This window comes from Lolium perenne, chromosome 2, assembly GCF_019359855.2.
Source record: "Lolium perenne isolate Kyuss_39 chromosome 2, Kyuss_2.0, whole genome shotgun sequence".
NCBI classification, from domain to species: Eukaryota; Viridiplantae; Streptophyta; class Magnoliopsida; order Poales; family Poaceae; genus Lolium; species Lolium perenne.
This window is the reverse complement of record NC_067245.2, coordinates 178,162,625-178,234,713: the sequence shown is the minus strand read 5'-3', so window position 1 is coordinate 178,234,713 and position 72,089 is coordinate 178,162,625. Positions and strand designations below refer to the sequence as shown.

General features: G+C 45.4%; 2 protein-coding genes across 2 annotated transcripts; both read left to right on the top strand.

The window, feature by feature from the left end:
• The first annotated feature begins 19,626 nt into the window (after window positions 1–19,626).
• Window positions 19,627–56,986, top strand: LOC127334019 (uncharacterized). Its single transcript, XM_051360452.2, has 2 exons — window positions 19,627–20,415; window positions 56,696–56,986. Exon 1 carries the CDS (start codon window positions 19,743–19,745, stop codon window positions 20,277–20,279), a length of 537 nt encoding a protein of 178 aa, XP_051216412.1. The 5' UTR covers window positions 19,627–19,742; the 3' UTR covers window positions 20,280–20,415; window positions 56,696–56,986.
• LOC127334020 (uncharacterized) lies at window positions 55,929–56,986 on the top strand. The gene has a single exon (XM_051360453.2). It carries the CDS (start codon window positions 56,030–56,032, stop codon window positions 56,564–56,566), a length of 537 nt encoding a protein of 178 aa, XP_051216413.1. The 5' UTR covers window positions 55,929–56,029; the 3' UTR covers window positions 56,567–56,986.
• Window positions 56,987–72,089: the final 15,103 nt, after the last annotated feature.

The following is a 72,089-nucleotide window of genomic DNA, read 5'->3' as shown; positions in this document are numbered from 1 at the left end:
CCGCCCACCACCAGCCCCTGCCGGAGTGCTGCGGAGAGTCGACGGGAGAAGGGAGACCGCAGCGCAGGCCGCCGCCGCCCATCCCATCCGCGCCAGCCGATCTACCAGGGGAGAGCCGACGGGAGAAGTGGGCGCAGCGCAGGCCGCCGCCGCCCATCCCATCCGCGCATGTCCGCCATACGTCGAGGAGGGGAGATTTGGCCGCCGTCCACCACACATCGACGAGGAAGGGCCGCCGCCGCCACGCCCCGTGGGTCTTTGCCCCGGCGGCAGCGGCGGCGGTTAGGACTGGGAGGGTTGGGTGCGGGAGAGTTGGGTTGGGTTGGGTGCGGGAGGGTTCAACGGCCACTTGTGCTTTTCAAATAATGGTGCGTGTACTCTTAGGGCATCTCCAGCGGCGCGACGCAAACGGACGCTGAGCGACCGTTTGTGTCCGCCGTGACCGAAAATGCGTCGTGCACCACCTCCAGCGGCGCGACGCAAAGTGACCGGGCCGTCCGCGGAGACGCAAACCTGGCCCAAATATGCGCCAGGTTTGCGTCTCGGCGGACGCTGCGCGGACGCGCAAAGTGTCCGCTCGCCTCTCCACCGGGCCTGCCTGGCAGCGAGTCTGTCACGAGGGCACCGCTTCAGCGGTCAGCGCTTCCGCGTCTGCGCCGCAGGCTTCACCATCAATGGCGCGGCTGCCTGTTCTGCGCGCGCACTGGCGGGCGGCGGCTGGGCTTCTGCGTCGCCTTCAATGGCATCGTATCCCGCGCGCCCGCCCTTAAAAGTCCACCGGCCGCATCGCTCCTTCACCCAGACCACACCTCCAGTAGCACCACCACCGCCGCAGCGCCATGGGGAAGAAAAACGACTTCGAGGCCTCCGGCAGCGGCACCAAGAAGATCCCGCTCCCCGTCACGGTGGGGAGGCTCATGCATGGCAAATGGATGACGTGCGATGACGCCTGGTTGGGTGTGCAGCTGCCTGGCGGCTGGCGGCTCAGCTGTCGCCGGGCGCCCATCCCTCCAGTACCTGCGCGTGAGCCTGATCGGACGGCGGAGATTGATGACCCACAAGTATAGGGGATCGCGGCAGTCTTCGAGGGAAGTAAAACCCAAATTTATTGATTCGACACAAGGGGAGGTAAAGAATACTTATAAGCCTTAACAACTGAGTTGTCAATTCAGCTGCACCTGGAAAAGCACTAGCAACAGGGGTGATGTGAAAGTAGCAGTAATATGAGAGCAGTAGTAATAGTAACACAGCAGCAGTAATAGCAATATGAGAGCAATGGCACCAGAAAATAGTTGATACTACTTCCAATGTCATGTAGAACAAGTACATAATGATGAGAGATGGACCGGGGTTCCCAGCGATCTACACTAGTGGCAACTCTCCAATAACAAGTAACAAGTGTTGGGTGAACAAATTACAGTTGGGCAATTGACAGGATTGATAAAGCATTAAGATAGAACATCAATTCATTAATCATGTAGGCATGTTTTCCATATATAGTCGTACGTGCTCGCAATGAGAAACTTGCACAACATCTTTTGTCCTACCAGCCGGTGGCAGCCGGGACTCAAGGGAATCTACTGGATATTAAGGTACTCCTTTTAATAGAGTACCGGAGCAAAGCATTAACACTTGGTGAAAACATGTGATCCTCACATCACCGCCATCCCCTCCGGTTGTCCCGATTTCTGTCACTTCGGGGCCTTTGGTTCGGGACAGTGACATGTGCATACAACTTGTAGATACAATCTAAGCAATAAGTATAGAGCTCAAATCTAAAATCATGCCACTCGGGCCCTAGTGACAAGCATTAAGAATAACAAGATTGCAGCAACAATAACTTCACAAACTTTATAGATAGACTAATCACAATGTATCATCCATCGGATCCCAACAAACACAACACCGATTACATCAGATGGATCCCAATCATGTAAGGTAGCTCATGAGATCATTGTATTGAAGTACATGGAGGAGAGAATACCAACTAGCTACTGCTAGAACCCGTAGTCCATGGGGGAACTACTCACGGAGCATGATGGAGGCGGTGGCGTCGATGGAGATGGCTTCCGGGGGCACTTCCCCGTCCCGGCAGGATGCCGGAACAGAGAGTTCTGTCCCCCGAATTGGAGTTTCGCGATGGCGGCGGCGCCCCTGGAGTCTTTCTGGAGTTTCGTCAATTGGTACTGCGTTTTTAGGTCGAAAGGGGTTATATAGGCGAAGAGGCGGCGCAGGAGGGTCGACAGGGTGGCCTCCTCATAGGGGGGCGCGGCCTGGAGCTAGCCCGCGCGGCCCACCCTCCTGGTGGCCCCCTGGCTCTTCTCCGACTCTTCTTCGGTGTTCTGGATGCTTCCGGGAAAAATAGGATGTTTGGCGTTGATTTCATCCAATTCCGAGAATATTGCCCGAACAGCCTTTCTGGAAACAAAAACAGCAGAAAACAGGAACTGGCACTGTGGCATCTTGTTAATAGGTTAGTTCCGGAAAACGCATGAAATCATCATAAAGTGCAAGCAAAACATGTAAGTATTGTCATAAAACAAGCATGGAACATCAGAAATTATGGATACGTTGGAGACGTATCAGCATCCCCAAGCTTAGTTCTGCTCGTCCGAGCGGTAAACGATAAAAAGAATAATTTCTGTAGTGACATGCTACTTACATAACCTTGATCATACTATTACAAAGCATATGAAATGAATGAAGTGACTCAAGGCAATGATCTATAGTTGCTAACAAATAGATAACATATAGCAAAACTTTTCATGAAGAGTACTTTCAAGACAAGCATCAAAAGTCTTGCACAAAAGTTAACTCATAAAGCAATAGATTCAAAGTAAAGACATCGAAGCAACACAAAGGAAGATATAAGTTTCAGCGGTTGCTTTCAACTTTCAACATGTATATCTCATGGATATTGTCAACATAGAGTAATATGATGAATGCAAATATGCAAGTATGTAAGAATCAATGCACAGTTGACACAAGTGTTTGCTTCTAAGATGGAAGGAAGTAGGTAAACTGACTCAACATAAAGTAAAAGAATGGCCCTTCGCAGAGGGAAGCATTGATTGCTATATTTGTGCTAGAGCTTTGGTTTTGAAAACATAAAGAGAGCATAAAAGTAAAGTTTTGAGAAGTGTTTGTTGTTGTCAACGAATGGTAGTGGGCACTCTAACCCCCTCGCCAGACAAACCTTCAAAGAGCGGCTCCCATTTTATTTTATTTTTGGGTGGCACTCCTTCCAACCTTTCTTTCACAAACCATGGCTAACCGAACCCTCGGGTGCCTGCCAACAATCTCATACCATGAAGGAGTGCCTTTTTATTTTAGTTTTATTATGATGACACTCCTCCCCACCTTTGCTTTCTCAAGCCATGGCTAACCGAATCCTTCGGGTGCCGTCCAACAATCACATACCATGGAGGAGTGTCTATTTTTGTTAATTAATTTGGGACTGGGAATCCCATTGCCAGCTCTTTTTGCAAAATTATTGGATAAGCGGATGAAGCCACTAGTCCATTGGTGAAAGTTGCCCAACAAGATTGAAAGATAAACACCACATACTTCCTCATGAGCTATAAAACATTGACACAAATCAGAGGTAATAAATTTTGAATTGTTTTAAAGGTAGCACTCAAGCAATTTACTTTGGAATGGCGGAGAAATACCATGTAGTAGGTAGGTATGGTGGACACAAATGGCATAGTGGTTGGCTCAAGGATTTTGGATGCATGAGAAGTATTCCCTCTCGATACAAGGCTTAGGCTAGCAAGGCTATTTGAAGCAAACACAAGTATGAACCGGTACAGCAAAACATACATAAGAACATATTGCAAGCATTATAATACTCTACATTGTCTTCCTTGTTGCTCAAACACTTTTACCAGAAAATATCTAGACCTTAAGAGAGACCAATCATGCAAGCCAATTTTAACAAGCTCTACAGTAGTTCTCCACTAATAGGTTTAAACTACATGAAAAAACTTAATCATGATCTACTTGAGAGCTCAAAACAATTGCCAGGTGTCAAATTATCCAAGACATTATGAGGCATTTTCTGTTTCCAACCAAATAAGTATTGTAGCTTCCAACTTTTATCATTGAACATTAAAAGTAAAACGAAGAACAAGTGTTCATATGAAAAAGCGGAGCGTGTCTCTCTCCCACACAAGGATTGCTAGGATCCACTTTATTCATACAAAACGAAAATAAAAGCACACAGACGCTCCAAGTAAAGCACATATGATGTGACCGAATAAAAATATAGTTTCAATAGAAGTGACCTGATAAGTTGATGAAGAAGGGGATGCCTTGGGCATCCCCAAGCTTAGACGCTTGAGTCTTCTTGAAATATGCAGGGATGAACCACGGGGGCATCCCCAAGCTTAGACTTTTCACTTTTCTTGATCATATATCATCCTCCTCTCTTGACCCTTGAAAACTTCCTTCACACCAAACTTCTCATAAACTTCATTAGAGGGGTTAGTACTCAAAAAACTTGAATCCACTTTTAGTCCTGTAGTGACACATTGCAAGAACTCAATAAAACATTAGCTACAGCTCTCCACGTCTAGAAAGCCTTGCTTAAAGTCCACAAGAGACAATGCAAAAAACAGAGACAGAATCTGCCAAAACAGAACAGCCAGTAAAGACGAATTTTTAATAAATACTTCCGTTGCTCAAATCAGAAAACTCAAAACTAATGAAAGTTGCGTACATATCTGAGGAACACGTACGTAAATTGGCATATTTTTCTGAGTTACCTACAGAGAAAACAGCCCAGATTCGTGACAGATAGAAATCTGTTTCTGCGCAGAAATCCAAATCTAGTATCAACCTTCGATTAGAGGCTTCACTTGGCACAACAAAACACAAAACTAAGATAAGGAGAGGTTGCTACAGTAGTAAACAACTTCCAAGACACAAATATAAAACAAAGTACTGTAGCAAAATAACACATGGGTTATCTCCCAAGGAGTTCTTTCTTTATAGCCATTAAGATGGGCTCAGCAGTTTTAAAGATGCACTCGCAAGAAATAAGAGTTGAAGCAAAAGAGGGCATCAAAAAGCAAATTCAAAACACATTTAAGTCTAACATGCTTCCTATGCAAAGAAATCTTGTAAATAAACAAGTTCATGAAAAGCAAAGTAACAAGCATAGGAAGATAGAGCAAGTGTAACTTCAAAATTTTAAGCATATAGAGAGGTGTTTTAGCACCATGAAAATTTCTACAACCGTATTTTCCTCTCTCATAATAATTTTCAGTAGCTTCATGAACAAACTCAACAATATAACTATCACATGCAGCATACTTTTCATGATCCATAGACACATAATTTTTATCAAGCTCAAAAATAGTGGGATTAAATCTTCCAAATCCACTTTTATCAATAATATAACATGATGATTGATCAATCTCAAGAGATATGGGACTCATAGATAATGTCAAGACTTCTCCAATCCCATTTTCATTAGTAGTACAATTAATATTATCGAGTAACATAGGACCATCATCTAAAGATTTATCATAAACATTTGCTAAGCAAAATTCTTTAGTACCATGCATTTCGACATCAGGCACAAACAAAGCATTATCATAAGATTTATCAAAGTAGCATGGATTATCATAAATAACAGTAGCATAATTATTCTCACAAGTTTTACTCATAGGAAATATTTCAAGAGAATCCACAGGAACATAACATTCAACCTCTTTCGGTAAGCATGGAGGACAATCAAATAGTGTAAGAGATAAAGAGTTACTCTCATTAGAAGGTTGGCATGGGTAGCTAATCCATTCTTCCTCCTTTTGTTCATCACTCTCCTCTTCTTTTTCATCTAATGAGCTTTCAGGTTCATCAATTTCCTCCTCTTTTTCATCCAATGAGCTTTCAGGTTCATCAGTTTCTTCTTCCACAGGTTCCTGCAAATTGTGAGTGCATTCTTGTGCATTAATGAGTCTCTCTTTATAATCAATGATATAAGGATTATCACTGTAACTTTCATTGAGAAAATTAAGGATAGAAGAGACATAATCTTTAAGGTCCTTACAAACAGCACAAGTTTCATAATTCTTAACCATGAAGGATTCTATCTCAGAGGCTCCCATAAATACGACAAATTGTTCTACCTCTTCGAACCCATAATGAATATAGCAATTCCGATTATAGCTCTTAATTAAAAATTCCTCACTAAAGCCACATTGAAATTTAAGATGTTTAGTGTCCTGTTGAGAGCAACAGTTTATATCATGGCGTTTAAGCAAGATTTTAGCAATTGTTTTCAATTTTTCTATCACAGCACTCATTACTTTACCAGTTCTTGATCCTCTATAATTATTATAACATTCTATAAGCTCCAAGTAGGTTGTTGGTTCTCCCATAACAACAGTTTTTAATTTTTAGGTTTTTCAAATTTTTATGGATTTTCAGGTATATGAGGAAAATAAAACAAAACAGAAATAAAGTAGACAAAAGTAAACTAAGCAAAGTAATACTAGACAGAAATAAACTAAGCACAAATAAACTAGACAAAAGTAAACTAAGCGAAACGAAATAAAAGAAAATAAAAACAGAGAGAGAGGTAGAGTGTACTCCCCAGGTGAACTTATGAGTAGAGCTATGCCTCCCCGGCAACGGCGCCAGAAAACAGTCTTGATGACCCACAAGTATAGGGGATCGCGGCAGTCTTCGAGGGAAGTAAAACCCAAATTTATTGATTCGACACAAGGGGAGGTAAAGAATACTTATAAGCCTTAACAACTGAGTTGTCAATTCAGCTGCACCTGGAAAAGCACTAGCAACAGGGGTGATGTGAAAGTAGCAGTAATATGAGAGCAGTAGTAATAGTAACACAACAGCAGTAATAGCAATATGAGAGCAATGGCACCAGAAAATAGTTGATACTACTTCCAATGTCATGTAGAACAAGTATATAATGATGAGAGATGGACCGGGGTTCCCAGCGATCTACACTAGTGGCAACTCTCCAATAACAAGTAACAAGTGTTGGGTGAACAAATTACAGTTGGGCAATTGACAGGATTGATAAAGCATTAAGATAGAACATCAATTCATTAATCATGTAGGCATGTTTTCCATATATAGTCGTACGTGCTCGCAATGAGAAACTTGCACAACATCTTTTGTCCTACCAGCCGGTGGCAGCCGGGCCTCAAGGGAATCTACTGGATATTAAGGTACTCCTTTTAATAGAGTACCGGAGCAAAGCATTAACACTTGGTGAAAACATGTGATCCTCACATCACCGCCATCCCCTCCGGTTGTCCCGATTTCTGTCACTTCGGGGCCTTTGGTTCCAGACAGTGACATGTGCATACAACTTGTAGATACAATCTAAGCAATAAGTATAGAGCTCAAATCTAAAATCATGCCACTCGGGCCCTAGTGACAAGCATTAAGAATAACAAGATTGCAGCAACAATAACTTCACAAACTTTATAGATAGACTAATCATAATGTATCATCCATCGGATCCCAACAAACACAACACCGATTACATCAGATGGATCTCAATCATGTAAGGCAGCTCATGAGATCATTGTATTGAAGTACATGGAGGAGAGAATACCAACTAGCTACTGCTAGAACCCGTAGTCCATGGGGGAACTACTCACGGAGCATGATGGAGGCGATGGCATCGATGGAGATGGCTTCCGGGGGCACTTCCCCGTCCCGGCAGGATGCCGGAACAGAGAGTTCTGTCCCCTGAATTGGAGTTTCGCGATGGCGGCGGCGCCCCTGGAGTCTTTCTGAAGTTTCGTCAATTGGTACTGCGTTTTTAGGTCGAAAGGGGTTATATAGGCGAAGAGGCGGCGCAGGAGGGTCGACAGGGTGGCCTCCTCATAGGGGGGCGCGGCCTGGGGCTAGCCCGCGCGGCCCACCCTCCTGGTGGCCCCCTGGCTCTTCTCCGACTCTTCTTCGGTGTTCTGGATGCTTCCGGGAAAAATAGGATGTTTGGCGTTGATTTCGTCCAATTCCGAGAATATTGCCCGAACAGCCTTTCTGGAACCAAAAACAGTAAAACAGAACGCACCGTGGCATCTTGTTAATAGGTTAGTTCCGGAAAACGCATGAAATCATCATAAAGTGCAAGCAAAACATGTAAGTATTGTCATAAAACAAGCATGGAACATCAGAAATTATGGATACGTTGGATACGTATCAGAGATCTGGCGCAGGAGGCGGTATCTGCCGGCGGACCTCCGCGCCGATCCGGCGTACGCCATCGACTCGGAGCTTTGGCGTACGTACCTGTCCATGGAGACGGACAGCAGATGAAGGGCAGGCTTCATGGGCGACAGGGATTATCCCTTCGGCCCTGCACCGTCGGCTCGTCGTCAGCAGGCGCGGACGCGATGTCAGCAGACGCAGCACAACGACGCCGACGACCACGAGGACGACGACGACGACGAAGCCTATGCCGTGTACGACGACGACGAATACGTCGAGGCGCTCGCGTACCATAGCGAGGAGGTGAAGGATGACAGCGACGACTACGTCGCTGTCGCCTTCCACGAATGGCAGCAGGCCTTCGCCGAGGGCCGGAACTTCGAGTTCCCGGACAACATGACGGACGACGAGATGGCGAAGGTCGCCGTCCTCGTCTCCGAGTACGACGCGCCTGTGCAGCCGCCGATGCCCCGCTACGCCACCGCCGTCATGCCGCCGGGCCTGTCGGCGGATGAAGCACTACGACAGGCGCTCCTAGAGTCGGCGGCGCCTCCGCCTCCGCCGCCACAGCCGTAGCACTGGGCGCCTCAACCGTCGCCACGGCCCGCAGTTCGGGCGCTTCCACCGCCGCGCCACGGCGCAAAGATGGCGCATCCACCACCGCCACGGCCCGCGATGCGGGCGCCTCGACCGCCGTCACAGCCAGAGCACTGGGCGCCTCCACCACTGCCACTGCCGCAGCCTCCTCAACCTCCAGCACCGGCGGCGCGCCCGGCGAACGCTCCCCCAGATGGCAACTGGCATTGGATCATACCGGACCTCATCATGCTCGACAGCGACGAGGAGCAGCACAGCGACGAGGAGCAGTAGCCGTTTAGGTTTATTTTTTATGTTTTAAGTATGTAAATTATGTTTCATGTTTAAAAAAAATGATTCATCCTAAAAAATGCGTCGTGCCGCCACCCCGATGCAAACGGACGCGCGGTCGATTTCGACGGAGATGCCCTTAACTTGCACTACACCTGGGGACTGGCACCTACGCCTGACCCATGGACGGGCCAGGCTAATGTCGACGCTCGTTTGGACACTTCGATCACACCAAGGGGGGGAAAAGCGGTGCGTGTACGTCCTCCATTTGCATTTACAATTTCTGGTCTATTGATCTATGATGGTGTAACAGAAATCTTGTACCTCTTGTCGTTTCATCGGGGCCCCATTTATTACTTAGATCTAGATTCATGCATTGACTAACTTAATAAGTTATGACATTTTCGTTTCTATAGAATCATGTTGTAACTTCGAGAACGAAACTCGATTAAATAAATTAATCATGTAATGCAAGTCGAGGCAACATTCTATTTTTTCTTTGTTTCCAATCATCAATCGTTTTAGTAAAATTTGGATCACCGGAATAATGATTGAATGAAAGCGGGTACCAGTTTTAATTGTATAACTATTTTTTTCTTCGAAAAATCCACTCAGATGACGAAACAAAATAAAGATGCTCCCAACTTTACTTTCTTGGCAGTCACATGTGGGGGTGGACTGTACGCAGACAAGGCCTTGCGAAATATCTCCACGAGAAATATCTCTTTTCCTGCGTCGACCTCGATGGGCCCTCGTACTACCGTCAAATATCTAAACCAACAGCTTTCCTCTGGCTGACTAGCTACGCTGCTCCACCACTCCCTACCAGCATTTGTTGAACAGTACTGCTACGTACGAATATTCGATTCCAAAAAACAAAATAACAGCATCCGCGCATAATTTAGGAATAATGATTCGTGCTTTAGAGTAAGGGTGCCATGCATTGGATTTTAGTCTTGTTATCGATTTTCAGTGAGCTGCATGCAATCCAAATAAGAACCTTGCCATCACCCACTCATATGTTTTTCTAGAACATGCATAAATGGTATATTTGAACAGGGCCGCTCGAGATGTGAATGGTCATTTGTTCCACAAATGTTCAGGTAAGCAGATACCGATACGTACGAGAAAATGTGTCAGCTAAGATCAGATTGGTCCACTTAATCCACAAACCGAGTGACAAGATTCGGCAGAAACATGTTCACTGAAGCTGCATAGCAAAATGTAAAATGGTAATTATGATTATACAAGATCGAATGCTTTTTTAGGTTGGTGTTAGTTACATACTACCTCTGTTTCGTAATGTAAGACATTTTGGTGTGTTATATAGCCTAAAATCATCTGGTTCAAACTATAACATACTCTAGTAGATTACTTTACAAGCCACTATAGGAAAAAAAAAGAAACGATAGCTCAACTAATTTAATGAAGTTGCAACATCCACGTTCAAAGTTGCAATTTAAAGCTCCAGAGTCTTCGAAATTTGTTAAGGCGTAAAAAGTTGTTGTGTTTGTGACGAATATTATGTATAGTGTGGGTTGCGTCGTCATTTCAAGTTGTTAATGGGTGTGGATATGGTGCACGTTCGAGGCGGATTCTTGTAGCTTCGACCTCCTATGTTCTATAGGGGCAAAAACCTGCAACCACTTGGTAACAACAGACATGCAGCGGAAGGTGGCGGTATGTGCCGTTGCCCAGGGCGGCTGGTATGAATGTGAGGGACGTCCTTAATCATGTCTTAGGAAACAGGTTTTTTCAGCGAATGTCGTTAAGAAATCTCGAGGTCGTCAGCGTGTTGTGATTGCTTGGTAACTCGGTAGATCGACCAATTCATTACCGATTTTCTTGATATTTGCGTCGGAAAGGGGAAATAACATATCGAATGAATTTACCCACAACATCAACACTTTTTTGCAAGATCAAATAACTGGTCAACTGACCTGAGTACCGATAGAAGAAAAACTTATGGACCGAATGGTTTCTAAAAGAGAAATTGAATAAGAACTAAAGGGGACAAGAAGAGATTCCAACAAGTTTCGTTTTAGTTTCATGTAAACGCCAATCGGTCAAACCAGTGGCGGAGCTTCACCAAAAATCAGGGGGGGCAAAAGATAAAATGTTGATGTTTGGGGGGGCGAAATGCTAATTTTTCTGCATCTAAACACTCTCTAAAAAAGAATTCTTCACAACTTTGCAAAAAACTCGGGGGGCAGCTGCCCCCCTGACTTACACTAAGCTCCGCCACTGGGTCAAACCATTGTCTTTTTTTTTTACGGAATGTCAAACCATTGTCACGCCTCCTGCTCTAGGCTTTTCCACGTCTATTTACCCCGGCCAGCCAATAATATGTGCGCACAACGGTGGCTTGGCGCATGCCTGCTTGTTATTGTTCTTTGTGTCTAATAATGTTAGGCTTGTTTGTCGTTCCTCGGGAATTAGGCATTCTTGTCGAACCTCGTTAAGAGCAAGTACAATAGTGCCTAATCAGCAGGCTATAAGCTAATCCATGTCAGCAAATTCTGAGCTGGAAGAGAGAGACACGATGAGAGAGAAGAGAGCGGGCGATTAGCCAAGCGCCCGGCTACAGCACAGAAAATGAGAGTATGCCGTCCACTTGCAGCCTACAGTCGACGATAAGCTGATGGTAAGCAGCTGCATGCATGCTTTTGCATGCTGGACCACCTCGAAGCATGCAACATTAAACACTTAAATATTCACTAGAGCCGGACTAATAGACAAACTATTGTACCAGATTTTTTTTGTGATGGCTATAGCTGACTTGTCACAGGCTTATAGCCAGCTGCCCGGCGTTGCTACTGTCTTTGCTCTAACAAATCTGCATGTACCGTCGTCTTCGTTGTACGTGCTATACTCTTGGTTGGTTCAGTGCATTCACGCGGTAACAAGTTTTGTTTTAATTTCATGTAATCGTTCGTCGGTCTATCCGTTGACATGCTAGCTCCTACTCTAGCTCTAGGTTTTGACCACGTGAGGTAAAAATAAGAAGAATGGTTTTAGCAACGTCTGTTTACCACGAGCGACCAATAATATGCGCGCGCAAGTGTGCACGGCTACTTGTCGAAGTGCAAACCACCACTCAAACCAAAATACGTGCCCGGCCAAAGCTTCGGACCTGCATTATTGGTCGGGTACGCGCAGTCGGACCCAGATAGGAGTGGAGCGGGTCATGCACTCATACGCAACGGGGGGCCGATCAGAGCATTTGTTGAACGTCTGCTAGCTAGGTACCAATGTTTGATACCGAAAACAAAACAGCACCAGGATATTAACCAGATCATGACCATGCAAGATCGAATGCTTTGTTAGTTGGTATTAGTTGCCTACTACTCTAAGTATCTCAACCTTTTCTAGATATGAACCTCGTATCCTCAATTAAAATATGTCTAGAGGCCGAGCTACATGTAGCCCTTTATTTTCTTACTCTCAGAATTCGTATTCAAAGTTTTAAAAAATTCAAAACAAAATTTCAGAGGTAGCCAATATGGATTCAATAATATTGTAAAATCTCAACGCAAGCAGATTTATAATATAGGCTACACGAAATTGACAAAATCTGACAAGTTTTTAAAGTCTTGAAATGTATACTATATTCACTATAAAATTTGTCATTTTTGTGCAGCCCAGAATAGTTTGTAATGAGATTTTACACCATTTGTTGGTTTCGTCGTCGTGCTGTTGATTGGGTAAATCCATGGTAGATGGACCAACTGGTCGGTCCATGCAGTAACAAGTCTCATTTTAATATCGTGTTATCGCTCATGGGTTTTCTTTTGAAAGTGGAAAACTTTATGTAGGAATCTTGGAACAATATACCGTCTATTCCACATCGCTATCATGTGTGGAATGGGCGGATCCAGCCTATAGTCAGGGGGGGGGGGGGGGGGGCAGCTGCCCCCACTCCATTTTCATTTACCCTGTAATATGCTAAGCTAAAAACTGATTTTCCCCCACTTAGAAATATTATTTGCAGTACTTATCATATTTTTGCCCCCTCTCAAAAATTGTCTTGAATCCGCCCTTGATCTGTGGTGTGTGTTAATTGCTTCCTGGGGGCTACAGGGTAAGGTCCCTTAAATAATGAATTTGACAGCTCTTATTTCTCATGTTGTATCAAGTTTGAGTTAAAACAAACGTTTCTGAAAACAGAGTCCGACACATCTCAATAACCACGGTACAAGATGTGTAGTTTCCATGAGAAACAACTTTTGTGAAGATCCTGGACCTTTCTGCGTGTTGCAAGTCATACGTGAGAATCAAACTAAAACAACTAAATCGATCCATCTTTGTTCCAGAGGTATCAAAGATGCTTGGAAAATATTTTTCATAGAACATTGTTCCCAGGTTCCAGTAATTTATTACTCTGCACCATAATTGCAATGTTCTATGATATACGGAGTACATGATTATATATGAGCCTATCTTCTCATACACAACCTGAAGAGATCAATACTTAATTGCTCCAACTTGATCATAGACAAGCATTCCGCAATGTTTGATAATTCAAGCAAACTCGACGGCATGCATGTATATAACAATCGAAAACGGAATACATGATGAAGGACGAACTATCTGTGAGCTTTGCATCAAAAGCGGCGACAACATGCATGCATCCGCTAGGCCCCGCTCGTTTTGTTGGGAAAGAATCTAGACGTGGAACTAATCCAGGCTTGGATTTGTTTGATCATGTTCCTTCACCTAATCCACACTAACCCCATGCATGTATCCCTTCCTATAATTTTTTATGTGTTTTAAAATGGTTCGGTCAATCCTTGCTAGGCCACAAGTCACCCTTCGCTCTTGCTCGCTCGTGTTAGGGAAACTCGGGCGGGGAGGATTTATTTCCACACAAAATCATCAATGGAGAAAGACGTGATATGCAGGGCGGGAAATTCCGACCGAGAGCAAGCGAAGACCACGTTCTTGCTGGGCTGGAAAAAAAATCATATCCGAGCTGGGAAACCAGGCCAACCCATGCCCTTGAGAGGTTGAACGAACAGGGCCCTACAGAATTACAATCCTTGGGTAGAAACTATACCGATCACTGGCGTAGCTATGAAGCATTAGGGGGGCGCCCCAACATTTTGCCAATTACTGAAGAATTTATTTTCTACCAGGCCTAGTACATGAAAATTCGAGCAATTTGCCCTCCCAAACAATAAATTCTTGACTGATACCGATTACAGTCAAAGTTGAGAAATATAGACCCCGTTTATGTCGTTAATAAGCATCCGGCAGTTCTCCCCTAACCTAACCATGCATTGTGCCTTTTGATCGCCAGAGTCGACTAGCATTCGCGAATCAGTTTCATGGGTCTATCCATTGACACACGCTCCTACTCTAGGTTGTACCACGCGAGGTAAAAGAAGAAAGTTTTTAGCAACGTCTATTTACCCCGATCGACCAGCCAATAATATGCGCGCGCAAGGGTGCATATGCCTACTTGTCCAAGTGCAAGCCACCGTGCAAAACAAAATACGTGCCCGGCCAAAGAATCCGAGCTGCACTGCATTATTGGTCGGGTAGGCGGGGTCGGACCCAGACGGTGGGAGCGCAGGGAGAGGCCGATCGAGCCATGCATGTGACGACGCCTCCTTTGCCGGACCATCCGTCCTCTTGCCCGCGTACGTGGCCGGAGGTAGGCTTGGAGCGCATGCACGCAGCCACGTACGTCTAGAATGTGCATCCACCTACCGCATGCAAATGCAGCCCCGCGCGCGCGACACTATTTTTGTGATAAATCATTCATTCACCTCCACGCTACAGTGCTGCGACGCTGGCCTGGACCAACACTGATTTGGCCCCTTCCATCCGGTTGCACTGGCTGGCTGGCCCAGTTGAAACAGTGTGATTTGCAGTGCGTGTCCAATTATTATCAAATGTTATCCGCACATGTTTTTCATTCTCCTCAACTTGAATGTTATCGACACCTACAGGCTGGAGCAAGTACTGCATATACTATGTAACAGCCTGATGCATGACGGTTGATATTATAATACCACTACTCAACCACGTATAGCAGTCCCACGTACTAGTCCGGTAATCTTGCAGTCTTGTGACTCAACTAGAGCCACGTCCTTCCTCTGCTGTTGTGGGTTGTCGGTTAGAATACACACAACGTGGCGGGCCTAGTTAAAGAAACGTAGGCCATCTCTCTGTGTGTGGGTACCCTTGTGTCCATTTGGACGTATATGGGTAACAAGGAACATCGCCTCAAGTATAATATTTCAGCCATGTCGGTTACCTGCCATACACACCATCTCTCAATCTTATTTTATACAAGCGCCTATGTTTTCTACGGTTGAATAAATTATGTCACCGTGCTGCTTTAATAGGACTTTTCTCCCATATAATAATAGAATTTTAGAGGCCGAGCTACATGTAGCACTTTATTTTCAAGCACTCAAAGTTTGTGTTTTAAAGTTTTAAAAAATATTGAAAACAAAATTCTAGAGGTAGCTAATGATGTATGCTACAATAGTGTAAAATCTCAATGCAAAATAATTTATCATTTTCGTGTAGCCTCGAATATGAATTATTTTGAATTGAGTTTATTTCACCAATGTAGTGTACATGCACCATTGCCTTTCTCTATATTTCTATTTTGAATTTTTTGAACCATTCATATATGATTTTAAAGATTTTCCAAATAAAAGGCTACATGTAGTTTGGCCTCCGTTTTAGTATTTTCGGTAAAATAATAAAACTGAATCACAATGTCATGAAACTGCTTTATAATAATGTTGGTGAAAATCAATAAAAGGCACGTTTACCTCCAAAAACACATGTATATCAATTTATTTAGCTTTGTGTAATGACATTGTCATACGAAAGAAAGAAAGAAAGAAAGAAAAAACATCATCATACTGTCATACATACTCTATTCACCAAATTCAATGCAATTAATAACGTATTTGCCAAAAAAAAACAATGCAATTAATCAGGTAAAAAGATAATTGCATGATGTGTGGAAAATATAAATAAAATCCATATATGCTGATGATATGTATGCCTATTGAAACATGAATTAGTGTTTTTATAAAAAATTGACAATCTAGATCGTGGGTGAAATGTGTGTGTAGGGGCAAAGTGATGTCCGTCGCGGTCGCACGCCACCACACGCGTCTCCTCCTCGCCATGCACAACGAGAGGATGCGCCAACTTGCGATTGCACTACTTTTGGGTGATCTCGCCGCCCGTGTTGCCGTCCCGAGGAAACAAACCACACTAGTACTGTAGCGGTAGCTAAAACGCACACGAGTTTCTGCAAAAACCGTTTGATCCTGATCGATCGCTTTTGACTTTGCACTAGCGACACGGCCGCGATGCGCCATCTGCTTCTCGCTTTCCCTTTCTCGATCGGTAGCATTCATCAATGCAAAGATAGCTACGTTGTTCCTACTAGTATATGTGTAGTACGTTCCTAGAAGATACGTATATGCAGTGATATTTTGCCCAGCCGATCAATGAAGAATGAAGACATTAGTCAACTTACAGTGATATTTTGATGTAGATGCAGAGGATTTCAACTCTTTTCATGAGCAGATGCAATGTGAGTATATTAGTTTGAAGTATTTCTTTAGGTTGTGACTAGTTCTAAATCTACTGATAACCAACATCCAATCGCAGTTCCAATTCATGTTGCAATTTACCATTAACAAGTATGGTGAGAAAAATCTAACGGTTGGAAAGATTTTTTCGCAGTTGCTAGCTCAATTGCACGGAAGGATTACTTAGCACGTACACGCAACTCCCAATCGCGGACCAGATAGAAGCAGAAAGAACAACAAATCGAAATACAGTTATATGGATAGATATAAAAATAACAAAAAATCACGCCAACAATAGCTTCTCCGCCCCGCAGTCGATGCATCCTCCTACTACCACCAGCCTACAAGCTCGGCCTTTACATCACCTCGAATTGCACATGTGACCTATTTTACATCACACGGAATTGCAGAATAAAATTGATGTCCATGCAACTAGCAACATGCAAAAACAGATGATTAAAAACTACCCTTTCGTGTCTTAGTTTACATCAGTGTTGGAGTTGCTCTATGCCGCTACCTTTGTTCGTGACCGTACCTTCGCTAAATTACCACTCGGGTGCATGTGCATCAATTTAACCTTCTTTTTGAGAGGGAAAACTCATTCTAGACCCAACCTCTCTTTATTGAGAGATTTGAGAACCTAATATATCTCTCTGTGCACAATTTCACATTATGATGGCTGGATGCATGGAGGCACTTATTTCTTTTCATTAGACTATGATCACGACCATGTAATTTGTTTTGAGGAGCTAGCTCGAAGGGATTGGTGCATATGGGTACCAGTGCTCCCTTCACTTTTAGATTTTTAAAAAAATTAAAATTTCATACTTCTATGTTTTTCAGAAATTATGGTATTAAATATATAGATAGATATGTACATACAGAGTCTACGCAAAAAGTCCCAATATAAAATATTTTTATTTATATGAAATACAAAAATCTAAGAAATATATATACCAAAATACAATGTATTTTTAATGGGGTTTCTTTGCATACATCCCTCATGTATATATCTATCTATATATTTAACGTTATAGTTTTTGAAGATATAGAAGTATATGAGATTTTGAAGTTTTCAAACTCTGAAATTGAACGGAGCATTGGTCTCCATGTGTCAGAGACACCTTTTGTATTTCTTCCAGCTAAAATTAATCAACACATATCAGGATTGAAATTTTTGATGGATGTGCCATTTAATTTGGGTCGGAGAATGTATTATTTCGTACTATGGTCTGGTCTACGGTTACTACCGCGGTTACACGACGCATGTAACTCTCACTGTCTTTTGCGCTCTCTGACGACGAGTCTGTAGGCACGTATTCAGCACGTACACGCAGCTCCCATTCACAGACCAGGTAGCAGCAGTATGAGCAACAAATCGAAATACAGAGATAGGGGGACAGGGATCAGGTGACATGCATACAGCATGTCACGCTGCAACATGCACCCTCCCGGATGCCCTCCAAACCTCATCCAAAGGCCCAGAATGATCCAAGGAAAAAAGATCTCACGAATTCAGATTGCTTCAGTTTTGAACACTATAAACAGCACAGAACAGTTACTTAAGAGTTTTAAATATGCATAATACAAACATCAGCCTTTCACTGGTTAGACAGTAAAACAATATTTCTGAACAGTATGTACTTCAAACAGTATACTGTGAACAACAGTACGTACTACGAACAGTATACTTTACCAGATTTGCATAAATTAATTTTGAGACATTTCTAAACAGTAAAACAACAGTAATTTAGTAATACTGGCGGCGGCGGGATCGGCAGCGGCGGCGTTCGGCGGCGCTCGGCGGCGGCGGGATCGGCAGCGGGGCACTCGGCAGCGGCCTCGAGCTGGCGCCAAACCTTCCATTTTCCCCGCGTCCTCTTGCAAGCACTGCTGCAGCCTCGCGTTGGCGGCGTCGTCCTTGAGCGTCTCGAATGACTCCGGGGTAGGCGCATCAGGGTCATCGGAAGACCATGATATGTCGGAGTCAGAGTCCTCTGCGGCTGCGGCGGCCACCACCCTGCGCTGTTCCAGCTCGGCGTCGACCGCCGCATGGACCGCCCGCTCATCCTCTGCTTCCTTATCCGTTTCAGCCAGAGCCTCGGTGTCCCTGACCGGGTCGAGGAGGTCGGTGATGTCGTCGGAGTCGAACTTCTCGTCGGAGCTCGAGGCCGGGGGAGGTGGAGTGGGAGGTGGAGGTGGAGGTGCGGTAGAGGCGCCGCGGCGCTGCTCATGGTGGCTCCGGTGGAGGCTGAGCGGCAGCGGCGCTACGGTGGAGGTTGTGCGGCGGCTAGGATTTTGTGGGGAGGAGATGAGATGCTCGCGCCCCTGTTTATATAGATCGGAGGCAGGGCGACGGCCGCGGCACGCGTGGCATCGCCATTACTTCGTGCGCAGAGGTAGGCGGCGGCCGCGGGCCACGCGAGGCATCGCCATTTACGCGGCCGCAGACTGCCGAAGCGACGCCTCGGCGCCAGTACTGGCGAAGAAGACGCATCGACGCTGGGTCACTGCCAGGCCGGCCAGACGAAACGTCCGCCAGACGCGAGGGGGCACTTTGCGCGTCTGCGCAGCGTCCGCAGAGACAGATCCGAGGCGCATATTTGGACCAGATTTGTGTCGCCACAGACAACCCGATCACTTTCAGACGCTCACTGGAGATGGTACAAGATGTATTTTTCGGCCGGCGTCGTACAGCTAGAGATGCCCTGAGACTAGAACACGCGCGCGCCTGTGTTGGTCCCGTGTGGGGTCCTGGGATCTTTTTTCCTTGGATCATTCTGGGCCTTTGGATGAGGTTTGGAGAGCATCGGGGAGGGTGCATGTTGCAGCGTGACATGCTGTATGCATGTCACCTGATCCCTGTCCGAGATAGGGATAGGTGTAAACGATAAAATATCCCGAGTCCACGCACGCAAGCACTCTGCCCTGGCCCCAGCCAAACGCCAGCCCGTCACCCTCCTCGCCTCCTCCTGCTATATATAACTGGCCCGGCCATCGACATCTCACTCACTCACTGCTTCTTTCTCCTCCCACCACAGCTTCACACTACAACAACATCACACAATCTCACAACAGTGGCAGCAAGAACCTCAAATCTGACCCAAGACAATGGGGCTCTGCATGTCTAGCGGCGCCGCAGCTGTGGCGGCGGTGCAGGCCGACGGGCTGGCCGCGTCTACCGCGATGGTGCTCCTACCAACAGGGGAGCTGCGAGAATACACGCCCCCGGCCACAGCCGCGCGGGTGCTCCAGGACTCCGTCGAGGTGGGAGCCGGCTGGTTCCTGTGCGACGCCGACGCGATGGGGTTCGACGGCGCCGTGGCCGCCGTGGGCGGGGCCGAGGAGCTCCGCCCGGGCCAGATCTACTTCGTGCTCCCCGCGGACGCCCGCCGCAGCGGGCTCCGGCGGGACGACATCGCCGCGCTCGCCGTCAGGGCGTCCGCCGCGCTCGCCAGGACGTCCCGCACGTCGCAGCTCGTGTTCGAGCCTCCGGCGGAGAAGGTCGACCCGACCGCCGCCTACAAGACCGTGCCGGCGCTGGCGGCCAAGAGGCGGCAGGTGGCGCGCGCCAAGAGCGCCGGGAGGATGCAGCCGCGGTTCGCGCCGGATCTCAGCGCCATTTCCGAGTGCGACACGAGTGAGTGAACGGACACGGATCGAATCAAGAAGAGATATTTGGGGAATGATTGATTCCAGTCTCCGTCGAACATGGAGGAGGCGCTCCGACCATTCTGGAGAAAGAACGCGCGGACGGCCGGAATTGATGTCCAGGCTGGCGGAGGCTGCATCGGCCGTCAGATCTGTACGAACGGACGTTTCTGGCTTGGATTGGATGATACCATAACGTCTATTCAGATGGGTCTGTTGAGGGGGATGACATGATGGATTAGTCGCGTGTAATTTGTAGGAACAATTTTTTGATCGTGTTAGATGATTTGGTTCTCTAAAAATGTAGGATGGAGAGATTTTTTCTTGTGAACATAAACTATTGAATTATGCCTAACAAACATGGTGTTTACATGTGCAATGCTCTGTTTTCCTGTTTTTTCTTTGACCCAACGATAGAATGATTTTTTTCCTATTCATAAAATAGAACTTAATTTCATATTTCCCTAAACACAATACATATGGATATACACATCTCTCAATAAACACGGACGTCGGCATAAGCCTATGCTTTGTGTATCTGTATGAGTTGTGGATGCGTGTCGGAGGGAATCTTCCACTCATTATCGTGGGCAGTGGGGATTCTGCAGCCTCTCAAGCTTGCCACGTGGCAAATCTAGCAACCCTAGGGTATCTATAATAATAACTAAATAGGAGCAACCCACTAAGTGAATTCTCTTAACATGCAAGCATGTCACATCATCAATATGCCACATCAGTAGACTATACAATTGTTCATGCCACATCAGCTAGAAACTGTCGTTCCACTTAGTTCCATGTCCAGTCGAAGCGTCCAGAAAAAAATCGTCCCCGCATGCGAGTATTAAACTCTCCACATCTTCACATATCCTACCAACCTCATCAGCCGTTTGTCTTCCAAGACCACACCGCGTGACTACCCGTCGCATGGTCTTCCATCTTCATTTTATTCTGCTCCTACTCACGGTCCATGTTCCGTTGTTTTGAAGAAATCACAGGTGTTCCTACGGTCCTACCTCACTGCCTAGGCTGCCTCCTCACCGCATTTGCAGTCCTCCAGGTCGGTCTTCATTCTGTAGGTGAAGGCCTTCTCACTTTCTTTCCCGTATGCACCGACATCATCGTACTACATGCTAAGTTTTCTATTTATTCCTTCCCGCGCTCGGTTGAAGTGGTAGTATTATTTATACGGGTCGTTAATCAGAATGGGATCTTAGGTGCGTTGCTGAGTTCAAGGTGCGCAGCTACTTGGTATTATCTTTTAGTTCATCAAATTCCACTGTTTATATTTCCTGAATTTTAAGGCTTCAATGCTCATGTTAGCATTTGATCAAGAATTATCTAATTCACCTTTTCCACCATTGCAGATCCGCCTCTAAGGCTATTTCCCACTGGAAAATCTGGCAACTTTTTCGAATCTGATGTTGCAAGATTTCCCATTGGATTTTCCACGATATTGATAGGTTGATTCAACTGTACCCGTAAAATTGAGATGCATCTTATTCTAAAATTAAAACAGCTTGATTTGAAAGGTAATGACTAATCTAGAACGTAGTAGATAGCAATACTTTTTGCGAGTCTCTGGAATTCCCTGTTTTATTTTCCTACTGCAGATCAACAGATCATTGTCAGGGACAGAAATAAATCTTTCACAAATGAAGCAGTGCAAATATCTTGATGCTATATACGGGACGAATTTTATTGCTATCCTGAATGGTGGCAAAACAAAATAGATCAGGTATTTCATAATTTCAGTTATGTTTCATGGCTTTTTTTCATGTTTTCATACTTTCATTGGCCAATAGTTCCAATTTCAATATGATGGTGATTACCACTAGGATGACCAGACAATTAACACCATTTCATGCCCGAACAGTTCCAAGCTAGGATGACTACCACTAAGTTTTCCTTTGTGTTGGCAAGTAACTAGATGAAAATCGGAATTTTTTCTTTTCCTAGAAAACCTATATGTAACTAAAAAAAATCCAAGTTCCTGAGTTTTTGTGCAGTTGGTCTTATCACAGGTATTGTGTTTTCCTCTACTGTTTCAAGATGACATATGACAATTGCGGCAACATATGAGCTATGTGTCGATTCCAGAACCTCGATTTTGTATCCATCACATAACTTCATAAACTAATACTAGTATTGGCTAAAACTTATTAGCTTCAAAAATAAATGTGTGGTGTTGTTAATTTCAACTATTACTTCGTTTTACATATTTCATATATTTCCGCAGCAACGCGCGGGGTATCATCTAGTTGAGGATTAAAGAAGGCCCTTTTTCTAAAACCAATTTTTTTTTTGAGAATACACAACACAACGGAGACGCTCACATACACGCGCATACACTCACCCCTATGAACGCACACACGCATACCCTACCCATGAGCACCTTCGAAAGACTAAGCTAGTGGATTGGATCTTGAAATTGACGAAGTCACCACAGGTTCCTCGCTGTCGACAGGAACGTCGCCTCCCACTGAACTCTGGTGGGCTAGGGTGCAACCACCCACCTCACCACCCAACCTCAGGTTGGTTCTCAAAAATATATTTATTTTATCCTTTTGCATTGAAATAACAAAACAAATTGTAATCAAAACAATATGATTCAACAACATACCCTTTTGATTCTAGCAGATAATAGCGGAGCTCTCGGAAATTGGTGTGTATTCGAGTAATAGGAGCTGCTAGTAATCAGGGATATGCTCTTCAAAGGAAACTTTTTCTCAAATTACCTATAGGCGGAAGATAGTGCGTTATCGATATGAAATGGATCCAGAGGGACCCCCTCGACATAATGGTTCATGTATATATTTTATGGAAACATGAAATCAAAGTTGGGGATAAAATGTTGGAAGACATGGGTCCGATTGAGGACTAACCCGACATCATGGCGATGCATGATACGTCTCCGACGTATCGATAATTTCTTATGTTTCATGCCACATTATTGATGTTATCTACATGTTTTATGCACACTTTATGTCATATTCGTGCATTTTCTGGAACTAACCTATTAACAAGATGCCGAAGTGCCGATTCTTTGTTTTCTGCTGTTTTTGGTTTCAGAAATCCTAGTAAGGAAATATTCTCGGAATTGGACGAAATCAAAGCCCGGGGGCCTATTTTTCCACGAAGCTTCCGAAGTCCGAAGGAGAGACGAAGAGGGGCGACGAGGGGGCCACACCCTAGGGCGGCGCGGCCCCCCCTTGGCCGCGCGGCCCTGTGGTGTGGGGCCCCCGTGCCGCCTCTTGACCTGCCCTTCCGCCTACAAATAGCCTCCGTGACGAAACCCCCAGTACCGAGAGCCACGATACGGAAAACCTTCCAGAGACGCCGCCGCCGCCGATCCCATCTCGGGGGATCCAGGAGATCGCCTCCGGCACCCTGCCGGAGAGGGGAATCATCTCCCGGAGGACTCTACGCCGCCATGGTCGCCTCCGGTGTGATGTGTGAGTAGTCTACCCCTGGACTATGGGTCCATAGCAGTAGCTAGATGGTTGTCTTCTCCCCATTGTGCTATCATTGTCGGATCTTGTGAGCTGCCTAACATGATCAAGATCATCTATCTGTAATTCTATATGTTGCGTTTGTTGGGATCCGATGAATAGAGAATACTTGTTATGTTGATTATCAAAGTTATGCTTATGTGTTGTTTATGATCTTGCATGCTTTCCGTTACTAGTAGATGCTCTGGCCAAGTAGATGCTTGTAACTCCAAGAGGGAGTACTTATGCTCGATAGTGGGTTCATGCCTGCATTGACACCTGGGACGATGTGAGAAAGTTCTAAGGTTGTGTTGTGTTGTTGCCACTAGGGATAAAACATTGATGCTATGTCTAAGGATGTAGTTGTTGATTACATTACGCACCATACTTAATGCAATTGTCTGTTGCTTTGCAACTTAATACCGGAGGGGTTCGGATGATAACCTTGAAGGTGGACTTTTTAGGCATAGATGCGGTTGGATGGCGGTCTATGTACTTTGTCGTAATGCCCAATTAAATCTCACTATACTCATCATGATATGTATGTGCATTGTCATGCTCTCTTTATTTGTCAATTGCCCAACTGTAATTTGTTCACCCAACATGCTGTTTGTCTTATGGGAGAGACACCTCTAGTGAACTGTGGACCCCGGTCCAATTCTCTTTACTGAAATACAATCTACTGCAATACTTGTTCTACTGTTTTCTGCAAACAATCATCTTCCACACAACACGGTTAATCCTTTGTTACAGCAAGCCGGTGAGATTGACAACCTCACTGTTTCGTTGGGGCAAAGTACTTTGGTTGTGTTGTGCAGGTTCCACGTTGGTGCCGGAATCCCTGGTGTTGCGCCGCACTACATCCCGCCGCCATCAACCTTCAACGTGCTTCTTGGCTCCTCCTGGTTCGATAAACCTTGGTTTCTTTCTGAGGGAAAACTTGCTGCTGTGCGCATCATACCTTCCTCTTGGGGTTGCCCAACGAACGTGTGAAATACACGCCATCAAGCATATTTTCTGGCGCCGTTGCCGGGGAGATCAAGACACGCTGCAAGGGGAGTCTCCACTTCTCAATCTCTTTACTTTGTTTTTGTCTTGCTTAGTTTTATTTACTACTTTGTTTGCTGCACTAAATCAAAATACAAAAAAATTAGTTGCTAGTTTTACTTTACTTGTTATCTTGTTTGCTATATCAAAAACACAAAAAAATTAGTTTACTTGCATTTACTTTATCTAGTTTGTTTTATTTACTGTTGCTAAAATGGCCAACGCTGAAAACACTAAGTTGTGTGACTTCACAACCACAAATAATAATGATTTCTTATGCACACCTATTGCTCCACCTGCTACTACAGCAGAATTCTTTGAAATTAAACCTGCTTTACTGAATCTTGTTATGCGAGAGCAATTTTCTGGTGTTAGTTTTGATGATGCTGCTGCCCATCTTAATAATTTTGTTGAATTATGTGAAATGCAAAAATATAAAGATGTAGATGGTGATATTATTAAACTAAAATTGTTCCCTTTCTCATTAAGAGGAAGAGCTAAAGATTGGTTGCTATCTCTGCCTAAGAATAGTATTGATTCATGGACTAAATGCAAGGATGCTTTTATTGGTAGATATTATCCCCCTGCTAAAATTATATCTTTGAGGAGTAGCATAATGAATTTTAAACAATTAGATACTGGACATGTTGCTCAAGCTTGGGAAAGAATGAAATCTCTGGTTAAAAATTGCCCAACCCATGGACTGACTACTTGGATGATCATCCAAACCTTCTATGCAGGACTAAATTTTTCTTCACGGAATTTATTGGATTCAGCTGCTGGAGGTACCTTTATGTCCATCACTCTTGGTGAAGCAACAAAGCTTCTTGATAATATGATGATCAATTACTCTGAATGGCACACGGAAAGAGCTTCACAAGGTAAGAAGGTAAATTACCCGAAGAAACCTCTTCCTTGAGTGATAAGATTGATGCTATTATGTCTATGCTTGTGAATGATAGGACTAATATTGATCCTAATAATGTTCCATTAGCTTCATTGGTTGCACAAGAAGAACATGTTGATGTAAACTTCATTAAAAATAATAATTTCAACAACAATGCTTACCGGAACAATTCTAGTAACAATTATAGGCCATATCCTTATAATAATGGCAACGGCTATGGTAATTCTTATGGGAATTCTTACAACAATAATAGGAGTTCACCCCCTGGACTTGAAGCCATGCTTAAAGAATTTATTAGTACACAAATTGCTTTTAACAAATCTGTTGAAGAAAAGCTTGGGAAAATTGATATACTTGCTTCTAAAGTCGATAGTCTTGCTGCTGATGTTGATCTTTTGAAATCAAAAGTTTTGCCTAATGAGAATCATCATAATAAAATTGTTACTACAGCAAATGCCATTCAAGTTAGAATTAATGAGAATATAAGATTAATGGCTGAACTGCGTGCTAGGTGGGATAGAGAAGAAAATGAAAAACTAGCTGAAGAGAAGAATGTAGCTAAAGTTTGGACTATTACCACCACTTGTAATGCTAATGCTACACATGTTGCTGCACCCCCTACTAATACTAATAAAAGAATTGGTGTTAGCAATGTTTCCACTTCTAATGCAAAGCGCGAAAAACTGCCTGAAACTGCTAAAACTGCTGAAACTGCCTGTGATAAAGCTGCTGAAATTTTTTCCAACATTGGGGATGATGATCCCATTGCTTTAGATTATAATGGTTTGAATTTTGATGATTGCCACATCTCTGAAGTTATAAAGTTCTTGCAAAAACTTGCTAAAAGTCCTAATGCTAGTGCTATAAATTTGGCTTTCACGCATCATATTACAAATGCTCTCATAAAAGCTAGAGAAGAGAAATTAGAGCGTGAAACCTCTATTCCTAAAAAGCTAGAGGATGGTTGGGAGCCCATCATTAAGATGAAGATTAAAGATTTTGATTGTAATGCTTTATGTGATCTTGGTGCAAGTATTTCTGTTATGCCTAAGAAAATTTATAATATGCTTGACTTGCCACCGCTGAAAAATTGTTATTTGGATGTTAATCTTGCTGATCATTCTACAAAGAAACCTTTGGGTAAGGTTGATAATGTTCGCATTACCGTTAACAATAACCTTGTTCCCGTTGATTTTGTTGTCTTGGATATTGAATGCAATGCATCTTGTCCCATTATATTGGGAAGACCTTTTCTTCGAACTGTTGGTGCTATTATTGATATGAAGGAAGGTAATATAAAATATCAATTTCCTCTCAAGAAAGGTATGGAACACTTCCCTTGAAAGAGAATGAAGGTACCTTTTGATTCTATTATGAGAACAAATTATGATGTTGACACTTCGTCTCTTGATAATACTTGATACACACTTTCTGCGCCTAGCTGAAAGGCGTTAAAGAAAAGCGCTTATGGGAGACAACCCATGTTTTTACCTATAGTACTTTGTTTTTATTTTGTGTCTTGGAAGTTGTTTACTACTGTAGCAACCTCTCCTTATCTTAGTTTTGTGTTTTGTTGTGCCAAGTTAAGCCGTTGATAGAAAAGTAAGTACTAGATTTGGATTACTGCACGGTTCCAGATTTCTTTGCTGTCACGAATCTGGGTCCACCTCCCTGTAGGTAGCTAAGAAAATTAAGCCAATTTACGTGCATGATCCTCAGATATGTACGCAACTTTCATTCAATTTGAGCATTTTCATCTGAGCAAGTCTGGTGCCATTTTAAAATTCGTCAATACGAACTGTTCTGTTTTGACAGATTCTGCCTTTTATTTCGCATTGCCTCTTTTGCTATGTTGGATGAATTTCTTTGATCCACTAATGTCCAGTAGCATTATGCAATGTCCAGAAGTGTTAAGAATGATTGTGTCACCTCTGAATATGTCAATTTATATTGTGCACTAACCCTCTAATGAGTTGTTTCGAGTTTGGTGTGGAGGAAGTTTTCAAGGATCAAGAGAGGAGTATAATGCAACATGATCAAGGAGAGTGAAAGCTCTAAGCTTGGGGATGCCCCGGTGGTTCACCCCTGCATATATCAAGAAGACTCAAGCGTCTAAGCTTGGGGATGCCCAAGGCATCCCCTTCTTCATCGACAACATTATCAGGTTCCTCCCCTGAAACTATATTTTTATTCCATCACATCTTATGTGCTTTTTCTTGGAGCGTCGGTTTGTTTTTGTTTTTTGTTTTGTTTGAATAAAATGGATCCTAGCATTCACTTTATGGGAGAGAGACACGCTCCGCTGTAGCATATGGACAAGTATGTCCTTGGTGTCTACTCATAGTATTCATGGCGAAGTTTCTCCTTCGTTAAATTGTTATATGGTTGGAATTAGAAAATGATACATGTAGTAATTGCTATTAATGTCTTGGGTAATGTGATACTTGGCAATTGTTGTGCTCATGATTAAGCTCTTGCATCATATGCTTTGCACCCATTAATGAAGAAATACATAGAGCATGCTAAAATTTGGTTTGCATATTTGGTTTCTCTAAGGTCTAGATAATTTCTAGTATTGAGTTTGAACAACAAGGAAGACGGTGTAGAGTCTTATAATGTTTTCAATATGTCTTTTATGTGAGTTTTGCTGCACCGGTTCATCCTTGTGTTTGTTTCAAATAAGCCATGCTAGCCTAAACCTTGTATCGAGAGGGAATACTTCTCATGCATCCAAAATACTTGAGCCAACCACTATGCCATTTGTGTCCACCATACCTACCTATACTACATGGTATTTTCCGCCATTCCAAAGTAAATTGCTTGAGTGCTACCTTTAAAATTCCATCATTCACCTTTGCAATATATAGCTCATGGGACAAATAGCTTAAAAACTATTGTGGTATTGAATATGTAATTATGCACCTTATCTCTTATTAAGTTGCTTGTTGTGCGATAACCATGTTCACTGGGGACGCCATCAACTATTCATTGTTGAATTTCATGTGAGTTGCTATGCATGTCCGTCTTGTCTGAAGTAAGAGAGATCTACCACCATATGGTTAAGCATGCATATGTTAGAGAAGAACATTGGGCCGCTAACTAAAGCCATGATCCATGGTGGAAGTTTCAGTTTTGGACAACAATCCTCAAATCTCAAATGAGAAAATTATTAATTGTTGTTATATGCTTATGCATAAAAGAGGAGTCCATTATCTGTTGTCTATGTTGTCCCGGTATGGATGTCTAAGTTGAAGAATAATCAATAGCGAGAAATCCAATGCGAGCTTTCTGCTTAGACCTTTGTACAGGCGGCATAGAGGTACCCCTTTGTGACACTTGGTAAAAACAGTGCATTGTGATGATCCGGTAGTCCAAGCTAATTAGGACAAGGTGCGGGCACTATTAGTACACTATGCATGAGGCTTGCAACTTATAAGATATAATTTACATGATGCATATGCTTTATTACTACCGTTGACAAAATTGTTTCATGTTTTCAAAATCAAAGCTCTAGCACAAATATAGCAATCGATGCTTTTCCTCTATGGAGGACCATTCTTTTACTTTCAATGTTGAGTCAGTTCACCTATTTCTCTCCACCTCAAGAAGCAAACACTTGTGTGAACTGTGCATTGATTCCTACATACTTGCTTATTGCACTTATTATATTACTCTGTGTTGACAATATCCATGAGATATACATGTTACAAGTTGAAAGCAACCGCTGAAACTTAATCTTCTTTTGTGTTGCTTCAATGCCTTTACTTTGAATTATTGCTTTATGAGTTAACTCTTATGCAAGACTTATTAATGCTTGTCTTGAAGTGCTATTCATGAAAAGTCTTTGCTTTATGATCCACTTGTTTACTCATGTCATGTACATTGTTTTGATCGCTGCATTCACTACATATGCTTTACAAATAGTATGATCAAGATTATGATGGCATGTCACTCCAGAAATTATCTGTGTTATCGTTTTACCTGCTCGGGACGAGCAGAACTAAGCTTGGGGATGCTGATACGTCTCCGACGTATCGATAATTTCTTATGTTCCATGCCACATTATTGATGTTATCTACATGTTTTATGCACACTTTATGTCATATTCGTGCATTTTCTGGAACTAACCTATTAACAAGATGCCGAAGTGCCAGTTGCTGTTTTCTCTTGTTTTTGGTTTCAGAAATCCTAGTAAGGAAATATTCTCGGAATTGGACGAAATCAAAGCCCAGGGGCCTATTTTTCCACGAAGCTTCCAGAAGTCCGAAGGAGAGACGAAGAGGGGCGACGAGGGGGCCACACCATAGGGCGGCGCGGCCCCCCCCTTGGCCGCGCGGCCCTGTGGTGTGGGGCCCCCGTGCCGCCTCTTGACCTGCCCTTCCGCCTACAAATAGCCTCCGTGACGAAACCCCCAGTACCGAGAGCCACGATACGGAAAACCTTCCAGAGACGCCGCCGCCGCCGATCCCATCTCGGGGGATCCAGGAGATCACCTCCGGCACCCTGCCGGAGAGGGGAATCATCTCCCGGAGGACTCTACACCGCCATGGTCGCCTCCGGTGTGATGTGTGAGTAGTCTACCCCTGGACTATGGGTCCATAGCAGTAGCTAGATGGTTGTCTTCTCCCCATTGTGCTATCATTGTCGGATCTTGTGAGCTGCCTAACATGATCAAGATCATCTATCTGTAATTCTATATGTTGCGTTTGTTGGGATCCGATGAATAGAGAATACTTGTTATGTTGATTATCAAAGTTATGCTTATGTGTTGTTTATGATCTTGCATGCTTTCCGTTACTAGTAGATGCTCTGGCCAAGTAGATGCTTGTAACTCCAAGAGGGAGTACTTATGCTCGATAGTGGGTTCATGCTCGCATTGACACAGGGACGATGTGAGAAAGTTCTAAGGTTGTGTTGTCTGTTGCCACTAGGGATAAAACATTGATGCTATGTCTAAGGATGTAGTTGTTGATTACATTACGCACCATACTTAATGCAATTGTCTGTTGCTTTGCAACTTAATACCGGAGGGGTTCGGATGATAACTTTGAAGGTGGACTTTTTAGGCATAGATGCAGTTGGATGGCGGTCTATGTACTTTGTCGTAATGCCCAATTAAATCTCACTATACTCATCATGATATGTATGTGCATTGTCATGCTCTCTTTATTTGTCAATTGCCCAACTGTAATTTGTTCACCCAACATGCTGTTTGTCTTATGGGAGAGACACCTCTAGTGAACTGTGGACCCTGGTCCAATTCTCTTTACTGAAATACAATCTACTGCAATACTTGTTCTACTGTTTTCTGCAAACAATCATCTTCCACACAACACGGTTAATCCTTTGTTACAGCAAGCCGGTGAGATTGACAACCTCACTGTTTCGTTGGGGCAAAGTACTTTGGTTGTGTTGTGCAGGTTCCACGTTGGCGCCGGAATCCCTGGTGTTGCGCCGCACTACATCCCGCCGCCATCAACCTTCAACGTGCTTCTTGGCTCCTCCTGGTTCGATAAACCTTGGTTTCTTTCTGAGGGAAAACTTGCTGCTGTGCGCATCATACCTTCCTCTTGGGGTTGCCCAACGAACGTGTGAAATACACGCCATCAATGCACCTCGCCCGGATCTATCATTGCCTCTCACGGCACCACAACAGAGGTCAACGACGTGGTGTATGGGAAGAGGATGCGGCGGAAGTGGACTAGAGATTTTGACCTGCATCGTTCTCTCCGACCGCAATATATACCAACTGATGCAGTCTCAAGGCAGAGCCCTCTCAAATATTTACGGGCCAGATCACAATGTTTGCTATGGCCCCAAAAAAGAGTAGAAACCGCATGCCAGCTCCTTTTTTTTGCTTTATGACCGATATGCGGTGTCTGCTAGAGATCCTCTAAGGGCTCGAGGGCGGCCATGGTGCACATGGTGATAAGGATCAAAGTGATCCAAAGGGTTTTAGGCCAATATTTCCCAGCGATCAGTAGCAACAACGATAAGTAACACGGCTTACGATCTAGTAGATGCAAACTCGCACGAACAACAAGCAAACCCTTCTCGGCGAGAGGAATTACTTGAATGGTTCTAGATGAACCACGCAGCAATTAGAAACACGACACCTCCAATCCAACACACAAAAACAACCACGATGGGTCTGAACGGATACACACAAGGATTTTCACCCTCGGCGCGACGGCTAAAACACAGACGTGTTTTAACTCATACAATTCAACCTCCTGAATGTGAGTATCATCTGTAAATATATTAGAAGACACTGTATCACATGGGGATAGCCCTCTCCCACATGGCCCTTGCACGCCTCCGACGACACTCCGCGCGCAGCAGGCAGAAAGGGCTCGATGTCGGCCATGGCGCACACAGGGAAGGGTCCACTCCCCTATGACGCAGCCCTCTGCCCCTTCATCTGCCCAACTAGGTCGTATGTGGTGACGGTTAAGGTTGGAGGCACGCGAAAGTAGCGGTGCTCTGCCACATGCCTTTTTATTTTATTTTCGGGAGCGTTTGGTTATCAGGCTAGAGCAAGTTTAGCCTAGCCTGGTTAGGACATGTTGGGAAGCTCCATAAGACTACTCATAATGGGAATTATCATGCACTATTATCATGCACATGATATTAGTTTATGAAACTACCCACACAATGCATAGTGTCATAAAAGAAGTGAGTCTAAACTCACTTAGTTAGGAAAGTTGAAAGAACATTTCCCGCCCTTTTGGGTTTTGTGTGTTTGATGTCAACACTATGTATATTTTTATGTGTGTTGATGTAGACAGGTACAAGCCATCAAAAATTATGTTGGATCGGTGAATTGGTATAGCTGTTACAAGTTACGCAGGTTTTACGTGGATCGGCGGAAGTTCCGGCCCCAGCAGGCGGAAGTTCCGCCCTGGCTTGTTCAGCAGAAGCTCCTCAGCGCAGTTTGGGCTCAGCTCTTTTCTTCCTGACCGGAAGTTCCGGTGAAGTTGGCCGGAAGTTCCGCCCAGCGGAACTTCCGCCCAACTTCCGGACAAGTTCCGGAATTCCGAGTTTGTGGCTCAGTATAGTCCAGTAAGGTTTTCGCAAGTTTCCGGAACTTGGCCGGAACTTCCGGTCACCGGAAGTTCCGCCCAAGTTCCGCCCCATCTTTTGTTTTGCAGGGTTTCTATCGAAGGCGGAAGTTCCGGCCCGAATGGCCGGTACTTCCGGTGGTAGCCGGAACTTCCAGCCATCCTGGCCGGAACTTCCGGTGTAAGTGAAATTCGTCCCCAACGGTCAGATCTGAAAGCTCCACCCATATAAATAGCTTTCTTCTCCAAAGGGACATGTTGCTCAATCATTGCAAGAAAAATCTGCCAAGCTTCACCACCATTAGAGCCACCTCAAGAACACAAGATTTGCAAGATCTCCTTCCTCCCCCAACCAAAGCTCTTGATCTTTGGAGATTCGAAGGAGAAGACACCGATCTACATCCTCACCGAAGCGTTCTTCATTTCCCCCTCTCTTGTTTGAGGGATCTCATGCTAGTGTTCCTATTTGGTTCCCTAGTTGATTTGTGTTGATGTATTGTTGTTGATTGTTGTGTTGTAACAGATTTGGGAGCCTCCAATTCGGTTGTGGATGTGTGCCCCAAGAACCTTGTAAAGGCCCGGTTTCCGCCTCGAGGAAATCCCTTAGTGGAAGTGGGCTAGGCCTTCGTGGCGTTGCTCACCGGAGATTTGAGTGAAGCCTTCGTGGCTGTTGGTTTGGCTTTCGTAGCAACCACACTCCTCCAAACGTAGACGTACCTTCTTGCAAAGGAAGGGAACTACGGGAATCATCTCCGTGTCATCGCGTGCTCCACTCTCGGTTACCTCTATCCTATTCTATCTCTTATATTGCCTAGCTATATCTTGCTTAGTTGTTAGCCTTGTCATATAGGTAAATTCACTTAGTTGCATATCTAGAGAATTTACCTTTTGTGTCAAGCCTAAATTGAAAAAGAACTAAAAATTGGTTAGCACCTATTCACCCCCCCCCTCTAGGTGCGGCATACGATCCTTTCAATTGGTATCAGAGCCTCGGCTCTTATTTCGGGCTTAACCGCCTAAGAGTATGCCGGATGATGGACCTTCGGATGGGGAGACTAGGCCGGTCACCATGGAGGATATCAATTCGTTGAAGTCATCCATGGATGCTCAAATGGAAAGCATGAGAAAAATGATTTCCGAGCTTTTGGCTCCTCCCCGTCCCGTGGCTCCCACCATAGAGGTTAATATCACGGATGCGGTTGTAGAGGGTGATACTTCGGTATTACCTTCCGCTACCGCACCCATGGATGGTGATAACTTAAACACTATCAAACCCCCCATTGCATCTCCCAAGGGAACTAGTGGAAGTGAGAGCTACAATCGAGTACCTCCACCTTTCCAATCACCCGATATACTGGTTCCCCATCCTCATATAAACATCCGGGGCGACCCACCTAAGTTTTCCGTTAATGATTACGATACTTGGCAATTTGAGTTTAGCTCTCATGTTCGCAGTGCCTCCAATGAACTTTGGAGAATCATCGAGGAAGGCTTCAATCCTTACAACCCCAAGAAGTTGACTAGAAGAGAAGCGGTTGATAGTCAACTCAACAACACCGCCTTACACATGATTCAAACCGCCGTGGGGACAAAGGAGTTGTCTCGTGTTCGGCATTTCACCACCGCCAAGGATGCTTGGGATGCTTTGGCCGCGGGTTGCATTGGAAGTGAGAGCACAAGAAGGAACAAGTATAATGCTCTTCGGAATAAAGCCGAAGGATTCATGAGGCTTCCGGATGAAGATCATGAAGACATGTATGGAAGACTTCTCACCGTTGCCGACGCCTTCCGGATTGTTGGAGCCTCTCACATTAATGACTCTTGGATCAAGGAGAAGTACATTGAGTGCATGATGCCTTTCGAGCCTATTGATGTCAAGACTCTTGTCGGAAGAGAATGCTATGCCTCCCTCACCTCTCAACAAGCCGTGCACGAGATGCAAGCTCTCAAGGTCCTTGAGAAAAATTCTCATGATTCCCGCAATCGTGCCATTGGGATGACAAAAGGGTCCAACCTTGCCTTGGTGGTCAACCCCGTGCAAGAAGTGATTCCTCAAGAATCTTATAGGGCATCTTGGAGCATGACCTATTCGGAAGACTTGGAACACCACTACCATGACCACATGGCATTCCATGCAAACACCTTTTGGATTGATCCTTCCAAGGCCAAGGAGGACAACATCAAGAGAAACAACTCAAGGGGTCCCTCAAGCTCGGGCCCAAGAACAAGATCTTGCTACAATTGCAATGGCAAGCGCCATTTCATTGCCGAATGTCCCTATGAGAATAGGGAGACTAATGGTGGAAGGCTCATTCCCAAGGACAAGAGCAAAGACTCAAAGGGCAAATATTCAAAGCCCCCCAACAAGAAATTCTATAACAAGAACAAGAAGGGCAAGAGGCCCTCAAGGATTGTGCTAGTAGCTAATGAAGAATACTCTTCCGATGAGATTGCAAGTGCTAGTGATGATGAAGAGGAAAGCTCAAGAGAAGTGGCCGCCATTGTCACCACCAACATTCCCTCTTCATCTCTCTTTGATTCACCCAATGAGAACCCTCAACGCAAGAATGCACATTGCTTCATGGCAAGGTCCACCTTGGACACATCTATTGTGCCATCAACTCAAGAAGAGTATACCTCCGGAGAAGAAGATGTTGATGATGAAGAAGATGCAACCTCAAATGGATTGGTTGCCCTTGCCTCCCTCTCTACTAAATCTTCATCAACAGGTGAATCTCCCAATAAGATCATTCATGTGGAGGAAGAAAGTTGCCTCATGGCTAAATCTTCCGAGGTATCATCTCCTAACCCCTCTATGCCTAACATTGCTAATGATCTAGGGGTTGACCCCGCTGAAACAAGAAATGCTAGAGTTTGATGATTTCATTAGTAACCTACAAGGTAACACTAAGAAGCATGTTTCAAGTCTCATGGTTCATATGGCTCAACTAAATGATACTCTTGAGAAAAAGTGCCAAATAGAGAGAGAAGACTCTCTAGAAATACATGCTCTTAAAAATGCTCTTGAGGAATGTCAAGAAACTATAGCATCTCTTGAAGAGAAGCTAGAAAGTCTTGAAGAACCTCAAGATAAACTTAACAAGCTCACTAAAGCTAGAGATCTTGCTAGAGCAAAGACTAAAGTGCTTATAAAAGAAAAGGCCAAATTTGGTGTTGATCATGAGAAACTTGTGAAGGATCTAGATGAACTAGACAAGGCTCACAAAGCCTTGAAGAGTGAATACTCTCTCCTCGCCGAGTCTTATGAGCAACTTCAAATTAGGCTTGCTTCATATGACATACCTAGTACCTCTACTCCTTTATGTGATCATGCAAATATTATTGAGGAAAATGCTAGGTTGAAGGATAAACTTGCTAAGGCCTCCTCTCCCCAAAGTAAACTTTCCTTGGATGATTTTTTGAGTAAGCAAAGGTCAAACAATGGGAAGGAGGGACTTGGTTATAATACCAAGGCTAAAAAGGCTAACAAGAAAAAGACCAAGCCCGCACATGAGAAAGCTAATGGTGAAACCTGAAAGGGCAACACCATTAATGATGATGGTGCGGGAATAGATAACCCTCACTATGTTCTCTTTAAAGATTATTATGGTGATGTTTATGCTAAATATGTTGGTCCATATGATGGTTATGTTGCTTGGTCTATTTGGGTTCCAAAGACCCTTGTTTCTAACAAAAGAGGACCCATTGAAAAATGGGTACCTAAATCCAAGAATTGATCTCATGTAGGACTATGCTTGGGAGGTTCAAAATGGGTACTTGATAGTGGATGTACAAGTCATATGACCGGCGGCAAGAACCTCGTCAAGGAGTTGAGGCCTAACATAAATCATATCACCGTCTCCTTTGGCGATAATTCTACATCCGAGGTATTGGGTTTTGGCAAGGTTGTGGTTGCACACAACATTACTCTTGTGGATGTCATGCTTGTCAAAACCCTTGGTTACAATTTGCTTTCCGTTTCCGCCCTTGGCAAGATGGGTTTCGCCGTCTTTATTGATAAAGATATTGTGGTCCTCTTGTGGAGCAAGACTCTAAAAGTCGCATTCGTTGGGTATCGCGAACACAACTTGTATGTGGTGGACTTTTCGGGGACCACCACGACAAGTGCGATGTGCCTATTCGGAAAGGCGGACGTGGGTTGGTTGTGGCATCGCCGCCTAGCCCATGTCAACATGAGAACTTTGCAAAGTCTTCACAAGGGGAACCATATTGTGGGACTAATGGAAAATGTGTCTTTTGCCAAAGATCGTGTTTGTAGGGCTTGTGTTGAAGGCAAAATGCACGACTCTCCGCATCCAAGCAAGACCATCATCTCTTCCAAGAGGATCTTGGAGCTCCTTCATGTGGATCTCTTTGGTCCCGTTACTCATGCAAGTCTTGGTGCGAAGAAACATTGCTTGGTGATTGTCGATGACTACTCAAGATACACTTGGGTCTACTTTCTCAAGACGAAAGATGAGACTCAACAAATATTCATTGACTTTGCTACCGAGGTGCAACACCAACACAACCTCCTCATTATGGCAATAAGAAGTGACAACGGCTCCGAGTTCAAGAACTACACACTCAATGATTTTCTTAGTGATGAGGGGATTCGTCATCAATATTCCGCTGCTTACACCCCTCAACAAAATGGTGTTGCGGAGAGGAAGAACCGGACTCTCATGGATATGGCAAGGTCTATGATGGCGGAGTATAAATCCCGCTATAACTTTTGGGCCGAAGCCATCTCCACCGCTTGTCACTCCTCCAACTGGCTCTATCTCCGCAAGGGCTTGAACAAGACTCCATATGAAATACTCACCGGGAACAAGCCTAATATCTCATACTTCAAGGTGTTCGGGTGTAAGTGTTTCTACAAAATCAAAGGGGTTCGTTTATCTAAATTCGCTCCTAAAGCTTTGGAGGGTATATTTGTTGGTTACGGTGCCGAGTCTCACACTTATAGAATCTTTGATATAGCCTCCGGGATTATCATTGAATCTTGTAGTGTGAGGTTCGAAGAAAATGATGGCTCCCAAGTGGGGCAAGTTGATGTATGTGCAGGTGATGAAATACCTCAAGATGCCATAGTAAGAATGGGTGTGGGATTTTTCCGCCCCGTTGAGGGACACGGTGTGGCGTCTCGGGAAGGACTATGCTCTACCACGGTGGAGCCCTCATCTTCTCAACATCAACAAACCCCATCAAGTGAAGCAAATGATGCACCAACCCAAGAACAAGAACAAAACCCTCCCTCTAGTGTGCAAGATCAAGGACAAGATCAAGGGCAAGATCAAGGACAAGATCAAGGACAAGATCAAGGTCAAGATCAACCAAGCATTCATGATAGTTCCGACGAGTATCCATTTGATATTTGCTCCGCACCAAATGATGTCCAAGATCAAGCACATGATGTTGAGCACTCTCAAGAAATTGTAGTTGCTCAAGTTGAAGGTCAAGACGGGGACCCAAAAGATCAAGTTGATCAAGTGATACCTCCAAGGCCAAGAAGAACCAAGGAGGATATCGAGGCCCGTCGTCTAGCAAGAAGAGAAAGGAACCTTGAGCTTCGTGGTCACACTCATGATAAGGTTCTTGGTGATATAAGGGCAAAGGTTTCCACAAGAAGGCAATTGGCTAATTTTAGCAACCATCATGCTTATATCTCCTTAGTGGAACCCAAGAAAGTATTTGAAGCCCTTGAAGATTCGGATTGGTTGGAAGCTATGCACGAAGAACTCAACAACTTCAAGCGCAACAAAGTGTGGACCTTAGTAGAGAAGCCAAAGGAGTGCCGCAATGTTATTGGCACTAAATGGATATTCAAGAACAAGCAAGATGAGTTTGGAAATGTTGTGAGGAACAAGGCAAGATTGGTGGCTCAAGGGTTCTCTCAAGTTGAAGGAATTGACTTTGGAGAAACCAATGCTCCCGTGGCTCGCCTTGAGTCCATCCGTATCCTTCTTGCTTATGCATCGCATCATAACTTTAAGTTACAACAAATGGATGTGAAAAGTGCATTTCTTAATGGTCCTTTGCATGAAGAGGTTTATGTTAAGCAACCCCCGGGGTTCGAGGATCTCAACTTCCCTAACCATGTCTACAAGCTCGATAAAGCTCTTTATGGTCTCAAACAAGCTCCTAGAGCTTGGTATGAGCACCTTAAGGAATTATTGGTAGACCGTGGGTTTGATGTTGGGCTAATCTATCCCACTCTTTTTACTAAGAGGGTCAATGGGGAGCTTTTCGTTTGCCAATTATATGTTGATGATATTATCTTTGGCTCTACTAACAAAGCTTTCAATGATGAATTCTCAAAGCTTATGACCGATAGGTTTGAGATGTCTATGATGGGAGAGATGAAGTTCTTCCTTGGTTTTGAGATCAAGCAATTGAGAGGAGGAACCTTCATCAACCAAGCAAAATATCTCCAAGACATGCTCAAGAGGTTCAAGATGACCGAGATGAAAGGTGTTGCCACTCCTATGGTTACCAAATGTCATCTTGCACTTGATCCCAATGGTAAAGAGGTGGATCAAAAGGTATATCGCTCCATGATTGGATCCTTGCTTTACCTTTGTGCATCTAGACCGGACATAGTGTTGAGTGTTGGTGTGTGTGCAAGGTATCAAGCTTCTCCTAAGGAGAGCCACATGATAGCTCTCAAGAGAATCTTTCGATATTTGGTTGATACCCCAAGATATGGTATTTGGTACCCCAAAGGCTCAAGTTTTATTCTCAATGGGTACACCGATGCGGATTGGGAGGGAGACAAGGATGATAGGAAATCAACCTCCGGGGCTTGCCAATTTCTTGGTAGGTCCTTGGTGTGTTGGTCATCTAAGAAGCAAAATTGTATATCTCTCTCCACCGCCGAAGCCGAATATGTTGCCGCCGCAAGTGGATGCACTCAATTGTTATGGATGAGGCAAACTTTAAAGGAATACGGTGTCATTTGTGACAAAGTGCCTCTTTTATGTGACAATGAAAGTGCTATCAAGATTGCCTATAATCCGGTACAACATTCAAGAACGAAGCATATTGAGATCCGGAATCATTTCATTAGGGATCATGTTGCCCGGGGTGATATTGAGCTTATCTATGTTCCTACCAAAGATCAACTTGCCGATATATTCACGAAGCCTCTTGATGAAGCAAGGTTCACTTATTTGAGGAATGAGCTAAATATCATTGATTCAAGGAGTATAGCTTGACCATCTTGCAAACACACCTTCGTCTCAAAACTTTATTTGGTTTAGATGTGGGCATGGAGATAGGGTGAGTGCGGTTTAAATTATTGAGCTATCCCTCCCCCCATAATGCCAACATTAAAGATTTCATTCTCATTATATCATATGTTGATATGTGAGCTTAAATGATGAGTATTGGTTTGGACCCAAGATATATCTTCGCGGTGCCATATCATAACACTCATATATGGTGGCCTAGGCCACCGCACTCTTCTTCGTGAAGAGTTGGAGTTGTTTGGATCTTCATTGGGTTTTATTGACATCTCCTTGTTATGGGAAATCACTCATTTTTGGCCTTCATTTGCATTATTTGCAAAAATGAGTGATCATGTACCATCTCACAGTTTGGCATATCTGTCCTAAGCCTATCTCATCTAAGACATATCCTTCACCTTCTCCGTGTGCACCTTTGTCCCTGTCAAAATCCTGATCTTGGCACAGTTTCTTGTTCCACCGGAAGTTCCGGTCGTTTCGACCGGTACTTCCGGCTGGTATCTTTTCCGCCAGTTCAGCCACTGTTCCAGTCCAGGCTGTGTAGTTTCTGCGAGACCGGAAGTTCCGGCTCCAACGAGCGGAACTTCCGGCCTTAAGTGACCACTATATAACTGGGCCGAACAGGGGTGCAGTTCCATCCTCCCCACTTTTCCCCTTTTTCCAAGATCTAATTGGTGGTGCTCCTCCCCTGTGACGGCTGCTGCTCCTCCGGCCGGATCTCCCTCCTCCGGCGTTCCCCGCCGGATCGTCTCCGTGGATCGGCATCCTCTCCCTCTTCTCCTCCATGGCTCCCCCCGGTTTGTGCCCTCTCCCTCTCTATGTGTGGGTAGACCTCACTAGATGAACTATAGGGCATACTCTAGGCAAAGCTTTGGTAGAAATCCTCTAGATGCATTTCCTCTACTAGATCGTGCTTAGGATGTCGTGGTAATGCGGTTCACTTAGCCATTGCCTCAGATCTGGTGAGAAACTGCCGCTGTTTTCGAACAGCCGGAAGTTCCGGCCCTTCACGCCGGAACTTCCGCCCCGGGGCGGAACTTCCGCCGGTTCTCACCGGAACTTCCGGCCTGGCGATTTTTTCTGCTGTTACCCAATATCTTGTGCATGCTCTGGTTTTTGGCCTCCTTGCTTATGTGCACTCATTCATCATTCCTATCATATTGATTCCTTTACCAGGTGGTTCCAAGAAGAGAGGCAAGGATCATGTGGATGAGGTTGAGGAAGAACTTGAGCAAACCCGACCATCCAAGCTCACCGCTCGTCAGCAAGCTGCAGCTGCTCAGAGGCTCAAGTCACCCGCTGTTCGTGGGAAGAACATCCATGTATCCGTGAAGGGCATGCAATATCTTGAGTATAAGGAGCTCCGTGACATGAACCCTTACCTCACCCCTCGGAACAATAGGGTTGGGGATAAGCTTCCACAACAAGACCCAAGAGGAGATATTCTATGAGATCTATATACCATTCAAGAAGGGGGTAGCCCCTCAACATGCCATTGACACCGGGAAGATGGCCGCTACTAAGTACTTTGAAGAAGCCTATGCTATGTGTGGAGAGTTTGGGCTCTATCCCATTATGGAGCTCAACAAGGACTATGATGTTGGGTTGATTCAACAATTCTATGCCACCGTCCACTTTGAGCAAGATGAAGCAAGAACATTTCGGTGGATGACTCATGAGAGGCTCATTGAGTCTAACTTGGCAAAGTTTGGAGCCGCCCTTGGATACCCTCGCTATCCGGGTGTTGATGCAAATGGTTGGAGGTGCCATGATAGTTCATGGGCTCAAACAAGGGAAGTCTTGGAGAACCTCTACATCCCCGGTTGGGGTGTACCGGGCAAGAGTGTGGATCTTCTCCGTACTTGGGATATTATGCATAGAGTCTACCGGGAAACCATTGGACCAAAGGGTGGCAACCTTGATGAGCTACATCTTTATGAAGTGGATCTAATGGCAAACTCTTTTGGTAAGAAGGGCACCGGTGAGAAGCTTGATGTGATGGACTACATCTATCATGAGATGTGGTCATGTGTGATGGAGAAGAAGCTTCCCGTCTATGCTCCGTACATTATGAAGCTCATTGAGGACACTTGGGCGGATACTTGTCAGTCTAGACTCGTTCAATCCATTCCACTCACTCTCACATCCCATGAAGTGAAGTCATTGAGGACCAAGCGCCACAACTCTCCTCTTGAAGATGCTACCCCCATGGATGAGAAGCCACCTAGTTGGGCTTGCAAGCTTGCACGCCGCATGAGACAGATCTTTTGCCTCACCTCTGCAGTCAACCTCCGTCAGTATCAACAGCATGTCGAAGCCAAGAAGTCAAGGGTTCGTCAGAAGAGCATCATGAGGGCACTTGAGGTGAAAGTGTCTCCCCCCGGATCCGAGGAGAATATCACTCCGGAAGCTGAGTGGGTCTCTCGTTATGGTGTCCCTCTTCCTCCGGATGGCCTTGAGATCGAGTCTCCTCCTCACACTCCTCCCTACCCCGGCGCTTCATCGAACCTCCCTCCCGGCTGGGCTAACGCCAACCCTTGGGGCGTGTAGTTTCTCCTTTTCCTTTTTGGTGCTTTGGTGCCAAAGGGGGAGAGTGAGACCATATTAGGTTGCTCTCCGTTGGGTATTTGCATGGGGGAGTCACAAGCTCGTGTTGGCTTTGGTTTTTATTGCTTGTGATTCTATTTATCTTTATGGTGTCGAACTATGTTCTTAGCTATTTGGTTTGTAAACTCTATCTATGTGCTTGGAACCTTATATTTGTGTATGGTAAACTCCGTATGTGAGTCTTCCTTGGTTATCTATGTGTGCATGATCTTATTATCCATATGCTTATCACTATGTTGTATTGCTAACCCTTGGAAGACGGATGCAAGATATAGGGGGAGTTTCTTATGTACCATTGCTCATATCTAGGGGGAGCTCCTCTATATCTCTCACATTGTCGTTTACATTATCCATTACTTGCAAATACTTGTGTTGTCATCAAACACCAAAAAGGGGGAGATTGAAAGAACATTTCCCGCCCTTTTGGGTTTTGTGTGTTTGATGTCAACACTATGTATATTTTTATGTGTGTTGATGTAGACAGGTACAAGCCATCAAAAAATATGTTGGATCGGTGAATTGGTATAGCTGTTCTGAATTTCTGCAGGTTTTCTGTGACTGGCGGAAGTTCCGGCCCCAGCAGGCGGAAGTTCCGCCCTGGCTTGTTCAGCAGAAGCTCCTCAGCGCAGTTTGGGCTCAGCTCTTTTCTTCTTGACCGGAAGTTCCGCCCAGCGGAACTTCCGCCCAACTTCCGGACAAGTTCTGGAATTCCGAGTTTGTGGCTCAGTATAGTCCAGTAAGGTTTTCGCAAGTTTCCGGAACTTGGAGTTCCGCCCCATCTTTTGTTTTGCAGGGTTTCTATCGAAGGCGGAAGTTCCGGCCCGAATGGCCGGTACTTCCTGTGTAAGTGAAATTCGTCCCCAACGGTCAGATCTGAAAGCTCCACCCATATAAATAGCTTTCTTCTCCAAAGGGACATGTTGCTCAATCATTGCAAGAAAAATCTGCCAAGCTTCACCACCATTAGAGCCACCTCAAGAACACAAGATTTGCAAGATCTCCTTCCTCCCCCAACCAAAGCTCTTGATCTTTGGAGATTCGAAGGAGAAGACACCGATCTACATCCTCACCGAAGCGTTCTTCATTTCCCCCTCTCTTGTTTGAGGGATCTCATGCTAGTGTTCCTATTTGGTTCCCTAGTTGATTTGTGTTGATGTATTGTTGTTGATTGTTGTGTTGTAACAGATTTGGGAGCCTCCAATTCGGTTGTGGATGTGTGCCCCAAGAACCTTGTAAAGGCCCGGTTTCCGCCTCGAGGAAATCCCTTAGTGGAAGTGGGCTAGGCCTTCGTGGCGTTGCTCACCGGAGATTTGAGTGAAGCCTTCGTGGCTGTTGGTTTGGCTTTCGTAGCAACCACACTCCTCCAAACGTAGACGTACCTTCTTGCAAAGGAAGGGAACTACGGGAATCATCTCCGTGTCATCGCGTGCTCCACTCTCGGTTACCTCTATCCTATTCTATCTCTTATATTGCCTAGCTATATCTTGCTTAGTTGTTAGCCTTGTCATATAGGTAAATTCACTTAGTTGCATATCTAGAGAATTTACCTTCTGTGTCAAGCCTAAATTGAAAAAGAACTAAAAATTGGTTAGCACATATTCAACCCCCCCCCCCCCCCCTAGGTGCGGCTGTTGTCGTCAGAAACCCACCGGCGGGCAGCGACGGGCAACACCGTAGAGCCGGGAACAACCTAGAGCTGCGGCTGGCTGAGGTCCCTCCGAGCGACGGCCCGCAAAGCCTTCTGGTCACACGTCCGATGCTGATGCAAGGGCGTGCCACCTGACCTATACCTGGTGAGGAAGGTGATGGAGATGCCTCGCTTAGTTTCCTGCATGGCATACACGTAAACATTAAATACGAGCCTCGATCGGCTCTCAGGTTATCCTGTGAATCGGCTCAAGGAGCCGATCCACCCATGATTCGTACAGGGTGCACGAATATATGGTGGTCCTGCTTGATCAAGATAAAGCTAATTAGATCTACGACGATTTAGGGTTTTCACCGCATAATCGGATCATCCTACTCCAGGTTGGGCCTCGCGGCCACGCACGGTGATCGTAAGCCGATCCTAAACAAGGCCTAAAAACCAACACGAAGTTGATCCCCGGAACATCCTGTTTAGGACTAGCGAACGACACCCTACGTGCCGCTGGATCCTCCCCCCCTTTGTAAGGCCTAACTATTGCAGATATTAAACTAATCCTTGTAGAACAAGGAGCAATCGTAACGGATCAGATCTACTAAATAATGATCAAGCGGGGTGCCGCCCCCACACCTAAGATAGGTGTGAGGGCGGCTAGACATGCAAGGGTTGCACTACGATAGCATATTACGCGAAGAACTATGCTAACCCTAACACATTTATGATAACTATGTTGCTCGCCATCAACAAGGCTTCAGTACGAGCAACGCATGAACAACGTGGAGCTTGTGCTGCCTAGATCGCAAGATGCGATCTAGGCAGCATGTCGCTTACCGGTAGAAACCCTCGAGACGAAGGAGTTGGCGATGCGCCAAGATTGATTTGTTTGGTTGAACGTTGGTTGTTGTTTATTCCATAAACCCTAGATACATATTTATAGTCCAGCGGACTTTCTAATTTAGGCGTGCACCTAACCGTGCACGGGTAAAACTCTATCTAAGATACGATCTATTATATTACAGTTATATGGGCAATCTAGCCCAACTTTGCATATAAGGCCGATCTACGTATTTTCTTCGTATATAATCTTCACGCCCATCTTGATCGTGGCCCACCTCTGACTTGGTCAAATTCTGGTGATAACACATGCCCCCCTGGTTTTGGAATTATCAATTCCAAAATCACTCCGTTTTTTTTCTTCGTCGGGTCATGTCATGGCAGAACCGTTGCAGTATGATGTCTTGTCTCCTCAACTTCTTGCAAAACTTGATAACTTTAGCCCTCTTTCCCTGTAGCAATGTCTTCTTCCCTCTCCGTCTCCTCCGACCTTTCTTTCCAATCTTCTTCCCCAAACGAGCCAATGTCGGAGCTCGAGTGGGACTTCAATCTCATGTCAGACGGCGACACGCCCCTGACCGATGAGGAGGGCGACCTCCACCTCCTCGTTGAAGGGGAACTGAAGAGCGAAAATGAGGATGACCTCTCCTCCTGGAGGAATCCCACTTCCTATGATAAGGAAGAGGAAGACGAGGATGCGGAGGCAGAAGAGGAGGAAAATGACTCCCCCTCCTCCACTGGATACTCGCCGGCGAAGCGCCTCCGTGTTTGGGCAGATAGTGAAGATGACGATGACGACGCAGAGGAAGAAGCTCCGGTCGAGGGCTGGAGCAGCAGTGACGAGGAGTTCTCCGGAAGCAGCGCCGGTGACAGCTATGATGCCGACGACGAGGGCAGCGAGGAGTAGTGACATAACATCAGTAGTATGCGAGCAATCGGCTCTTCTTTTGTTCCTCTTTGAGCAATCGGCTCTTCATTGTAAAAAACCCTCCTTTGTTAATGAAGAAGCATTTCCAGTCAATTGTTTTGCCGATAGTCAAAGTCACACAATCTCCCAAAGAGCCGATGGCATCGCATCGGCCTCTATCATAAAAACACGAGTAACGTCGACCTAGCCGCCCTTCCAAACGGTAACCTGCGACCTCCATCTGAAAAGGCAAACTCAGATCCCCAAATCGCCGCCTGAGCAGTTCCAACCCACAACCACCTACACAGATCTCGACCGCGCCGCCCCGAGCTCCTTCAACGCATCCCATGGCGGAATCATCCAATACCGATACCACGTCTTCCGGACTGAAGGTAATCCTCAACCCCCTCTCGCCATTCGACTTGACATGGGATTAATGGCAAACACCTGAATTAATGTCTCGCTCCGCTACTAATTTAGGTTTCAGACATTCTTCTGCCACATCCTTCTCTCGCAAATTCGATGTGCCTCGGTCCTCGTTCTTCTGAGAGTCCTGCCCTGTTAATTTCGTGCGAAGCTAACAGAATCCCCTTTGTGAGCCAGAACCTAGATCTGACTTCCTGGGCCGACTGCCTGCGAGCCTGGCCTAATCCTCCTGAGGGTTGGGTGGCATGGTACAATAGAGTATCAAAAACCCACTATGCCACTTGGGAAACCATAGGGATAGCCGATGCCCTGTCATTATCATTATCTCCTCTTGAGAAGAATGAAAACATCCTGAAAACCATCGGCTACTTCTAGTCTGATGCACTGAACTGCTTCATGTTTGGTCATGGACCTATGACACCGACCCTGTTGGATGTGGCCATGATCACAGGGCTAGACATTGCATCCCCCAGCCCTTCTGCATTCAAACTGCCAAAAGTCCCTTTCACTCTCTCCTCTAAAAAAGAGTGTACCAGCTGGGGCGCCTATCTCAATCGTTATATGAAAACCAAAGGCCCCGTGACAGAGAGGGAGCACACAGCCTTCCTGAATTTCTGGCTGGAGCACTTCATATTCTGCGGCCCATCACTTGCTCCCACCAAGAATTACCTCTCTCTGGCCTATGAGCTTGCTAAAGGCACCCAACTCGGCCTAGGCAAACTATTTCTTGGAGAGATTTATCGATCCCTTCAACTGATGTCTGTCAAACTGTTCTCTCGCAAGTCAGTTAAAACAGGTGGCCCCTGGTGGTTCATTCAGTTGTGGGCCCAACTATACTTCCAAAACCAAATCCCAGACTTCCCATCACTGACCACCTGCACCTTTCTGGATGTAAATGGAAAGGAAATTCGATGCACCAGCTACAGCCAAGCCCTGTATGGTCTCCCGGGCAGCAGGCTGATCCCCAAGGAAGCAGCAGGGTGGTTTAAGATTTTCTTCCAAGGTTTGGACAACCCCCTGTTCCACCCTTATACTGAATCGGCAAATTTTGAAAACCCAGTCTCTTTCCGATTGGATGACTTTGCCGATGACGCCAGCACACAGCATTTGTACTCCCTCATGATTCGCCCTTGCTTCCTCCCTGTTGGCATGAGTACCTCGAACCGGATCATCAAGCCCGGTTATGAGTGTTATCAACCAGTGGTAGCAGCCCGACAGCTTGGTCTCGGACAGGTGCCTCCACACTTCTTCTTACACCACCTGACAGCAAGTAGAGCTGAACTGCCTGACATCCTTACTGCCCAAAGGTGTTATACCTTCTTTGACGCTCTGGCCATCCCAATTCCCCACAACCTCCGTTTCTCCTTCACTACCGATGGTTTTGAAACTTGGTGGTCTATGTGGAAGACCCACGTCTTCAGGAGGGCTCTAGGACCGCTGCTGAGAGAGCTTGACGCCGAATATGACATCCCTGCAGACCAGGTACCATCACTTAAGCATTTCTTGTAACCGCACCATGGTGATCGTCTGTGACCTGACTCTTTCTCCTGGTAGCAACAAGATGGTCCGGCTCCCACACAAGCCGACGGTTCCCCTTTCGTATTCCTTCCTCCGGCACCAGTGGTTCTCTTCTGCCAGAGTTCGCCGCCCCTGAAGAAAGTCATAATGCAGAGCCAGCCGATTTCACCGAAATCGGCTCCCAAGAGTAAAGCATCTTCGGGGCCAGTTGCCCCCAGAGCCTCGATTCAGGCGAGGACGGCAGTGAGGAAGGTGGCTGCCAGGAAAACCCTGAAGCGTAAGGCTCCTGCCCAAGAAAGCCCACGTGTAAGTTGGCTTAGACCCCGTCCATATTTATCTGCCTTCAAGAACTTTTTACAATGCGCTCGTATCCCTTTTCTACAGACTTCCACCGAAGAAACCTCCAGCAGGGCCGAAGATTCCAGTCAGGGGGACTCGAGCTCGGGCAATTCTGAGAGGTCCACCACCCAGAGCCAGACGGCTTCACCAGCGCCGGCTTCTAAGAAAAGGTCGATCACTGAACCTCCTGCTCCCCAAGCCCCGACCAGATCGGGGTCACGCACGAAGCGCCGCTGCGTCAAAAGGGCTCGTAAGAACCCACGAGCCTCTCCATCAAGCCAGGAGGTCTCAAACGTAATCATCTCCCCGGTCATACTTCATGCTTTCCCGTCGTCATGTGTGGATCGGCTAATCACTTCCTCTTGCAGGCCGAAGAAACTTCTAGCGGAGACGTTGAGGAGATACCGATGCCGTCCGCCACCCTGGACCTAGCCACCTCAGCGATCGCGGCTGCCCAAGTGGCTGACCCATCTCAGTCCACAGAAAAGCCGATCGTCACGACATCGGCTGTTCCTCCTACAATGGGGGAGGTATGCCCTTCCTCCTTAGCTCCATCAATTTCTTCATTGCATGCTAACTCACTTTGTTTGCCCTATCAGGGTTGTGATCTCTCGAGCTTGCTGACGTTCGATCCAGAATCCATCGAACCCACTTCTTCCAAGGCAAGTGGAGAGCCGAACCCCAGTACGGTCCGTGGTCCACTTCAGCGTCTCAAAGACTTGCTTTCTGCCTCAACTGAGACTCTGATTGAAAATTCCGAGGAAGCCAAAGGCATCCTCGAGGATATCCAGCCTCATCTCCCTATGACCCTGCAAGTGAAGCTCTGGCCCGCTGTTACCCTGTCGGTCTTTAAGTCAAGGGTGCAATTGGCTCGCCAAAGGATTGCTCTTCGCCACTCCCAACTTCCGCTGAGAGCCGATATTGCCGAAAGGTGTCGATGGCTCAATGAGAAGAAGGCTGCTTTGGACGCCAAGACGGACACTTCCGCCACTCGCGCCGAACTCGAGACCCTGCGCAAGGAGCTGGAGAATCTTGAAGAGAGGGTAAGGGTGACCAAACAGCTCATCCAAGACAAGGAAGCCCTTGTTGCCCGTTCTCAAGACGAAGCAAAAGGCCTCACAGCCGATCTGAAGACCGATCTGGCTGAAATCCGTACCCTGAGCAATCAGCTGGTGACGGGTAAGGACGAGGATGACAAGGCTGAGATCGCTGAGGCGGATCGCATCCGTGTTGATGCCGTTTTCGCCCTCGGCGTGTTTCTTCAGTAGGGCCTTCAGAGACAGATGATGTTTCGCTGGACTGGATCTTTCTGTACTTGCTACATTTGTACTTGCTAATAAATTTTTTTTTTTACTGCCCGATCTTCCATCGGCTCCTGACATTTTCTTACCCATGCGTCTGTCTGCTGATCATATGCCTCCCCCGAGCCGAATCTGTCAGGTGACTGCAGATATCGGCTCTGTATTATGCCAAGGCACTGTACTCGTACGTCGGCTCCGTTGGGATTCGTGTAGCCGACGTGGCCGCTGTTCGTTAGATCACCATTGAACCCAAGCAGACCGTGTGGTGAGAATAATCTTGGCCGATTCGCTGGATCGAAGCGCTCCATGAAGGTTTTGTAATATCCCTACATAGATCTTCGGGGGTCGACCCCAATGTTATTACGACCCGGCCTTCGTCACGTCGATGCGTTTGTCGCCGTTCAAATTGGGTACCTTGTGTAATCCTGGAGCACTAGGCTCCGTCGGGAGGACGAGCATCGTGTTCGTACCAGCCGATGTCTCGTCATCGGCTTTCCTTTGCTCGGTGTCCCACCGGGCGTGCCAGAATGTGTTGTCGTCAGAAACCCACCGGCGGGCAGCGACGGGCAACACCGTAGAGCCGGGAACAACCTAGAGCTGCGGCTGGCTGAGGTCCCTCCGAGCGACGGCCCGCAAAGCCTTCTGGTCACACGTCCGATGCTGATGCAAGGGCGTGCCACCTGACCTATACCTGGTGAGGAAGGTGATGGAGATGCCTCGCTTAGTTTCCTGCATGGCATACACGTAAACATTAAATACGAGCCTCGATCGGCTCTCAGGTTATCCTGTGAATCGGCTCAAGGAGCCGATCCACCCATGATTCGTACAGGGTGCACGAATATATGGTGGTCCTGCTTGATCAAGATAAAGCTAATTAGATCTACGACGATTTAGGGTTTTCACCGCATAATCGGATCATCCTACTCCAGGTTGGGCCTCGCGGCCACGCACGGTGATCGTAAGCCGATCCTAAACAAGGCCTAAAAACCAACACGAAGTTGATCCCCGGAACATCCTGTTTAGGACTAGCGAACGACACCCTACGTGCCGCTGGATCCTCCCCCCCTTTGTAAGGCCTAACTATTGCAGATATTAAACTAATCCTTGTAGAACAAGGAGCAATCGTAACGGATCAGATCTACTAAATAATGATCAAGCGGGGTGCCGCCCCCACACCTAAGATAGGTGTGAGGGCGGCTAGACATGCAAGGGTTGCACTACGATAGCATATTACGCGAAGAACTATGCTAACCCTAACACATCTATGATAACTACGTTGCTCGCCATCAACAAGGCTTCAGTACGAGCAACGCATGAACAACGTGGAGCTTGTGCTGCCTAGATCGCATCTTGTGCTGCCTAGATCGCAAGATGCGATCTAGGCAGCATGTCGCTTACCGGTAGAAACCCTCGAGACGAAGGAGTTGGCGATGCGCCGAGATTGATTTGTTTGGTTGAACGTTGGTTGTTGTTTATTCCATAAACCCTAGATACATATTTATAGTCCAGCGGACTTTCTAATTTAGGCGTGCACCTAACCGTGCACGGGTAAAACTCTATCTAAGATACGATCTATTATATTACAGTTATATGGGCAATCTAGCCCAACTTTGCATATAAGGCCGATCTACGTATTTTCTTCGTATATAATCTTCACGCCCATCTTGATCGTGGCCCACCTCTGACTTGGTCAAATTCTGGTGATAACAGCGGCATACGATCCTTTCAAAAGTGAATGTACAAACCAAACAAGCTGACAAGTAGTATCTAACTTTTTTAAAAAATAGCAGTGTCTAACTGAGTGCCACATCAGTAAATGTGGAGTTCTACGGGCTCTGTTGACCTATGATGGAACACTGGGCCTATTAAGTAACCGTAATTTGCGTATTCGCAAGTACAGAGTGACAAGTACGGAGCGACGGTAATCCGTAGCGAGTTACCGAAAGTTAAGTGACTGTTGATATATTTTACACCTTAATGTATTTAATGAATAGTATTTAGCGAATACTATATTTTACTCCTTAATGTATTTTAGATAAATCCATGACATCCTCTTGGGAATTGCGTGAGTACCACCATCCCACCTTCAAAAATCGTTAATGCGTAAGAAACTTCATTTGAATATTGCGTAATCGCTCATCGGTTTGATCACATCTGTTACATACCCCGACAAGCCAATAATATGTGTGCGCAAGCGCAACAGCAACGGTGCGTGCAGTGCCTACTTGTCCAATTACAAACCACCCTGCAAAACAAAATACATGCCCGTCCAAAGGATCCGACCTGCATTATTGGTCCGGTACGCGCTGATGGGATCCATACAAAGCCGAGCGGGACCTGCGCAACGAGAGCGCATGCACCAGGTGAGATGTAACGACGATGCTACCGGACCACCCATCCTCTTCCCCGCGACGTGGCCGGGTGCTTGGACTTGGAGCGCATGCACGGTGCCACGTACTAGTAGAAATGCAGCGTACGTAGCCAACTCATGCCGCATACAGATGCACGATCGACACTATTTGTGTCGAGTAATAATTTTCCTGATCAATCATTCCTTCATTCACCTCCACGATACAGTGCGACGCTGGCCCGGACCAACAGCGATTTGGCCCTTGGATCTGGTTGCACTAGCTGGCGGACCAAGTTGAAACAGTGATTTTGTCGCTGTGCGTGTCCAACTAGTATCAAATGTCATCGGCACATGTTTTTCATTCTCCCGAACCTGAATGTTCTCCACACCCACAACCTGGAACAAGTACTGCAAATACTATGTCATACACACCGTCAGGCTCACAGCTACTGAGTATATGTACCCTTACGTCTTGTGACCCAACTAGAGACACGTCGTTCCTCGGCTGCTGTGGGTCGTCGGCTAGCGTTACTGTACTACTACACACTACGTGGCGGCCCAGATTAAAGAAACGTAGGCCATCTATGTTTGTGGGTACGCTGGTATCCATTTGGATGCATCTGGGTAACAAGGAACTTTTATTTGCTTCAACTATAATATTTCAGCTATGTCGGTTACCAGACATACACACACCATCCGAGTCAATCTGGGAAGTAACATAGAGTAGTAACATGTGCCTTGGATGCATCTGGGTAACAAGGAACTTTTATTTGCTTCAACTATAATATTTCAGCTATGTCGGTTACCAGACATACACACACCATCCGAGTCAATCTGGGAAGTAACATAGAGTAGTAACATGCACATGTTACTACTCTACGTTACTACATTCATAGTGGTTAGTAACATCAAAGTAGTATCATATATATCTTCATTAATTAGCTTATAGACTCATTGTATCTTGAGAAGTGTGATGTCACAGTAACTAGCTATGTTACTTCATCCTTCTCTCTCCTCATTAACTCACTGCAACATAAGCAAATTTGCTGAGTTGGACACTTAGTTACTAGTGAAGTTACTCCCACTATGAGTAGTCTTATATATGCGCCTATGTTTTCTTATAGTACTAGTATAAGATTTCAATTACTTATGCGGAAAGTGGTTTTGTCTCTTGAGTTCCCAGTGCTCTAATTATTTTTTAAAAATTATAAGGTATTTTTACAAATTATTAAAAAAATTGAAAATAATTCTGAAAATTGTGAGTGAGACATCTCACAATCATGCAAAATCTTAACCTTGCATTATTTTTATTTTAGGCTAGAAAAAATAACAAAATCTAATATGCTTCGAAGGTTTGAAAATGTACTAGTCAGATCTAAACTTTGGTCATTTGTGTAGCTCAGAATATAAAGTATTTAAAATTGAATTTTTACACGTTTGTGGGATATATTATTAACAATAAACGGATCTTTTTCTTCCAGAATTTTAAAACTCAAAAATATAATTTATTTATTTTTAAAAAACGAGACCATTGATGCCCGTGTGCACCAAATCTCCATTCTTACTTATGACACTATATTGTTTCCGTGCTTCTATCTCCATTCATTATCTATAACATGCTTTAGGCTTTTTTTTCTTTAGAAAATGCATACACGTCCAAACACCTAGTTTTAACTTTAGTGTTACATTTACTCCTCTTGTCCCAATTTAGTCCACATTATTAGAGTATTTAAAGATAAGAGAGATGATGGGTGGTACATTTTATGGTGCAATTTCTACTCTACTCCATAAACCTTTTAAAATCCTTATACGTCGACTTATTTTGGACGGACAGACAATGGAGTATCTTGTAATAGTGAATGAAAGGATTATTTTTTGTCTGAGTTAGTACAAATCCTTTAAGAATTTTGTGTACTCCTCTCGTTTGGAAATACAAGAGTACTTTGTTTTTTGAGACAAATTTTAACTAATAACTTAGTCAATTAAATATGAGTTACATGTCATCCTAAAATATATGATTGGATGCACATTTTAAAGAACTTTCGGATGATATACTTTTGAATAACTTACAACTTATATCTGGCTAACAAAATTATCGTTCAAAGTTTGACACAAAAAAGTAGTGGTCTTGTATTCCTGAACGGATGGAGTACCACATACTAAGAAAATATGGTTAGTTTTTTTTTAAAATATAATTACAATGAGATTAAATTGCTTTGCAATAATGTTGGTGAAAATCCATAAAACTCATAGTTTACTCCGAAAATATATAGAAATTTATTTAGATTTGTGTACTGATCTCGTTCCGCTCCAAAAACTTTTGTAGCATTACTTTTAAATTTGGTTATGTCAATTCTAGAAATTGTAAACACACATCTCACTGTCTTGCGCTCTCTGACGACGAGTCTGTACGCACGTATTCACCAGGTAGGCAGGTAGCTGCAGTAAGAGGAATCAAAATACAGAGATGGAAAATGATCCTGTTCCCCGGGGGGGTCTCACGCTCGCGTCCCCCGGCTCCATCATACGCCGCGTGGCCTTGAGGGCCAACCTTATCTCCTCTCCCTCCCATCGTTTTTCTTTCTTCCTCCCCATCCCGCGCGCAGCGACTCCGGCCACCCAAACCCGCAGCCCGCCCCGTCAAACAACATCACCGCCGCCTACTCCCATCCAGGCCTTCTCCCTCACCGATCTCGCCGTCAAGCGCCTCCAATCGAGCCACCGCGTGCGGAAACCCTACCTTCTTGCCGGCCGCCGTCGACAACGAACCAGCGTGGCCTCGAGAGCCTCTCCCTCTCCCAGGCCTCCCTCCTACACCGGTACGGCTGGAGCGCCCCTAGCCGGAGCGGTTCGGCTCCGCGCTCGTGCAGGAGGAGCCTCCAGAAGCTGCTTTATTGCAGTGAGCAGAGGTGCTACCACCGGCGGGCGCCACTGCTGCTTGCGGTGGACGGAGATGTGGCGGGCGCCTTTGCTACCTCCCACCGGCGGTGGAGCAGCACAGGGGACGGGGGAGGAGCAAACCGCAACGGAGCGGAGCTTAGAGGAGATCCCGTCGATGGGCGAGGTACTACCAGTGGTGGGGGCGAGGTGCTACGGTGATGGCGTTACCGTCTTTGTTAGGGGGTTGTTGTATAAAAAACACCGATGCTAAGATTAACAATTTTTTGGCTACAATTGTTCCGCTGTTTTGCTAATTTGGTACTGAAAATTTGCTACGATGTCTCCAGTGAGTTCTCGGCGATGTCTCTGATGAGATCATTTTTGCTATAATATCATATAATTTGTGCAACAAACATTGTGTGATTTTTCTTCAATAGTAAATTATTTTTGCTATGTTATCTCCGGCGATGTCTCCGGTGAGGTCACCTGCAAGTTATCTATCAATGTCTCCAGTTAGGTTGACTTGTAAAAAATGATGTGATGTTTTTTTTTTTGCTATAATTGTTTTGTTGTTTTGCTACTTTAGTATAACAATTTTGCTACGAGGTCTCCGGCGAGGGCCTTTGTCAATATTTCCGATGATATTTGATTTTGCTACATCAGCAATTTTCTGCTACAATAGCATATTTTTTTTGCTACGAGTTCTCTGGCGAGGTCTCCGACGAGCTTAGCCTTTTTATTTGATTTCATGACTGAACCGTTTTTTGCTACAATGTAGCAAAAGCGGGTTAACTTTTTACTGCCGGAAGGTGTTCTTTTGCTACATTCATTAAAAGTAGATCTGGCCATTCAAGATGGCCGATCCGACGGCTAACGACCCCAAGGCAGGGAAATCAGATCCCGGGACTCCCAGCAGTTTCCTACAGAGATAGGGATAGCAGGTACTACAGAGTATAAACAACAAAATATCTCGAGTCCACGCACGCAAGCATTCTGTCCTGGCCCCAGCCAAACGCCAGTCACCCTCCCCGCATCCTCCTGCTATATATAACTGGCTCTCCCTAGCTTTCAACGCCATCGCCATCTCACTCTGTGCTTCTTCCTCCTCCCACCACAGGTTCGGCACACAACAACAACATCACACAATCTCACAACAGAAGAAGCAGGAAGCTAAAATCTGACCCTAGAAAATGGGGCTCTGCATGTCTAGCGGCGCGGCAGCTGTGGCGGCGGTGCAGGCCGACGGGCTGGCCGCGTCGACGGCGATGGTTCTGCTTCCGACGGGAGAACTGCGGGAGTACCCACCCACGGCTACAGCCGCGCGGGTTCTCCAGGACTCCGTCGACGCAGGAGCCGGCTGGTTCCTGTGCGACGCCGACGCGATGGGGTTCGAGGGAGCCGTGTCCGCTGTGGGCGCAGGCGAGGAGCTCCGACCGGGCCAGATCTACTTCGTGCTCCCCGCGGAGGCCCGCCGCAGCGGCCTCCGGCGGGAGGACATCGCCGCGCTCGCCGTCAGGGCGTCCGCCGCGCTCGCCAGGAAATCCAGCGCGTTGCCGCTCGTGTTCGCCCCGCCAGCGGAGAAGGCCTGCCAGGCCGCCGCATACAAGACCGTGCCGGCGCTAGCGGCCAAGAGGCGGCAGGTGGCGCGCGCCAAGAGCGCCGGGAGGATGCAGCCGCGGTTCGCGCCGGATCTGAGCGCCATTCTCGAGTGCGACACGAGTGAGTGATTTTCTGGGATCGAAGCAAGAACAGATATTTGGGGATGATTCCAGTCTATGTCTCGAACATGGAGGACCTCCGACCATTCTGGACAAAGGACGCGGACGGGCGGAATTGATGTCGCCACCCTGGCTTAGGCTGCATCAGCGGCTGACAAAGAGGAGGTCCGTCGGATCTGTATCGGACGGACGTTGCTGGCTTGGATCGGAAGATACCATAGCGTCGGTGCATATGTGGCTGGTGGGGGTGACGTCATGGATTAGCATGTGCATAATTTGTAGGAACAAAATTTTGATCGTGTTGTTTCGCAGAACAAAAAAAAAATTTGATCGTGGTATTACCTGAGTTTTGTTCCCCGAGAACGAAGGATGGACCGTGGAGAGAGATTTTTGTGTCAATGCGAACTATGAATTTTGCCTCAACATGCACTTCACCAGTGTACTGCACTGTTTTCGTCTGTTACTAGTTAGCCTGGATGTTCCACACCAGCAATTTAAAATATGTTAATGCTGCAATTAAATTGCTAATTTCACCCTGCTTTTCAAAAGAAAAGAAAAAGAACAATGTGGGCTCACCGCAACCTCTTGCCTTTTCCACCTGAGGACATCTCCAGCGGCGCGACGCATTTCAGCGTCTGCGTGCGTCCCTTTGCGTCAGACGAAATGGTCGAAATCGATCGTGCGTCCGTTAGCGTCGGGAGTGGCCCCAGCGGCACGACACATTTTTTTGGCCGAATCATTTTTTTATACATGAAACATAAGTTACATAGTTAAAACATGAAAAAAACCCTAACGCCGCCTACTGTTGCTCCTCGTCGCTGTCGATCACGATGAGGTCCGGTATCGCCCACGACCAGTTGCCATCCGAGGGAGCGTACGCCGGGCGCGCCGGCGGTGCTGGAGGTGGAGGCGCCCAGAGCTGCGGTTGTGGCGGCGGTGGAGGCGCCTAGAGCTGCGGCTGTGGCGGTGGTGGAGGCGCCCAGTGATATGGTTGTGGCGGCGGTGGAGGAGGCACCCAGGGCTGCGGTTGTGGCGCCGCCGAGTCTTGTAGTGCCAGTCGAAGGGCTTCATCCTCCGACAGGCCCGGCGGCATGACGCCGGTGGCGTAGCGGGGCAGCGGCGGCTGCACGGGCGCGTCATTCTCGGAGACGAGGACGCGGAGCTTCGCCATCTCATCGTCCGTCATGTTCTCCGGGACTCGAAATTGCGGCCCTCCGCCACGGCCTGCTGCCATTCGTGGAAGACGGCCGCGACGTAGTCGTTGCTGTCGTCCTTCACCTCTTCGTTATGGTACGCGAGCGCCTCGATGTAGTCGTCCTCGTCGTCGTAGGCGGCGTAGGCGTCGTCGTCGTGGTCATCGCGGTCGTCGTCATCGTTGTACTGCGCGCGCGTCGGCGCCTGCTGACGACACCTCGGCGCCTCCTGTCTTCGTGGATGAGTCGGCGGTGCAGCCCCGAACGGAAAATCCATGTCGCCCATGAAGCCCGCCCTTCTTCTCTTATCCGTCTCGGTCGACAGATACGTACGCCAACTGTTGGAGTCGATGGCGTACGCTGGATCGGCGCGGAGGTCCGACGGCAAGTACCGCCTCCTTCGTCGGATCTCCGCGGTCCGGTCAGGCTCGCGGGCAGGGACTGGAGGGATGGGCACCCAGCGGCAGCTAAGCCGCCAGCCGCCAGGCAGTTGCACGCCGGACCAAGCCTCGCACGGCAACCTTTTGTTGTGCATTAGCCTCCCCAGCTTGACAGGGAGCGGCACCCTCTTGTTGCCGCTGCCGGAGGCCTCGAAGTCGTTCTTCTTCCCCATGACACTGCGGCGGTGGTGGTGCGAGTGGAGGTGTGGGGGAAGGAGGAACGCGAACGGTGGTCTTTTAAGAGCGGCCGCGCGCGGGATACTATGCCATTGAAGGCGGCGTAGGCAGAAGCGCTGACCGCCGAAGCGATGCCCTCGATGCAGACTCGCTGCCAGGCGGGCCCGGTGGGGAAGCGAGCGGACACTTTGTGTGTCCGCAGAGACACAAACCTGGCGCATATTTGCGGCAAGTATGCGTCTCCGCGAACGACCCGGTCACTTTGCGTAACGCCGCTGGAGAGGGTGCCAGATGCATTTCCGGTCCACGCGGACACAAACTGGCCGCAGATGCCCTAAACAATGCACGGTTGGACCGGATAAGGACATCACTTCTATAGGTTCACTTTAGCCATAAGCTAGGATCCACATAATTTTCAGAATTAGCTAGTATAATATATAAGATGTTCTTTGCTATAAGATGGGACCTACGTGTCATTGAAATCACAAACTATGCAAGAGTGAGTAGGATAGAGAAATATTTCTTTAATCCTTATGAACAAGCCACAAACACGTGGTAGATCTTAAGCTTAAAATGAATCTTATAGATAGCCACTATGTATAAGGTGAATCTTAAGGGTTGTTCCTTCCAGTGTGCATTTTTACACATAGTGGATGCCCTAATACTACTCCCTCCCGTTTGTCCTATTAAATATGTCCCAACTTTATCTAGATTTAGATGTATTTAAATACTAAATACTGTCTAGGTATAACTAAATTTGAACAGAGTTGACCCACATAAAGATGTTATGTCCGGTTCAAAATGTAGACTGAGCTACATATACTCAATTTTAAGAAAATTCAAAATCGGTAATTGAAAGTTTTCAAACAAAAAATAGAATGAATCTAGATGTAGACAATGTTGTGTTTTCCCACCTTATGCAAAAAGACAAAATCTGACATGCATACTTGTAAACAGTAAAAATCTGAAAAACATAGTAGTAAACACTATATAACTTGTCCAATTTTGATATTTTGTGCTGTCCTGAATATAAGGTCTTTTGAGTTAAAATTTTGCACATAGGTAGATCACATCATTCTCTATATCAAGATTTAATGTCAACTTTTTTGCATTATTAAAATATTGTTTTCGAATTTTACAAAAAAATGTAGGTTGAGCTAAAAAATCCACACTCCATCTAGCCGTGTTAAAAAAAGTCAAATTATTTAGATAGTTAGATCTAAAATTTATGTTTGAGATAATAAAACAAAAACTTTTACGATAACAAAAGTGTCCAAAACTGACACGTATAAGGCAAGTAAGAAAGAAGAGTTTAGCTTGTCGATAGCGGATCGAATATGTTTAGGTGGTTCTAAACTCGGCGGCTACATGGGTATAGTGGGTTTAGACACTTAGAATGGCTCATAATTAATTGATTAGTTAATTAATTATTCGAGAGACTAAACTAAGCTTTAAGGGAGGGGTTGTATTGGAGCAAGCATCATGTCATGATCCTAGACTCCTTTTCTTTGAGGAAGACCTGAACTTTAAAAAGAGAGATTCTAAAAGGTGAGTGCATGTCAGAGCCTAATCCTTAATTGAGAGTTCTACAACTTATGGTGAAGATCATGTCGTCAACATTTATGCTTGTCGGACGGCACAAAGCATTTGAGATGATGTGGTAATCTTTAAAATCTTCTTGTGCGGTTGGCTTCCTAAGAAAAGGGCGGAAGATAAGCTTGAGAAAAGTGTGTTAAAATACACCAAAAGTGTAATTAGGTTAATCCTTCTTTTGCAGTTGCCCGTAGCCAAGCATGTGAAAGATAGTGGCGGTTAATCAACCTATTAGATCTCACCTAGAAACTACTGTGGATTAGCACGATTCTAGAGCCACATGTTCTCTTAAGCCAAACAATCCTTTCCATTCACCACAAAGTACATAAAGCACACATATAATAGATGCTAATCAGATCCGTATCACAAGATTTAAGTATGGTTATCTGATCAATCCTATTCAGGCCATGAAAGCTCTACGTAGTTGTGGCCCTAAGGGATACTAAAGCGACAACATAAGAATTTGTGTGCCTCCCAAAAAGTTATATGAAACTACAACTCTAGTAGAAGTAGGTACTATAACCATCACTAATCTACGCATAAATCTGTTGTGCGGTGCCAAGTGGAGAGGAAGAAATGTGTCACGAGGTTGCTGCGTCCAATGGATCCAACACACTTAGTTAACCATATCACTCCTGATCCCACAAATGTAATTAACCATATCAACCCCTTGTGAAGCCCATCTCTATCAGATGCGTATCGGACGGACTTTGCTGGCTTCGAGCGAAAGATATCATTGCGTCATTTTAGATGTGGCTGATAGGGAGTGACGTGATGGATTAGCGTGTGTAATTTCTTGGTACAACTTTTTCACCGTGTTAGATGAGCTGGCTCTCTGAAAATTAAGGATGAAGAGAGAATTTCTATGCGGATACAAACTATTGAATTGTTCCTAAATATGCGCTTGACCTGTGCACTGCTCTGATTTTGTCTGTTAGTTAACCTTAGATCTTCGAGGCCTGCAATTTTAAAAATAACAATTCTGCAATCTAAACAGTACTATTTCTTTGCCTTTGAAAAGAAAGAGAGCAGGAGGATCACCGCAATCTGTAGATGCAAGTGGGACACCCCACTAGGGTGACCGTCACCCTTTTTTGTTCAAAAAAGAATTAACTTAAAAAAATTCATTGAGAAATAGTTTATTGTATGAAAATAAAAAGAGTAAGAATTACCATGATGTTTACCCACTTGCATCTCAGCCGATATTATGCTGTAAACATATTGTCTTGTCAGACCACATAAAGATTTGCGATGACGTGATACAATTCTTTGAATCTTCTTTTGCGGCTGGATTCATAAGAAGAGGAAGATAAGCTCCTGAAAAGGGCACCAAACAAACAATACTTTGTGCTAAAAGTGTAATTAGATTAGTCATTCTTTTGCATTTGCCTGTGCCCAAGCATGTGAAACCTAGAAGTGGTTGATCAACCTACTATGTTAATCCTCCAACTATCATGGATTCGATTTTTTGGCACAAAGGACCACCCTGCTCAGTGAATTGACAAAAAGAACCACCTGTGAGCACAATTGACAGAAAAGACCACCTCCAACGTGGCGGCAGCGCCTCCAGCCGACACGTGGCAGCTGACATCGTCCTCGTCACGCAGGAGGAGCAGCGCAACCTTCTCATCGCCGAGCCGCAAAGAAGGCAGCGAAGGTGGCGCAGAAGGCCGCGAAGAAGGAGGACCGCATATTTCGGAGGGCCGACAAGGCAGCCAGGCGCGCCTTCATCGATGCGTAATTGGAAGGTCCGCAGACCATCTCCGACAATGACGAACGCTGGGTCGATCAGTTCTCGGTGACACCGGTGTCGAGTCGTGTCGGCGTTAATGCGCCTGATCATCTTCAGCGCCGCCTGCTCGCCTTCAGCGGCGGTCAAAGGTTGTTCGCCTTCACCCGGAGGAGTTCCCTGGGCTGCGCCAAGCCCAGTTGGAATCCTTCGCGACGACCGACGAGTTCGCCGATGTGTGGAGTGCGGCGGACTACCGACGCGAGGAGGAGGAGCGCCGCCATCGCCTTGGCCTCGTCATCAACCTCGACGACGACGAGGCTGGCCCGTCCAGCAGGCCACGTGGGAGGCGCAGCGACGCTGGCCAAGGCTGCAGCAGCTACCTCCCGCAGCCGAAGGAGGAGGAGTCCGACGACGGCGAACACTACGTGGCTGCGATGTACCACCGCCTAGGGCTAGGGCACGACGGCGGTAATTGCTAGTTTTTTAATCTATGTTTTAAAATTTGTACAAATATCGGCCGTGGCTGAACTATCAATGAATTCACTTCTTCAAATTTTGTTAAGTTTTAAAATTTTAGTTTTTTTTGTATAGGGGCTGCGACTGGCAGCTACTGGCCCCTTTTTTAGTTTACTACCAGAGCCCCATATAAGCCCTAAAACGGCTGCGTTGAAGCCTACATAGAGAGCCGAGTGGAGATGCTCTTAGAAAAGAGAGAGTAGCAGCGGTAAACGTACCCTACAGTACAGTGCAAAATCGTCTGAGAATAAGCGTAGTTTATCTTGTCAGTAGCCTCAAAATTAGTGCTGCAAACCTCTTTCTTCATAGTTTGGCTGAACGAGCTGCTGCGTCCATCGGCTGAGCACTATTTCCACGCGCGCGTATAGTTTCCAAACGGAAACTGCTGGACGTCCCCCGGGGGATCTGATTCCCCAGCCCTCGGGTCCCCAGCCGTCGGATCAACTATTTTGACGGTTAGATTTGCATGTAGCAAAAAAACATCTCCGGCAGCAAAAAATCACCCCCGGCAGCAAATGACTGAAGCAAAAAACGGTTCGTTCAGAAAAGAAAATAAAAAGCCTGGGCTCGCCGGAGACCTCGCCGGAGACCATGTAGCAAACATATTACGCAAATGTAGCAAAACCACAAATAAATTGTAGCAAATTTTTTTGCTCAGTGTAGCAAAAAACGGTTCATCCAGAAAAATAAAATAAAAAAGTTGAGCTCGCCGGAGACATCACCAGACACTCGCCGGAGACCTCGCCGGAGATCCCGTAGCAAAAAACTGTGATATTGTAGCAAAACGACCTCGTCGGAGACATCGACCTAGACCTCACCGAAGATTTCACCGAAGACCTCACCAGAGACTTCGCTGGAGAGCTCGTAGCAAAAATATTTTGATATTGTAGCAAACCCAACCTCGCCGGAGACTCACCAGAACCTCGCCGGAGACTTCATAGCAAAAAAGTTACACTATTGTAGCAAACCCAATCTCGCCGGAGACTTTGTAGCAAAATTTTTATTCTAATATAGCAAAACAAAAAAACAATTGTAGCAAAAGGATTATACTATCGTATCGTCAAGAGATTTTTTACAAGATTTCGGGTTAGGTTTTTGATATGGTAGCAAAACCAACTTCAACAGGAAACCTTATAGCAAAATACAAAAAGATGCAAATCCACTTAATCTATGGTGCAAAAAACAGAGAATAGTTGTAGCAAATGAATCAAAACTTTCTCTAATGGTGCAAATCGATAGAGCTGCGGTACAAACGCAGGCACGCAGCAACGCATGGTGCCGCTCGCGGCTCACACCCAACGGGCGGTGCCGCTCACAGCAGTGGTGTGGGACGACCGGATATTCCCTGAGCACGCACGCCGGCGACCTCGCCTGGAAGTACCGCCATGGACGCATGGCTGCGACCAGGTTCGGTGGCGAGGGGATCTGGGATGTCGGCCAATCGCATGGCCGGCTAGCAGCGGCCGTGGTCGGCGGGTATGAGCTCGGCGGCTGCCGCATCAAAGTGCTCTGCGTGCCGGGATCCAGCGTGGGAGTCTAGGAGGGGGACGAGCTCGCCCAGCTGCCGCCTCGCCATGCTCGTCTCTAACGCGAGCGCGCTGCGGGATCCGGCAGGAGGTGCGGCGGCGCGTGCCAAGTTCGCCGGCGCGCATCGGAAATACGGCGGCTGGCCACCGCGGGACTACGGCAGCGGCGCTCAGTATCTCCCAGGCGGAGATGGAAATCAAATGGGACGGGAATTGGGAACCGCACGTGGGTGGGACCCACCGGAAATCTGTCGTTTCCTACCCACCACAGGGACACACGTCGTTCCTAGAAGCCGGAGGCTACGATGCGAGCCATCCCCCGGAGGCATAGAATCATTTTCCTTTCCAAACCTGCCGTCGATGTATGTGGTGGCATGGACCGCATGGTCCATCAAAAACCAACGTGCTGCCACGGCACACGACGGCAAGGCCTGCCGCCACAGACTAGAGCGGCATGCTGCCACGTGTTAGCTTTGGGCTCAGGTTCTGCCGATATACTGGAGGTGATCTTTTTCATCAGTTGTGCTCATAGATGGTCCTTTTTATCAATTCAGTGAGTAGGGTTATCATTTGTACCAAAAATTTCATGGATTCGGGGGAATCTAGAACCACATATTCTTTTAATGCCCACAATCTTGTCCATTAAGCGCATAGTGTGCATGAAGCACGTATGTCATATATGGTAATTACAATTCTGATCCATATCAGAATATTCAAATCTGGTTACCAGGTAGAAAGTTGTAGAACTCTACTACCTTCGTTTTAAGGAATAAGGCGTCCTTGTTTTACGAGCTTTTTGTTTACCAAGAATTACTTCAAATAGATAAAGATTATTTGTATGAAATTAATATCATTAAAAAGTGTTTTTAATACGAATCCAACGATACTAATTACATATAATATAATCAAGATTTTGTTGCTCAATTTTTATGGTCAAAGTTCATCTTGGAATACGCGTGCGCCTTATTCCTTGAAACGGAGGTAGTAGTATTTTGTTTCGTGTTTATTGAATTATTGTGGTGAACCTTGACACGCGTACAGCACGCGACCGTTGGGAACCCCAAGTGGAAGGTGTGATGCGTACAGCAGTAAGTTTCCCTCAGTTAGAAACCAAGGTTTATCGAACCAGTAGGAGTCAAGAAGCACGTTGAAGGTTGATGACGGCGAGATGTAGTGCGGCGCAACACCAGGGATTCCGGCGCCAACGTGGAACCTGCACAACACAAACCAAGTACTTTGCCCCAACGAAACAGCGAGGTTGTCAATCTCACCGGCTTGCTGTAACAAAGGATTAGATGTATAGTGTGGAAGATGATTGTTTGCAGAAAACAGTAGAACAGTATTGCAGTAGATTGTATTTCAGTATAGAGAATTGGACCGGAGTCCACAGTTCACTAGAGGTGTCTCTCCCATAAGATAAACAGCATGTTGGTTGAACAAATTACAGTTGGGCAATTGACAAATAAAGAGGACATGACCATGCACATACATATTATGATGAGTATAGTGAGATTTAATTGGGCATTACGACAAAGTACATAGACCGCTATCCAGCATGCATCTATGCCTAAAAAGTCCACCTTCAGGTTATCATCCGAACCCCCTCCAGTACTAAGTTGCTAATAACAGACAATTGCATTAAGTATTGCGCGTAATGTAATCAGTAACTACATCCTCGAACATAGCACCAATGTTTTATCCCTAGTGGCAACAGCACATCCATAATCTTAGAGATTTCTGTCACTTCCCCAGATTCACGGAGACATGAACCCACTATCGAGCATAAATACTCCCTCTTGGAGTTACAAGCATCTACTTGGCCAGAGCATCTACTAGTAACGGAGAGCATGCAAGATCATAAACAACACATAGATATAAATTGATAATCAACATAACATAGTATTCTCTATTCATCGGATCCCAACAAACGCAACATATAGAATTACAGATAGATGATCTTGATCATGTTCGGCAGCTCACAAGACCCGACAATTAAGCACGATGAGGAGAAGACAACCATCTAGCTACTGCTATGGACCCATAGTCCAGGGGTAGACTACTCACACATCACTCCGGAGGCGACCATGGCGGCGTAGAGTCCTCCGGGAGATGATTCCCCTCTCCGGCAGGGTGCCGGAGGCGATCTCCTGAATCCCCCGAGATGGGATTGGCGGGGGCGGCGTCTCTGGAAGGTTTTCCGTATCGTGGCTCTCGGTACTAGGGGTTTCGCGACGAAGGCTATTTGTAGGCGGAAGGGTAGGTCAGGGGCGTGATGGCGTGTAACTCACACGTTCGTTGGGAACCCCAAGAGGAAGGTATGATGCGCACAGCAGCAAGTTTTCCCTCAGAAAGAAACCAAGGTTTATCGAACCAGGAGGAGCCAAGAAGCACGTTGAAGGTTGATGGCGGCGGGATGTAGTGCGGCGCAACACCAGGGATTCCGGCGCCAACGTGGAACCTGCACAACACAACCAAAGTACTTTGCCCCAACGAAACAGTGAGGTTGTCAATCTCACCGGCTTGCTGTAACAAAGGATTAACCGTATTGTGTGGAAGATGATTGTTTGCAGAAAACAGTAGAGAACAAGATTGCATAGATTGTATTTCAGTATAGAGAATTGGACCGGGGTCCACAGTTCACTAGAGGTGTCTCTCCCATAAGATAAACAGCATGTTGGGTGAACAAATTACAGTTGGGCAATTGACAAATAAAGAGGGCATGACCATGCACATACATATTATGATGAGTATAGTGAGATTTAATTGGGCATTACGACAAAGTACATAGACCGCCATCCAGCATGCATCTATGCCTAAAAAGTCCACCTTCAAGTTATCATCCGAACCCCCTCCAGTATTAAGTTGCTAACAACAGACAATTGCATTAAGTATTGCGCATAATGTAATCAGTAACTACATCCTTGAACATAGCACCAATGTTTTATCCCTAGTGGCAACAGCACATCCACAACCTTAGAACTTTCTGTCCTTTGTCCCGAGATATCAATGGAGGCATGAACCCACTATCGAGCATAAATACTCCCTCTTGGAGTTACAAGCATCTACTTGGCCAGAGCATCTACTAGTAACGGAGAGCATGCAAGATCATAAACAACACATAGACATAACTTTGATAATCAACATAACAAGTATTATCTATTCATCGGATCCCAACAAACGGAACATATAGAATTACAGATAGATGATCTTGATCATGTTCGGCAGCTCACAAGACCCGACAATTAAGCACAATGGGGAGAAGACAACCATCTAGCTACTGCTATGGACCCATAGTCCAGGGGTAGACTACTCACACATCACTCCGGAGGCGACCATGGCGGCGTAGAGTCCTACGGGAGATGATTCCCCTCTCCGGCAGGGTGCCGGAGGCGATCTCCTGGATCCCCCGAGATGGGATCGGCGGCGGCGGCGTCTCTGGAAGGTTTTCCGTATCGTGGCTCTCGGTACTGGGGGTTTCACAACGGAGGCTTTAAGTAGGCGGAAGGGCAGGTCAGGGGGCCACACGAGGGCCCCACACTACAGGTCGGCGCGGCCAAGGGGCAGGCCGCGCCGCCCTAGGGTGTGGGCGCCTCGTGGCCCCACTTCGTCTCCTCTTCGGTCTTCTGGAAGCTTCGTGGCAAAATAGGACCCTGGGCGTTGATTTCGTCCAATTCCGAGAATATTTCGTTACTAGGATTTCTGAAACCAAAAACAGCAGAAAACAACAACTGGCACTTCGGCATCTTGTTAATAGGTTAGTTCCAGAAAATGCACGAATATGACATAAAGTGTGCATAAAACATGTAGATAACATCAATAATGTGGCATGGAACATAAGAAATTATCGATACGTCGGAGACATATCAGCATCCCCAAGCTTAGTTCTGCTCGTCCCGAGCAGGTAAAACGATAACACAGATAATTTCTGGAGTGACATGCCATCATAACCTTGATCATACTATTTGTAAAGCATATGTAGTGAATGCAGCGATCAAAACAATGTATATGACATGAGTAAACAAGTGAATCATAAAGCAAAAACTTTTCATGAATAGTACTTCAAGACAAGCATCAATAAGTCTTGCATAAGAGTTAACTCATAAAGCAATAATTCGAAGTAAAGGTATTGAAGCAACACAAAGGAAGATTAAGTTTCAGTGGTTGCTTTCAACTTGTAACATGTATATCTCATGGATATTGTCAACATAGAGTAATATAATAAGTGCAATAAGCAAGTATGTAGGAATCAATGCACAGTTGACACAAGTGTTTGCTTCTTGAGGTGGAGAGAAATAGGTGAACTGACTCAACAATGAAAGTAAAAGAATTGTCCTCCATAGAGGAAAAGCATCGATTGCTATATTTGTGCTAGAGCTTTGATTTTGAAAACATGAAACAATTTTGTCAACGGTAGTAATAAAGCATATGTATCATGTAAATTATATCTTACAAGTTGCAAGCCTCATGCATAGTATACTAATAGTGCCCGCACCTTGTCCTAATTAGCTTGGACTACCGGATCATCACAATGCACATGTTTTAACCAAGTGTCACAAAGGGGTACCTCTATACCGCCTGTACAAAGGTATAAGGAGAAAGCTCGCATTGGATTTCTCGCTATTGATTATTCTCAACTTGGACATCCATACCGGGACAACATAGACAACAGATAATGGACTCCTCTTTTATGCATAAGCATGTAACAACAATTAATAATTTTCTCATATGAGATTGAGGATATATGTCCAAAACTGAAACTTCCACCATGGATCATGGCTTTAGTTAGCGGCCCAATGTTCTTCTCTAACAATATGCATGCTTAACCATAAGGTGGTAGATCGCTCTTACTTCAGACAAGACGATCATGCATAGCAACTCACATGAAATTCAACAAAGAGTAGTTGATGGCGTCCCCAGTGAACATGGTTATCGCACAACAAGCAACTTAATAAGAGATAAAGTGCATAAGTACATATTCAATACCACAATAGTTTTTAAGCTATTTGTCCCATGAGCTATATATTGCAAAGGTGAATGATGGAATTTTAAAGGTAGCACTCAAGCAATTTACTTTGGAATGGCGGAAAATACCATGTAGTAGGTAGGTATGGTGGACACAAATGGCATAGTGGTTGGCTAAAGTATTTTGGATGCATGAGAAGTATTCCCTCTCGATACAAGGTTTAGGCTAGCAAGGCTTATTTGAAACAAACACAAGGATGAACCGGTGCAGCAAAACTCACATAAAAGACATATTGTAAACATTATAAGACTCTACACCGTCTTCCTTGTTGTTCAAACTCAATACTAGAAATTATCTAGACCTTAGAGAAACCAAATATGCAAACCAAATTTTAGCATGCTCTATGTATTTCTTCATTAATGGGTGCAAAGCATATGATGCAAGAGCTTAAACATGAGCACAACAATTGTCAAGTATCACATTACCCAAGACATTATAGCAAATTACTACATGTATCATTTTCCAATTCCAACCATATAACAATTTAACGAAGAAGAAACTTCGCCATGAATACTATGAGTAGAAACTAAGGACATACTTGTCCATATGCTACAGCGGAGCGTGTCTCTCTCCCATAAAGTGAATGCTAGGATCCATTTTATTCAAACAAAACAAAAAACAAAAACAAACCGACGCTCCAAGCAAAGCACATAAGATGTGATGGAATAAAAATATAGTTTCAGGGGAGGAACCTGATAATGTTGTCGATGAAGAAGGGGATGCCTTGGGCATCCCCAAGCTTAGACGCTTGAGTCTTCTTAGAATATGCAGGGGTGAACCACCGGGGCATCCCCAAGCTTAGAGCTTTCACTCTCCTTGATCATGTTGCATCATACTCCTCTCTTGATCCTTGAAAACTTCCTCCACACCAAACTTAGAACAACTCATTAGAGGGTTAGCGACAATAAAAATTAACATGTTCAGAGGTGACACAATCATTCTTAACACTTCTGGACATTGCATAAAGCTACTGGACATTAATGGATCAAAGAAATTCATCCAACATAGCAAAAGAGGCAATGCGAAATAAAAGGCAGAATCTGTCAAAACAGAACAGTTCGTATTGACGAATTTTATCGAGGCACCAGACTTGCTCAAATGAAAATTCTCAAATTGAATGAAAGTTGCGTACATATCTGAGGATCAATCACGTAAATTGGCATAATTTTCTGAGTAACCTACAGAGAAAACAGCCCAGATTCGTGACAGCAAAGAAATCTGTTTCTGCGCAGTAATCCAAATCTAGTATGAACTTTTCTATCAACGACTTTACTTGGCACAACAAAACACTAAACTAAGATAAGGAGAGGTTGCTACAGTAGTAAACAACTTCCAAGACACAAAATAAAAACAAAGTACTGTAGGTAAAAACATGGGTTGTTTCCCATAAGCGCTTTTCTTTAACGCCTTTCAGCTAGGCGCAGAAAGTGTGTATCAAGTATTATCGAAGGGTGGTGCATTCTCAGCGGGGTGCGGAGTTTTCTCAACCAGGCATAGTATATTAGATACATAAGTTTTAGCATCTCCCTTTTCATTAGTCTTAGGCATGCTACTCTCATCAAACAAATTTTCAGGAACAAGCCAAGCATAGTTATTTTCTAGTGCATCATTCATAGCTAAGAGTTTACATGGTATTGGTGCTTTGATCTCCCCACCATCATCAATATTATTAGTGTATCTTATTCTATCCATGTCCATATTTTCAAGGAGACTAACAAAATTGGTATAAGAACCAAGCATATTAAATTTAGCAAAGACCTTTCTAGCCTCTCTTGCTATACCACCAAATTCTCTAAGAAGGGTTTCTAAAACAAAATCTTTCTTTTCCCCTTCTTCCATATCACCAAGTGTGAGAAACATGTGTTGGATTATAGGATTGAGATTAACAAATTTAGTTTCCAACATGCGAACTAAAGCAGCAGCAGCAATTTCATAGGTAGGGGCAAGGTCTACCAAGTGTCTATCCTCAAAATCGTCAATGGTACTAACATGGTTGAAAAATTCCTCTATATTATTTCTCCCAACTATAGACCCACGTCCTACCGGTATGTCTTTCGTGGTAAAATTAAAAGGAAACATGATGAATCAAGTAAGGTAAATGCAAGTAACTAATTTTTTTGTATTTTGATATAGCAAACAAGATAGCAAATAAAGTAAAACTAGCAACTAATTTTTTTGTATTTTGATTTAGTGCAGCAAACAAAGTAGTAAATAAAACTAAGCAAGACAAAAACAAAGTAAAGAGATTGGGAAGTGGAGACTCCCCTTGCAGCGCGTCTTGATCTCCCCGGCAACGGCACCAGAAAAAGAGTTTGATGGCGTGTAACTCACACGTTCGTTGGGAACCCCAAGAGGAAGGTATGATGCGCACAGCAGCAAGTTTTCCCTCAGAAAGAAACCAAGGTTTATCGAACCAGGAGGAGCCAAGAAGCACGTTGAAGGTTGATGGCAGCGGGATGTAGTGCGGCGCAACACCAGGGATTCCGGCGCCAACGTGGAACCTGCACAACACAACCAAAGTACTTTGCCCCAACGAAACAGTGAGGTTGTCAATCTCACCGGCTTGCTGTAACAAAGGATTAACCGTATTGTGTGGAAGATGATTGTTTGCAAAAAACAAGAGAACAAGATTGCAAGAGATTGTATTTCAGTATAGAGAATTGGACCGGGGTCCACAGTTCACTAGAGGTGTCTCTCCCATAAGATAAACAGCATGTTGGGTGAACAAATTACAGTTGGGCAATTGACAAATAAAGAGGGCATGACCATGCACATACATATTATGATGAGTATAGTGAGATTTAATTGGGCATTACGACAAAGTACATAGACCGCCATCCAGCATGCATCTATGCCTAAAAAGTCCACCTTCAGGTTATCATCCGAACCCCCTCCAGTATTAAGTTGCTAACAACAGACAATTGCATTAAGTATTACGCGTAATGTAATCAGTAACTACATCCTTGAACATAGCACCAATGTTTTATCCCTAGTGGCAACAGCACATCCACAACCTTAGAACTTTCATCCTTGTCCCAGATATCAATGGAGGCATGAACCCACTATCGAGCATAAATACTCCCTCTTGGAGTTACAAGCATCTACTTGGCCAGAGCATCTACTAGTAACGGAGAGCATGCAAGATCATAAACAACACATAGACATAACTTTGATAATCAACATAACAAGTATTCTCTATTCATCGGATCCCAACAAACGCAACATATAGAATTACAGATAGATGATCTTGATCATGTTCGGCAGCTCACAAGACCCGACAATTAAGCACAATGGGGAGAAGACAACCATCTAGCTACTGCTATGGACCCATA

What these genes read in the sequence shown, in the direction of transcription:
- LOC127334019 (XM_051360452.2), top strand. Translation starts at nt 19,743, where the DNA reads ATGGGGCTCTGCATGTCTAGCGGCGCCGCAGCTGTGGCGGCGGTGCAG.
- LOC127334020 (XM_051360453.2), top strand. Translation starts at nt 56,030, where the DNA reads ATGGGGCTCTGCATGTCTAGCGGCGCGGCAGCTGTGGCGGCGGTGCAG.